We start from the raw sequence: 72,089 nt of genomic DNA on the forward strand, positions 1-72,089 counted from the left end.
TACAGTCGCGAACAAAATTATTACACATGGTCAAGAATGTTGTCAGATTTCAGTATTTTTCCCCATTTTTGGGTAAAAATTGGTGAAGTGCCAGGGTTGTTAGATGAAAGTAATATCATTGTTGAAACTCTTTGAGTTATTCTACAAATACTGCAAATTGTTTATTAACAAACACTTCGATCCGTAACAAATTCAACATGAAGGTATAAATTATAAAATAAAACAGCAGATTAAAAATGTATTATGATGTATTAAAATCACAGATTGTTTTCGATAAGAACTAGACCCATGCAGCCATTTTCTATTAAAATTAGTGCATATGGGTGTATGCAATAGGAATTTTTTGTAATAGCAGCACTGAAGTGCAAAGAAATGGTAGGGTAGACCTCCAAAATGGCAATACTTACGAATAAATTGTGAGGTTATGTAATTGTCTACGTGACTGTATCAACAACAAATGTATGGCATAGGTTATGATGATTTTTTAACATTTCTACAAAGAGAATCGGATCAAAATTATGATGGTAGGGAGTACTATTTCATACGAGTTTATTGACATTAGTTACATACTGAAGTATGCAAGCGTTCCCCAGATAATAGGTATTTTCAAAACGTCAAGCTAGCGGGATCAAAGAACTGCCTTTATAACTTTGGAACCGTTGAAGTACTACTTTCGGTATTTTGCAGGGGGTGAGTACTATTTCGATACTATTTTTTGGCGTTTAAATCAAAGCGAAAGACCTTGTCGTTAACTCTCGCCAAATTTCGCTCACCGTCAAGCTAGCAAGTGCAATAAAACATGGCTATAAATCCAGAACCGTGATGGTACAAATTTTTTTACAACAGGTACTATTTTTTTCAATAAGAGTACTATTTTTTGGTATGGTCAAATTATTTTTTCGTGCCCATTTTTTTTTGAGGCCGCTAGCTTGACGCACACAAGCTTTTTAACCTTAACTAACATTATTTCAAAGTAGATTACATTGTTAAGAGCAAACAGAGATTCATGTCACGTAACAGTGTATTTTACAAATGAATACAATGTTAAATTTTATTCCTTGATTTGATTGATCAATAACTAAATAAACATTTGTGTCGCTTCAACATCTTTTAAAACACTTAACGTAAGTAAAAGCTAAAAGTCCACGTTTAAATGTGCGCGGTTTAAACCTTTTAATATCTAAGTACCTACTCTTCTTAACCGCGCTCTTGAAAAGAACGAAATAAAAAGCTCACCTGTGCACTTTTGATTTCGTACGAAATACGGATCCCAGTGCAACGGCAATCTATTCTAAATGTCTACCCGTTAGAGGGGCCACAATCGTGCGTTTGAATTCACATTTGAAGCCGTAGTTACTCAAGCGTCCGCTAATAAAAAATAACTAGTTCATTGAATGCTGCAGAAAAAGTCGAAATGACTGCGCATCCGGAAAGACATACTCTTATCGTCTGTTGATGCGATTTATTTATCTTAGAAAAAAAGCATAAGAAGATAAATCCGTAAAGTTGTGAAAAAAAAATATGACAAGCATTATTTTACAGACTAAACGCTTATAAGTATGTTTTAAAATTAAAGAAGAAAAATTAAGCCCATGTTAAAATAAGTCACATTTCACGACACACCCCTCAGTTTAGGCCTGAGTTGACATGTCCTTTCTATTCCAATAGACATCGATTTATTTTACAAAATACAAATTTTGGGGTCCGTTTGGTACCGATTTAGGTGTATGACACAATTTACAAATCTTTTTATCTAGTATGCAATTGATACCGGCTGTCAGTGGATGGTACGTAGGTGAAGTGTGGTGTAGTATAGCGGTAGGAACACGCGTGCTTGTTGACACGTTGTCGGCGTGGCATGGCTCCGTTAGCAAACCGCTGTCAGTCATTCGCCGGGCGATTCACGTTTTTTTGACATTCCGTGAATCATGATATGACAAGATATCGATTGTAGCGAGGCGCCGCCGCTATCGTGGACCTTGTGTACTTAAAGCTACTCTCTCTCTTGTTTCTTCCTGAGCTATATGTGAAGTTGCAAGTATAAAGAGTGCGACATGGGTGCTGGTTTTGTGCAATGCGGGTGCGGACAGAGTTTGGAGTCGGCTTATACCGCGGGAATCGCTAGTCGGGAGTGTAGAGTGTGGAGTCGGGAGCTTGTTGCAGCACAGCGAGAGTGGCGGCGCGCGGCACGGCGCGGCAGGCAGGCAGGGCTCGCGGTCGATGAGCCCGACGCAGAGGGCAGCACGGCCGCGGGGGCCGGGGCGCCGGGGGCTCTCTCGGCCCCCGCACGGCCCCGTCCGGCGCCCCGGCTGCTTGCGCACTCCGTACAACCGCGCCGCGCGCTCACTAATGCGTCATACCGCCTTCGAAGCTGACGTGCGTTTTGCGACTGTGGTGTGTATTCGCGCGCGCCATGTGAACTTCTGTGTTGACTTATGAACGATTCGAGAAACTGCGACGCAATCAAAAACGCCTTTGTAAATTCACTCCATATAAAATCATGACGGACAGTGACATTGGTGCTCATACGCATAGACTTGAAAGTGATGCACGAGGTTGGCGCACGTGTTCGCGGCTTTTTCTCAAAACTGAGTAAGTTTTATTTAGTTTATTTTAAAGTGTGATTCGTCAGTGAGGTCGGATATGTCTGTGAGGCGTAGGGTGTGCGTTATTTTGGCAGCGTGGGACGCCGGCCGCCTGGAATGCGGCCTCCGCCCCGCCGCACGTTACCGGCGCCGAGCGCGCCGCGCGTAGCGTAATAAATAAAGGCGGGGCGCGGCAACCGCGCCGCGGTTGCGTGCGCGCGCATCCTCCCGCGCCCTCCTCGCCCTCGGGTCATTGACTCGCGTCCGACCGTCGCCGCTGCCGACGCTGCCGAAGACAACAATTCTCGGTAGCGTGTAGCGCCGCTCTTAAGCCCGCTTGTGGCGGCCCGCGGCCGCCGCGGCACCTGCAATGTCAATGCCGATAGCTATGCGTAGTGACGGGGAATGCGGAAGCTGAGCACCTCGCTCGCCTCGCGTCCCTTTTGTATCGCGACACCACGTTACTTGTCGTGCTTTCGCGGCTATTGACCCTTGCTTTTTGCACCTGGACTCCTTAAAGCAACACTACCCTTTCAAACAACTTCACTGCGCACTGTACAACACGATCTTTTATTTTCACAAGGCCGGTTTTAAAAATAGCCGACCAACCGCTTTATTTCCTGTCGGACAGAGCGGTGCAGATTTCTTCATTTCGCCTCGCGTTAGCGGGCATTTTTAGATTTTTTATTTCCTCTGCTTATAAAGAAGCATTTTTAATCAATGTTATTATCTAATCTCCAATTCGCCAAACGCGAACTCGTTACGAGAGTAGTCCCCTGTGTTGATTATGCGATAATGATAACATTGGTCTGCGTACGACAAACTTTATCTCGAATTCTCGCATGGAATACAACGTATTTATAGGTACCACGCATTTCGCTCATACCGATTGATACAAATGTGTATAGAAAGGCGCTAAACACTCTGAATAAAGTGAGTAAAGTATTTACAACGTTCAAGAAGTTGGTTTGTTTCTATAAACATTAGAGTGCCTACCTACATGCGCTTGCATTATTTGACGTTTTGTTAAATTGGCTAGGCAAACTCCGTTACACAGCGTTCCTCATTTCATAGAATGCTAAAAATAAAGCGTGAACTTCCCGGTTGAATGGCGTCGTCGACGCGGCGAGCGCGGGGAGTGGCAGGCAGCCATTGCCCTCGCCGGGTTTGTTTACAACTCGGCACTAAGCACGGCCACGCTGCAGATAGCACCCTGTGGACACTAAGTTAGGGTGCAGAATCGCTGCGCCGGGGGGCGAGTGTGCGACCCTTGCGCCCGCGCCATCTGCGCGCGCAGCATTAAAATAAACTGCCACCGACAGATAGCTAGCGAGCACAAAAACAGCGTTGCTCGGGCCGGTCGCCGCCAGGTGCGATGCGACCCTCGGCGCGCTCGGCGAAGGTGCGCCTAGTGCTAGGTCAGTTATTGCCGTGAGATGGCGCGGGGCGAAGACCCCTGCCGTGGCAATGACCAGCCCGCTAGCCCGCCACTGCGCCGCCGGGCGCCCGCGCCGGCCTCTCGACCGAGCGGTTTCTACCTCCACGTGTTGATTCTCCAAATGTTCAATAACGCCTACATGCCCGTAAATATTCTCGCTTTGTAAATACCAACGTGCTATTGATCGTTCGCAACTATTGAAATTGTTGTGAGTTCAATACATTTAGGCCAATTATTATTTTGTTACTTTGAAAATATTATTGTTATACTTATAATATCGAAAAGGCCGTTTAAAGGTACCTACTACGCCCTGGAATAATTTACTACAATGTAACGTTAAAAGAATCTCGCAGCGTCACTCATTGTCACTTTTTTCTTTACAAATAACAATTAATTAATTATAATTGGAGATATTATGTTTGTTTACATCGGTAATTTGTGGGCGTTATTTATAAACAGAGAATATACAACGTTTAAACTTCGTCTGTCTTCTTCCCTCGCTCTATATTTCAATCGTTCTTTCTTTCTCAGACAGAGTATGTTTAAAGAAAAAGAAAAAACAAGTTGTACAAAACATTTTTAAGGCTTTTGTAGATTCTGGAAGTAGTGTGCGGGAAGCCTTATAAAGTAGCTTTCAGTGAATTTACTTCTAATAGTAAACTTACTAAAGAAGACTTATAAGAAGCAAGGGAACGGTGTTTAAATAATTACTCAATTTTGAAACTACGTAGAATGAAAGGGTGCAACGAATTTGTCGTATAAAAGACATCAACGGGAGTTCTATTTATTCGTAAAACTCTAACAATTTATTTTATAGAATTATTCAGTAGGTACTTAAGTATACTTAGTTATAGTAAATTATAAATGTTTAATAAAAAATAGTTATGCCATTCTGCTTGACCTATTATAATTATAATGCAGTCTTCTCGGAATTAATATAAAATTAATCTTTCAAGAAGCTATTGATATGTTCATTACATTGTACCCATTATCTCATGGTATTTTTTGCAATGATAAGATTATAAAAATGTAGTTTTTAGCGTTCCGTACCCAAATGGTCAACGGAGCTCTATCGCTGTCCTGCTATCTCCCAGTCTGTATGTCACAGGTCGTCCTCTCGCTCATTGTAAACAGATTACGTTATGGACATATTTCATGTCAAGTGGTAAAAAGAATAACGTACCTACCTATTAAAATATCAATGAAATAAGTTCTTTTTAAAGTTAAGTCCCAAAATATATTATTTTGCATGTACCCCGGTATGTCGGATGTCGTTGTTTGGGAGCTCATGGCCCAGATTTTCAGACACAACAGGACAACACAAAGGGGCACAAAAAGGTTTGGATTTTAAATGGAGTTTCGGCCATGTATTTATTAATTTTGTTGTTTGACTAAGCAGGGATCCCTGCTACAATCTTTATTATGTTCTGTTTGTATTTAATAATAAATTATTTGACTAAATTTATATGCAAATATTTATAGGATTTAGCCAGGGATGACTCGTGCCAATGACTGCCAACCACAAAGTTACGAAACTTTGACAAGTATTTGTCAATTTTCGCTATCAGATAAATTCTTATCTTGAAATGTCAACTACCTTCCTACAAGGATATACCTACTGCGGGGTACTTAACGCATGTTAGTTAAGTAATGTTGATATCCTATAATTAAACAAGCGATACAATGACTAGCTATCTACTTATGTCATTAGCTTACATTTGCACATACTTATTACTTTAAATGTTATAATTATGTTAGTCACAAATTATAAGTAAATATGTCAGTTTTAGGGCTTCAAAATTAATAAGACGAATCTCAAGTAGGTAATAAAGACTTGTTTAAAAGAAGCACGTGTAAGAAACCCTCGTTGTGCGATTCTGACTCGCACTTGATTGGTTTTTTAACGTATCGTGTTGATAAAACAGTGCAACGAAACATGTTTTTGTTATTTATTAATCAGAGAAATAGGTGTTTATTCCTTTTACATAAAAGTTATGTAATCAGAAACATAATTCGTAGATAACCCTTATTATTAGTATACGGCTTTAAAATATAAATAAATTGATGACATAACAACGAACTGCTACATAAAGCTGTAAAAATTACCAACGTGTAATCGGTATCTTTTTTTCACAAACTCGTGTCCTAGGGCCTTATCCAAGGTGCAGACGTTTGCGAAAAAATACTGTGTAATCGAATAAAATGATTGACACACGGTGACATACTCGCGAGGTGACATGACAAATTGACAATCTCATACATTTTTATTCGATTATACTATTGTTTTTCGTACTTCGCTAAGGCCCCTGGTAGGTATGTACCCTCAGTAAAGTGATCACACGAGATGTAAATTAGCTTGCAGCAAAATAACTGGGTTTATTTACTTAAATCTTATATGTAGGAGATTCGGTCTAGTTCAAGGGGGTGTTGATTGAGCGTGTGGCTAGGGCGGGCCCGTTGGCGCTTGTGCGGCTTCAACAAGTTGTACGACGAAGGCTGCGCGCGCAACCTCACTTGTGAAAGGGGTTGCTGTTCCTCTGTTTCAGTTTAGCCTTGAGCGCGCTGCGCGCTATCTTTCATGAAACCCAGATTTAGTGGCCATATGGCGGCCGTCGATAGAAATCAGCGCACTTAGGTTTCTTTGAGGCGCAAATCGATAGTTACATTTAGCGGACAAAATATTGTGTGTGAGAGTCGAGCATACGGGCAGATCTCGTGCGAAGTGGAGTGCGACGGAGCCGGCTCCGGGCGGCGCACGCAACGCCTGGTATGCGAAAATATCTCCTCTCATTCACATAACATCTTATTGAAGAGACGAATGCTCACTCCGACAACTATGTCATAGCCTAGCCAGTAATCACTATAAAATATTACAATTGAGATTTTTTTAAATTAACTATTGTCGTCGCGTCTCCCCTGGGCTATGTAGGATAACCGGAAATGACCGAGAGGACATAAAAACACACCCACGCGATACTGCGTGCATCAGACCGCGCACACCACGTGCTATCGTTTATGGTGCCACACTGCGCAGTTACAGCTCTCATCTGCTTCCTGTACCGAAATATAAACTATTAGAGGAAAATCCCACTTATATAACTAACCCTGAGTAAACATGTTGATACAGGAAATAACAGGACAGTTTTACCTAAAAGTGCAACAACCTTTTGACCGCCATGGATAGTATAAAACGTGATTAACCAAGATTACAAATAACGCTTTAAAGCGTCGTAGCGGTGAAAAGGTTAAGTTATTAGATTCAACACGGAATAAAATCATTTGGACCGTGTTAAAAGCGCGGAATAGCGTGTGTAGTGCAGAGTAGTGCGCGCCACATTTGGAAAGCTATTAAGTATCTGTAGCCACGCTTGATCAGACACACTACCCCTCTCCCCCCTCCTTGCAGACGGACGAGATTCATGTGCAGTGGGCACTAGTCCACTTGATTATCAGGAGGCAGCACTAGATTTAACAATGCTATAACCTGGACGTAAAATGAAACATCCAGGGATAAAATAGATATTTCTGGTGAGTCACCATCTTTTCCGTTTATGGACTACCGCAAATCGTCGTTGTGATTCATATTAATTCCCTGTTTAATTTTTTTACACTTTTCTGTGGAAAGTAGTCAAATGGTGCGCTTTACGTTATAGTTTTTTGTGACGCCAAATAAGTGTGAGAATTGCTTCTTAGTCAATTGCTTTAGTCATTCTTTAGGTACTTGAGGTACTTACATAATTTTAGGGTTAAATTAGAGCACTAAAATTTCGCATTCGGTACTTGTTGCCTTTTATTATTTTTAGACCATGGGTACGTTTCGTGCAGACGTAGCCTAATTGTGGGGCAATAAACAGCGCGGTTGTTGAGCGGCGTAAACTGGTGTCAGTTGAAACTGTTACTTACAGTTTATCGGAGCGACGACCGCCGTACAGACATGCACCAGAGGATATGACGTCATTAGTTTGTCTATTACAAGCCAACACCATGTGATCTATGACCGATTTGTGAGTGTGCTGGCTCTATATTGGACACATTACCAAAAACAATTTCATTCTCTTTGAACAACTCCGTACAGAAGCATAACGTAAGAGGAAGGTACCTACTTTATATTGTTACGTGCTATCCAAAGCCTCCAGACTGGCGCTCCCTGACAACTTCAAGTGTCGAGTTACGTGACTTGCAATCGTATTATCGGATTTGAATGAATAACTTTGCATGCGCAACCGTCCGTCCGGTGGATCATTGTGGCTTAAAATTTGCTGCCATTTGGGATGTGGGCGACCTCCGCGCATATGAACGATCCGGCAGTTATTATTGTGACGGGAAATGAACGTTTGCGGGTGAGAGTCTCAAGATAGCCATTGACAAAAAGCATGCGACGCCGTCTGACGTCTGTGGAGTTCATAAGAGCATCCGCCGTCTGCACACTCCGCCAAGTTATCGATCGGCTATGCATAAACTGAGTTTCATTTGATTAAAATTGGACTTGGTTAGACTCTGTAGAGAACCTGCCTCTAATGTAGTTACTTAATGCAGCTGTAATACACTTCTTAATGTGGTTACACTACATTGTCTGCATAAGTGGTAGGCCACTCTACAATATTGCATTAGTCGACGTCAGACATAGTAAACGTGCACAGTAGTAACCTTGGAAGGACAGGACAATCTAGTGATTCAATGTTTTTTAAGATGTTGCAATGTGGACTAATTTTTCAAACAAATCTTTTCTGCATCTTTTGTTTGATTGTGTTACAACTTTAATATCGAAATTAAAGTTGATTTTATACTGCTTCAGTGCTAAATGTTCTTCTTGGGTACCCATATGTGTAAAATGAATTGGCACAAACCAACGCTGTTGTTGAAAAAAATCGTCTCACATTTAGTACCTTTTACATTATTTTTGTCATTTATCTATTTCAGTAGTCTTCTAAAATACGAACTGTCTATTTGTGGGTTGACAAATGAGCTGCGTTTTGGACGTAAAGTTAAAAAACGTAGGCGCGCGCCGCGTGGCCACCACGCTACGTTCCGTTACACCAAGTAGAGCGTCGCCGCACGCTAGTAGTATTAACATTGCTAAACGTGACCGCGAATGCGCTTCGTTCGAGGCTACCGACCAACACAACACTGCGTACATCGACTATATTAGCCATGAATTCATAAAGCCAGCCTTCACATATTTTTAGAACTGAAAACATTTGTTGAAAGTTAGCCACACTCGACGTTAATGTTTCATACGACAGTCTGTCGTGATCCTCATTCTCACGCAAGTCTCCAACAATACACAATGATGAATCATTCATACAATTAATGATTTTTGTTGGCGTTGGTAATGAAATGAACTAATTTTGACAATTACTCCGGCCGTATAGAGTTCGTTAACATCCAGTTTTGAATTAGTTAATTAAAGCTCATATCTAACATATTATCTAGGTAAAAGTGTACGAACTGACTAAACTTTGTACTTCTACGGATGATACCGGTTTTAAATACATAGCTGTTAAATAGCACACAATGTGCCGTTATCGTGGATATAAGTGAAGCACAACATTTTATTTCGAGGGGTGTCGGGTTGAATGAACCACACAAAGCACCTTTAGTCGACATTAACTTCAGTCTCTACTCTCATGTTTGTGATGTGGAAGGGTCTTGGTTTTGGATAACTCGCAGGTAGCCGGAACGTTTGTCTACTTTGCTCTCACCCTTTAAATTCACAAACGTAAAAAATGGGCTCAAAATTTGTGCAATGCGCTTTACCTTTTTGTTCAGCCGGGAGTGTTAGAGCATGGTTAATAATGCGTCTTTTTTGTGGAGTATGCTAGGAGAAGTTCCTTTGTCGCGCGGGCGATGTTTCGTTGGCAGTTCGGAATAATCGCAGTCAGGTAGCGAGGGGCGCGGCGCGGCAAGGGAGCGCGGCTCAGGGCATGGCGGCGGCACCGCGGCACAGCGCGTGGGGTGGCTCGGGCAGGATCGCTTTCAGAACACATGGCGTTTGTGTCGACGACCGACCCGACTCTCAAGGCCATAAGCGCATTACGAACCTTTCCGACGCTTTTGTGCTGGGGTAACGCTATCTCTATTCATGCTGGTACAAATGTGCCACACTCTGTTTGATTGTTCTAAGTCATTGAACATTTAACAACGATACTAAGAAACTTAGTAATTACGTTTTTAACTTTATAGTTAACAAACTAATCATTTACTTTTTAATTGTTCGCAGTATGGCGGTTGACGTTACCTGAGTGAAAATCGTAAAAGGAAGACTGAATAAATGAAGGATCTAGGTAAGGGTGAATATTCCAGCATAAATTTTTCGTGTCCACGTTATATAATACGATAATAAATAAAAATGGGTAAAGGATATTTGATTCATTGATAATAATTGTAACTTAAAATCAAATCAAATATTCTTTATAATTTGGTGGCGGCATTTTAGACCACCAAAATTGAAATTTGACTTAAGTATAAATGTTTTGATTGTACCCTTATATGCTAGTCTTAAGGCGGCAGTAATCAGCTTCACACACGTACAGGTGTTACACGTTAGGGCATGCGTTTCTGCTAATATTTCTGCATATATCTTTTAAACGTTAGTGATGTATCCAGTCAGCGTCATTCTAAGGTACTTTGGGAGTTTACGGCCCGCTAGGCTATTCAAATTGAAAAACATCTTTATTCAATAGGATTATTCATAGTTACCATTTGTATCGCCATTATTTACATAACGAACGACTTATCCGCCTAACTACTGCAAATGGCGAAGATGGAAGGTACGTAAGAGTCTTACATGGATTTGGCTTTAACCTCCTAAGACCGAATGTTCTTTATAAATCCAAACCCCATTGTTTAACTATTGTGTCTGGAAATCTCGGTCTTAAGAGGTTAAAGCATTCTGTTCCTAGTAAGAGCTTGGGTAGTAAGAGCTTGCTTCATCCTCATCAAAGAATTTTGATAGAGAACAAGGGCCAAATTATCAACATACAAAAATTGCTAGAAAGTTCCTTCGTCTAGATGTTGAATAATACAGGGGCAAAGACGCTGCCCTGGGGTAGATCGTTTCTTTAGGAGCTCCAACGATTTGTATCTGCACTGTGACTAACTTGATACCTTTGGTTATGAAGTAACTCACAAAGGATTTTCGCAAAATTGCGGTCTCTAGTCATGTCTGCCATCGTCCAAAGCGGTCGTTGAAGATAGTATGTCTTGTAAGCTGCCGAAAGATCTACAGATACTGCGCCTGTCAACTCATAAGTATGCTGTGTGAGTTTTTGGGTCTGGATGCAACACGGTTTACCGGGCTTGGAACATGCTTGCTCTGGAATTAGTTTAAGCTGTACGAGACTGCAGAGACCAATTAGAAGACAAGCTTGCACGCCTCTCGAATAGCTTGCAAGTTTGGCAAAGAAGAGAAATGAGTCGATAGTACTTAATTTCTTCCAGAGAGGTACAACGATTCTTTACTGTAGTGAGACAGTCACTATACTGACAACTGCAATAACTACGACTTAGCGACGGGGCATACGTTTTACTGGCACCTGTTCTACACCGGAGACCTTAACCGCATTTCAGTTCTTCAATGGCCTTTTTTGTGCTTAGGGGATAATTTACTACGTTTGTTTAGCCCACAATGAAGACGGCCCATTGCATTGCAAAGGCTGCGCGACACCGAGAAGAACACTGTTTTCAGTTTGGGCGGCCAATATTCAATTTAAGTGGCCTATTTTCAATAATGAGTGGTTGTAGGTTTTTAGGGTTCCGTATCCAAAGGGTAAAAAACGGGACCCTATTACTAAGACTCCGCTGTCCGTCCGCCCGTCTGTCGGTCTGGCACTAGGCTGTATCTCATGTACCGTATAACCTAGTCTAAATAGTCAGTTGAAATTTTCACAAATAATGTATTTCTGTTGTCGTTATAACAACAAGTATAAAAAAAGAATAAAATAAATATTTAAGTGGGCCCTCATACAACAAACGTGATTTGTTTTGCTCGCCTTGGCTCGATATTAATAACGGCAACAGATAGACGTTTGAAATATTCACAGATTTAGTTATATATTCACTTTAAAAACAAATAATTAAATTAATATTGATGATACAAAACATAATGATACCAAACACTTCGTGTGCGAGTGCGACTCGTACTTGGCCGGTTTTTAATTTCGGTGGTCAGTTTTCATTTTTGGTGGTTATCTACACTTTATCTTAAATTAAATTGTAATAGTACTGTTAGCGACATCTACTTACTTAGTCTATTTCGCAATGGACTAACTAGATCTCGCAAACAGTACTTATTAAGCTTACATTTGGCATTAAGTGTGATTTAGTGACAGTGTATCGTATAGATTCTATCTTTTTCCATATAGGCAAGCGACTGTCTTGACCAACCCGCGAAGGGAAAACCAGCCCAATACAGGTTACCTATCAAGCATAGTTTTAAAAAAATATCCATGTTTTAAATTATTTCTCCGACTTAATAGATTTATTGCCTTTTTATAAAATTCCTAATGTCCACATATTGTACAATTATGTATATTTCAACCAAAATTACGTGTTGTAAGTAAAGCAAGGTAGATTAATTTGCTTTGGGGAGTAGTTAAGCCCCTGAGGGTTAAAAACTGGGGGTTAAAAAGGCCACATCGGAGCTATGCATCTAAAAAGCAATATTGCAATTTGACATTTGCTTCGATGTAGCATTTTTATCACCCAGGTCAAAGATAAATTATACACTAAATAAATATAGATCTAAAACTGTCAAAAAACATTTTCTTTTTTCTATTTAACCTATTCGTGATTTTTAATCAAGAAAAACATAATAATAAGTCCGACATTTTATCCCGTTTTTTCTATGACGTCGCAGTGCGCTTTTTCATACAAATTCCATAGTAATTTCGTGTTTTGCCGTTTAATAAAAATTAACTGATTTGACTATTTGGAAACTAGCATATTGTCAACCAGAAATCAACACCAAGAGCTCCTCCTCAAACCTAGACTCCGGCTAATGAGGAAAGTTTGCCAATAAGCGTGAAGTAAAGTTTATTTGTATATCAGTATATATGTATAACTAAGCCAATTTATATTATAATTGCTAGAATATATAACCATCACGTTCGTAAAAAAAAACCGGTCTTGTCGTACTAATTACTTAAGTACCTACCTCCGAATTTCTTTTTCAAATTTTAACAGCCTTCCAAACTGAAAAGTCTTATTTCGTACCCATTGCTTCTTTTTCATTTAGTCTTTTCGTTTTCATATTAAGAAATATAATTATGCTTAATTCAATTAGCGGAACCAGAGAGGAGGGAAACCTATAAAAATGTAACCCTCTTCCACTGTACCAACAGGAAATATAGGTAATAACTATTTGAAATGGTCATCTACTTCTACCTACCTATAAGTCCACCCACGAGTATCTTTGTACCTATGCAGTTATATAAGTAGTACGAATACCTATATTAGGTAGTAGGTAGGTATATGTATGTTGTTGAAAGCATTGACGTGTATTGAATTCAGACGCTTAGAATTTGCAGCGTAGTACCTATTTACCTATTTATTTGGGTACAAATAACTTACCAGTTATATTAACGATTTAATGTCCTATTTATTTTGAAGAGTTACAATTTCCTAAACAAACGAGATGTTAGATGTTTTCTCGCAGTGAGTTAAATTACGTCTGTCCAGTTCTATACTCCGCTGGATATCGCCGGTGTCACACTCATAACTGGTTATCGCTAGTGACGTGTGAGTTGCCCGCTGTTTGTCAGATTATTTCACACTTACAGCCAATGTTCACTCTAAAATCACAATACGGTTTTGCCTGGTTTCGTAATATCATAATATCGGGTTTAGGTGCCACAAGACAGCGGATACAAACGATCTACGTTATTCACGTCGAGAGAGCGTTGTCTCGTCATCGATGATACCCACCCACAGCTGCGCTGCTCAACATGACTAAAACTAAAAGAGAGAGTAAATACCGCGAGTGCAGTGAACAAGCCAGCCGCGGCGCCGCGCCGCGTTTGGCCGATAAGGGTCGACACCCGTACCAATGTCAAAGTCACACTAACTAGCTCAAATGAAATAGTATTTCATTCACGTACTTGTTCAACATACGTCCTTATTGATAACAACTGTTGATTGGATTTTGTTTAATCAGTAGTGGCGCTGTAGGTGTGTTTTTATTGTATCTGTCGGTGATATGACGCTCGCTGTAGGTACCTATACCGGCGAAGGTCGTTCAGGAGCACAGTGTTCTCACTTTAGCAGTTAATCGCGAGAGGCACCGGCGTGAGGTCACGAGCCGCAGCGCCAACGGCTATCGCATTAGGATTCTGATAACAAAGGACGAAAAGCGAGTTTAATGATAAAACCGTTGCGGAAGTTTCATCGCGCCTAATGGCGTTCTCATGTTTATGACACTGTCAGCTCGCATAACGTCGACAACATGCAATCGAGAGTTATTCTTCAATAACAATAAAATTTGCATCGTCATTATCAATGCAAAAGTGAATCGGGTGATATTAGCTTCAAAGAAATATATATTCCAGGTACAACGGATACGAGTATTTAGTTAAAGATAGATTAGTAAGTACGAGTACTCAATTTATTTCAGGCGCGAAGCGAATAGAGAATATCTGCACATAATCGGTAGTTATTGGGTTCGGGTTCCTATTTACCGGAGAATAATTTAGCAGTGAAGTAAAGCAAAGCAGTGCCATCTGTCGAGGACGCGGCGTGGCGGCGCGGCGCGGCGGCACGGCGCCTGATGCGCTGCAGTGTATGGAGCAGACGCTGAATGGCGTCGGTTGTAAGTTGGCGAAAAAACAAGTGCCGTTGAACCCGCCACGGCGAATGCACCGGGCCGTTAGCTGTGGCCGAGGTCAGGGAGGCATCAGCGGCGCATTGTGTCGTGTCGTGCGTTCCAGTAAAAATATGCATAGTGTCTCAGCTGACTGCCTCGTGGAAAACGACTACTCAATTTGGTCGGTTAGGTTTCATTTAGTTTTTTACGCCAGCGTAATTTCGCAATCGCTCATTCAGCTAACGCAAAAAAGCAGCCACATTATATTGGCCTTTATGTAGGTACGTCTTTTTGCGACTTGAATTGTTTTGCTGATGATGTTATTTTATAAGTTATTTAGGGTTCTGTAGTGAAATAGAAACCTTTCTTTTATAGTTTCGCAGACAATATTCTTGTCTCCTGTGGATTGTGAAATCATCAACCCAAGTCAATTTTAAATGTATTTTATTCATTCGGTTATGTACTGCAAAGTTCCCGACTACAGTATCCCTTACGGTGAAAACTCTGTTCTTTTACCCTATTATGTTAAATGCATTTAATGTACGTCCCACTATGTCTCCCGTAATCGCTAGTTCATTGAAACGGGTCAATTTACAAAAGTTCGTTTTTAAACTGACTCAATCGAGAATGGAATCCTGGACCTCTGTCTGTACAGCCATTACACCACAGAGGTCGTCGTTATGCTCGTTTTACACTTGCCCACAACCACGAAAGGGGCGTCAATGCGTAATGTAGTCGTTTCAGCTAAAATGCTACAGTAATATTGGATAAAATAAGATATTCAGATAGGTACTCATTTTCTCTCGCGAGAACGCATAAAACTTGGGAGTGCATAATCATATTCGGAAAACAGTCGTCTTAAAAAAATATAAAATAGTTCTTATATTTAAATAAGAATAGAACAGATTTGTTCAACTTCACTGGTGAAAAACTATCCTTTGGTTGGCTAGGACATTGCAGGCACCTCCTTATCCGTACGGTCACGAGCAAGTATTAATATGATACACTTTGGTACCATGTCACATTAACTTTTTTCACAAATTGAACTGTAAGTCTCACTAAATGTCAAATATGTTAGTGCGACAGAGTCCTAAAGTGTGTACATTATATTGCTCATGACTGTACCTAAGATGGGTCCGTGCTTCGAAAGATACGTGGAGTGGTTGGTTAATAGCCTAAACGCCTCCACCAACCCGCAGTGGAACAGCGTGGTAGAGCGTGGGGCGTATATAGGTTATTTATGTGTTATTTAAATCGATAATACACTGTAAATACAATAGGTGTATGACTAAACGGAGGAGAGGAAAATTTACTTCCTAAGCACCCTAATCAAATTGGGATGAATAAGTTCGCAGCGCCAACGGATCACAAATGAAGGCAGCATACGCATGCGCTATACGATCGATTTTTGTATAACACAAGCTTTTCCAATATTTGGCAATGCTTTCGTTAGAAATAAAATTCAACCTTATCTCGTACCTTCAAGGACGACGATCGAGTAAAGAGATTGAAGTCTTAACGCTTTCTTGGGATGAATGAACGGAAAGATTTGTCGTAATAAAAAGTTTTTTGTTGTTTGGTGGTGAAAGATTTTACTTAAGACTTTTCAGTACATTTTGGGAATTATTTGTGTTATGTAGGTAACCTGAGAGGGTCTGGTTTCGCAATTTGCACAGTTCTATCGCTTTAGATTGCTGTGATAATGAAGGAAATTGAGTAGATATGTTGCCAGTGGCGGCACGGCAACGGAGGGTAACTAGAGATAAACTTTTTGTAGACGGAGTCGGCTCACATTTTGGCTTCATTAGTGCGACGACGCGACAGTTACCGGACGCGTATCCCTTGAAATAATTAAGTTACCTTGTGTCGCTTTATTTCACTTTCAATATCGTTTAAATATTTAAAATTAGCCTTAGAAAAGTAGAAGAATATTTGTTCAAATGTTAACTGTTTGCCACATGCGAAAAAATCAAGAAAATCGCCTATTCAGGAGTTCAACCAAAATATTATGAAGGTAGACATATTTCTTAAAAGCATCCTTTATCTTCGAGACGAACACTTATTCGACGAACCTATATACAATTTAGTTTGTTATATTTAAAGTAGGTGCGACCTTGCTACGGTTATTAAGAAATATTTAATTTATAATGAAACTAGGTAGATCGTATTTTGCCGTTAAATAGATGCCTAAGTACTGAGCGTATTTTCTTCACTACTCTTAAACATAATATTTGTATTTGTTATTTTCACGCCATATACTGAGTGTGCGTTTTCTCTTCTCCAGGTAATGGAAGATTCCAGAAGAAAAATATAGAAATGGCCGCCATGTTGAGTCGGGCCACCATTTGGTAAGTTGTAATCAAAATATACCTACCTTGTAATTTTACTTTTTAAATAGTAGCTAGAAAATACTTAGTACCTGCTGAGGCGAATTGTTCAATATTGTACCTATATATTGTTAAATTAATGTGACTTTGTGTCTTGCTGTGCGATCCGTATGTTGAATTTGTGTTAAGTACTAAAGATTTTAGGTTTAGTTCAGATAAAGGAACCTATTCTCTCTTGTTGCAGATGTTTCTATGACGCCTGTAACCGCGGCCGTAGTCCACCCACGACGACATATACTGATACAGGTAATTTTCCACTTTATATATCTACGTAGAATATAATACTTGTTAAGATATATTTAAGTTACTATAAGAGTTTCTTTTGCGTATTTCTGTGCCTACAGCGAATCTTATGCTATTGCGACGTTTAATCTGTCCTTTAATTGTACGCTATTTGTGTCACCTCACATTGCAAATGATTTTGGGTATGCATTTATTTTTGTGTACCCCAATTTTACCCGATTCAAAAAGTTTTTGAATTGTTTGTATAAGAATCATTTTATTTATATAAAATGAATCAAGTCATTATAGAAAACATATGGAATGTTTATTTATCCACGATCGTTTGCAATGAGGGTAAGTAAATTGTTTGTGCTTTAATTAGACTTGTAAAGAGTTTTCTTGAACGGAGGTTTTGATGAATTTGACAGCCTGCGCTAAGGAGGACTCCGCTGAGGCGGTGACGACTTCTCGTGATGGAGCCCTGGGCGCCCCATTTACAGGTAGGGTAACTTCGACTGTCGGGGGGACACCTCCCTCCGTTCACTGCAAGCGAATATCGTACTACCATACATAGGCTGACATACACAATCGTTTTTACCAATTTTGTAAAATATCACAAAAGAAAATCATGAATACAAAAATAATTCTCTAAAACATAACCATACCTATCCGTTACACTGATTGTACATGACATGCCTATGCTTTAAATGTGTTTTTCATCATCATCATTTGCTTTCTCAAGTTTATTTGCACTTTTTTATATTGTTATTTTCATCTTATTAATGTACCTATACTATGCGAAACTATGCAATGCGACTGTATTTAGGTACTGTTATTTCACTAATTTAAGTACTTATTTACGGTTATATAATTACCGATGAAAATGTTGTGTGATTTGTAATACAGGTAATTTCAGAGGTAGAATTTAGTCATTCGTCGGTAGACTTAAAACATCGATCTACTGCAATTTAAACTCAAACCGGATTGATTATAACTATAAAAAAGTCGGTTGTGTAAACAGGTTGCGGTCAATTATATTTTGGAAGCTTTTAAGTGAAGATTTATGAACGCCGTCAATAACGGAGGAAGTGGAGGAACGCAACGTGTCAAACGTAATTTAAAATGGCCTAAAAACCTTCTGCGAAGGGACACACTAATAGTGTTTTCCGTCCTGTTTGTCTAAGGCTTCTTTCACACTAGCGTTTCACACTAGCGACCCGTAATACACTAAACAAATAAAATATAGTTTTTAAATGTAATTTTTAATCTGGCAACCCAACAACAACTCAAATTCATTCTTACTTGCAAACTTTTACTTGGAAGTAACTCAACTATTATTCAGAAAAATCCCCACCAAATGCGTTTGCGTTTATTAAAGGGGATAGTCAGTTTTATATTTATACACTTACTCATAGGTTATAAGTGAACTTAATAGCTAATATTCAATCGTGCTAAACTTCACACAAACATGGATTTTGAAATATAAACTTCATTAAAGCGCTTATATTGAGTTTTAAAATGACCTCTTAAAGTTGCAGACTATTATACTCCGAAGTTAACACTTGCACGATGTACGAGATAACAAGAGTTCATAAAAGCTTCCAAGAGATCCAATTACGACAATGTACTTTAGTTGATTCTAACATTCCAATCAAACGCTTAGCTTAAGTGACAAAAGGAAAACCCTCGCAAAAAAGGTGGGCCATAGAAAAAATATAAAATGAAATAGAAGCTATTCTAAGATTATGAAAAATAATATATGTCTACACTCAGCGGGATCCCCTGTCTGGGAGACATAAGAGTGATGCAGAGAATTAGATCTGGATTTGTTCTACTGAATTATGCTGAAAACAGAATTTGTTCCGTTAAAAAAACGGAAATATAAAGTTTTCTAAACGACCTCCAGCCAGCGGGATACTTACCAAAGTTAAGTCTGCTGAAGTATAGATTGGTATTAACTTTTAGAACTGTAATTATTCTGTTCAACAAAACAAAAAAAATACTTCTGACATCCTTACTTCAGCTACGACTTTTTCTCTCAATGACATTATTTTGTAACTTTTACACTAATCTAATAAAAATTAACCTATTTACGACTATAATTTCACTTAAATTACCTATTCGTACATCTAGTGCTTAAATTAAAAAGTATAGAATTTGAAAGATATTATGTGGGTAGAATATAAAAAAAAAACTATGTATCAGGTACAAATTGAAGCTGTGAGAGAAAAAGTCCGCTGACTGGAGGTTTCATTGCAGCTTGATTGTAGCTGAAGTAAGGATGTCAGAAGTATTTTTTTTTGTTTTGTTGAATAGAATAAATACAGATCTAAAAGTTAATACCAATTTATACTTCATCAGACTTAACTTTGGTAAATATCCCGCTGGCTGGAGGTCGGTTAGAAAACTTGGTATTTCCGTTTTTTTAACGGAACAAATTCTGTTTTCAGCATAATTCAGTAGAACAAATCCAGATCTAATTCTCTGCATCACTCTTATGTCTCCCAGACAGGGGATCCCGCTGAGTGTAGACACATAAAAATAATCCTCATTTTTAATTTTGACTTATTTACGAATTTTAATTATGAATTACGTAATAATAAGGCGTTCGACCACGTTTGTTTATGACGTCACCGTTTTGTATTGTCATGCTAACGCTATTTAAATGAACCGTATTGACGTTTCAAAAAAGTAGTTATCTCATTTGACTGGGTTGTTATCTACCCTATTATACTAGTGGTAGCTTGGTAGATTTGAATGCTTTCACGTCTAGTTTACACGTCATAGAAACCTATGACTTCACAAGTTTCTTTATTGACGTGACTTATTGTAGCTTTGCCGCAGATGGCATTAACTACTTGGCTGGACAAATGGGGAGCGCTGAAAGCTCTCACCCGGTACAACGGACTTCACAAGTCCTAACTATAAACATACGTACAACTGACGTGCCCGTAGAGTGGGCTACTACAAGTCTTGTTTTAGGATATCGAAATACAGAAGCTTTTTTATTTTGCGCTCCTGACGATAGTTAAAAACAATCAAAAAATAATGTTCAGCGAAATCCTTTATTACAAAGTGAGCCTGATGCATCACTTCAATCTTACACTGCTCATTTAAAAAGTAAATGTAAGTAGCACGTTCCATTTTTAAAACATTTTTTATTCTAAGTATAGCATTGAAGTGTCGTTGGCGATAAAACCGTTAACGTTTTCAATTCAGTCCGATATTCACAAACAAACAGAATTTTCAATTCCGGGTAGGTGCTAATGAGACGGGTTTTATACCCTCGCGTCGATTTTCGAGCTTTTGTTTCGTTATGAATTGATAGTACGGGCTCACTGGGTGCTCTCAGTTCTTGTGGCTCTTTATATAGTTCACTTTGATACTCACGGATAATAACGTAACCCTCGTCTGTTATTCCGACTTGACCTTTAAAGACGTTAGGTGGCTTTAGACACGATACCTATTGTAACAAATTTACCAGCAGTTTTTGCTGTCAAATAAACATCAAACTTCTAAAGAACTTTTCTGAAAGGAAATGGGAAGCCTTCCACAGAAAGCTCCGAGGAGTAATATTTTTCTGCTTTCGCAACTACAAACCTAAAAATGTGACTACGTAACTTCCAAAGCTGTTTTGCAATTCGTTTTCGATTCAAATATGTCAGATAAGTATTTTTGTAAGGTATAAGAAATTATTTATTGAAGCTGTAGACGTGTCTACGTCGGATATTGTATCTATTACATATATCGTCGTCTGTTATAATCAGTGTAGTGATGTGCTCAAACAATGGCTGTCAAATAAGTATCATTACAAGTTGCGGGCGATGGCCCTAATAAACCGGCCAGTTCCTCAGCAGCCGTTCCTCCCGTCGAACTATAGTAATTCTGACTCAAATGTGCGCAATACGTATGTGGGTATTGGCCTAGCCAGTAATATTAATTAGCTCGGTGACACTACGTTTCGGCAGAGCATAGGACAGTGAACCGAAACATATTCCGATTCCGACAGATCAATAATGGGGGACTTGCGGATTATTTGCCAGAGGCATATTAGAGGTAGGGAGACTCACGGCTGTTACAAGCTAAGCAAGTGTGCTAAAAGGGAAATTGTGCTTGAAAAATGATTATAAACCTATACGTATTTTTAACAGCCTCTTGATTGGCCTTACTGCTGGAAAATCGTTTAAAACTTTTCTCACATACTTGCAAGGATAAAATATCGTTTCCAAAAGGAGCTACCCCTTGATTCCGTTAGTTGTTCTTGTATCGGTAATTCATTAACGGGTCATTTGTGTCAGTGGTGCGCGAACACGTTGCCCACGGCCGTGTGTCGGCCCCCGTAGGCCCATAATTAAATCTTCGGCCAGAACACCCACAGGTCGTTGACCCCGCGCGAGTCGCGCCGGGATAAATTCAATTACTCAATTATTGTAACACGCCGTCCACTGCACTCAAAATTCACGCTACACCGTGCCATCATGGCTTTTAGTGATATATTTTTAATGGGAAAATTCGAGCCAGTCATACAGCGGCACCGGTGTGGTGATACCTTTAATGTTAATTACCTATCTTGTGTGTGATCAATTATGATGTGGTGCTGTCGATGCAATAACCGCGACTCGCGTTTCATATAAATACTTAAAGTAAAAGAGAAACCAGCTAGGCTTCCAGACACGTACAATTAAAGGCTTCGTTACATGACGTTTTCTTATCTTATCAATTTAGATTATAGAAATATAGTAAAAATAATGATTCAAATTATTAGTTGGGGGCTTGTGAAGTTGTGATACTTATTGTTAATACATAGAAGTCAATTTAAATTGTAATAATTGTAATAATTAGAAATGTTTTAATTATTCGTAATTTTAATTTTAAGTGACAAATTATTTAATAAATTGTATTTACATTCATTAATAAAAAAATAAGTTATATTACTACTATTCATTTAAATTACCTTATGTTAATAACACATTTCAAACGTTTCGGTCGCACTGCTATGACCGCCCGTAGTCATGAGATGAAAGTAGGTAATGAATTAATAAGGTAGGTAATTTCATTTTTACTTTATTACATTGCAACCACGTAAAGACCCGTTTAATGATGTATAGTAGTAAAACGCCGTAGTGTGTTAAAACTAATGATTCATTTGTCTAAGTACAACACACAGATTGTTATTAGAGATACGCGGAATATTCGATTGGTATTCGGCGCCAAAACTGAATATCCGGTATTCGGTTTTGGGTGTTGCCTCGAATATTATTAATTATAATAAAAGTAACTTGAAACCTTTAAAAACGAGAGTGAATAGACATATACTAGATAAGCGTGTACTACCTTAGGCCACATCTTCATGTACCATCAGGTGAGATTGTGGTCAAAAGCTAACCTATTTTTTTATGAAAAAAAAAAAAGGAAAGTCCGGGATGTATGAATAAATGGAAGTGGTTATTTTAGTTACTTCCTCAAATAGTTTCAGCAAAACTACGCACTCTTTTAAAAGTTACTATAGACGTAGTTCGAAACCGAATAATTCGGCCGAATATGATTTATTTTTATTTTTTTTGGGTAATAATAAACCGAGCCACAGAATTATTATTTTTTCTAATTACATAACGAAGCAACGGGATACCGTTATAGATACTTTACAACACCACCTAAACATTCCAAAGAAAGCATCAAGTAAAGAACGTCAATTAACAAGTCCCAGTGATTAATACATCTCCACTTAATTTACTAACTCAGGCGTGAATTTTGCAACTTATTAATTTATGTTCCTCGAAAAAACTACTGTTACAATTTATGTTACAAATATAGACGCTAAAAAATAAATGTTATGATGAGTATTTCGTTACATGAAAGTGAAAACCAGGTAAGCGTCTTTTTCAACAAACACTAGTTTCGATGTAGGTCAAAGTTTGTGGTTTCAATTTTTTCAAGAAAAAGAATTCGATGTCTTGATGAAAACAATAACATCAGAATGTGATTTTACAAAATGGCGCTTATGTGGTATTCACTATAAAGCAGCGATTTAAAGTGGGTTACTTTGTACATAATTACGAGTATACTTATAGCGGATAGTAAAGTGTTTCTTAGATGCGCATTGATGATGGCTGAATTAGTAATTCAGAGTAGATATCTGTTTAAATAGCACCCAATAATTTTGTCAAAAATGTTTTATGCAGAAAATCGTATAGCCTATCTTAAAAAATATTCGGTTCGGTAATAGCTTAACCGAATAATATTCGATATTCGGTTAAATCACTATTCGGCACATCTCTACAGAGTATCTGTCTTATTTTACGTTTTGTTGTGACAACGAATGCAGATAAAACTTGTTTCCAACAAATTTGTTAAAGCGTAGAATAATCTGCAATACTTATTGCTGATGATTGCAAATACCATTTCTAGTTCCAATTTCCAAACGTACAAATAAGTGAGGGCTGAGTTAATTTTGTGGCAAAATGTATTGATACAATTTTCCGCGAATTCGCTTCGGGAATTCGGGAACTTTGTTTGTTCACCTGTTGCGTAGGTTGTGGAAAATGTGTAGGAGAACAAACAATGCAGGGCGGGAGGACCTCGGCGCCCCGCCGATGCAATTCCCGCGCAGACTCGGCCCAGGGTATTTAACAGCCACCCCCTGTGGAACCTTTACAGTGCGAGTTTGCCCCCGGTAGAAACAGGCCGCTCGTCCTAACCTCCCTACGTGCGTTACTCTATTAGTCTAGATACCCCTTCTAGAATTGTTAAAAATTTTAAAAAAGTTCAATTGAATGTCTATAAATGTTTACTTTCCGGGGAAAAAAGTTATTTTTTTAAGCCTGCTGAAATGTTCCCCCCTTTTATAAGTAATTAACTAATAAAAAGATCTCGTAAATAACGTTACCAGTAGAAAAATGGGTTTCCGGTTTCGTAAGTATGTATAATTAATTGTATTTATTGATGTGTAAAACTATTTTTTTTTTACATTTTCGCCATCGTTCTTTTTTTTCATATTTCATGAAACCCATTTAGATTAAAAAATACTTATCCAATTTCATTATTTCTTGCTTGCGAGGTTTAATTTTAATTACGTATATTTTTATTTTATGATTATATTACTCTGCGAGTTTGTGGCTGTTTAATTGTTTTGTGGCTTATTTGCATTTGAAACAGACTTACAATCGCGTCATAATTGGTGCGAGTGGCAGAGGGTTGTATATTTGGAGGTATTAATATTCCTCTGGTACCTTGTCATAGGGATAAAATTAATTAGTCGCGATCACACAGCCGTAGGCGAGCAGCGAGCTCCACACACATACCAACTGCACATCGTCGTTGTGAAATTTATCGAAATATATTTATTCAATAAATATAAAAAAAGTCAAATAATAGATTTTGATTGCGCTTGAAATTAGTACACTTGGATATAATATATTTTATTTGTACCTAATCAAAAATATCTGTGTGATACATTTGTTTGCTTACTGTAATGGACTTCCACATCGGAGATTTTTCTAACAGTGTACAAGTTCATCATTAAGGAAATGAGAGTTTTTACAAAACATGAAACGCGCAGTTTTATTCGACCTTTAACTAATTTTTCTTTTTTATCCAACGACATTTCCTTTGACAACTGGAGTCCTCGTTTTCATTTCTATGAAGATACATAATTAAATTTAGTCGGAAAGTCGTCGCATATAATAGGTACGCTAAGTTAAAGAAGTATTTCTAAAAAGTACACATTATCCCCTTTGACTACCCGAAATGACGCAATGAACAGATTTTATTAAATTCCCTCCTCTTTATTCCTTCCTTCTATGTAACTGAGAATATACTTAAAATAAATTTATTTAAGTCGGTAGTAGCGTAGGTGAAGCGTGCAAAGAAAGAACCAAACCCTATTTCATTTTATTTTGTTCAACTGCGTTTCGGGTTTCGGTTTGGGTAAGATAGGGTTTCGTTGCTCGTCATAATTATAGAAGGGGGCAACTCTGGCCTACCTATCTGTTTTAAAAACAATTGCCAAAGTCTGACCTAGTGATTTTCGATGGAATTTGGGAAACATAAGTTGTTCTGTCTTTAACACGAAAACCCCAGTCAGCTGTTAACATTTTCCTTTTAACATAACATAACATCACGCCTGTATTCTCAAAAGGGTAGGCGTATAGTATGTACATATTATTATGTGTATATTTATTTATTTATTTATTTTTCTTTATTTGGGATAACAACAGCATAATTTATTTTAGGTACAATCAGTAGATTACAGTTATTTGCCAACAAAGTTATCCACTTAAAAAACAAACATGAATGAGAGCAGCAGCGTTACAGTTACAACATGTTTTGATGCTTATACAAGAGAACGTCTTATTTAATGTTAATAGAATTATACATATAATACCAATATATACGGAATGTATATATATATTAATAACAGAATTTATATAGTTGTGAATAGATATTATGATACAATCATATATATTATGGTATAACGATAAACGTACATGTATATAATAGGTTGATTATAGTGTATACTTACACTCTCCCCTCCCAGCTATGTTTAAATCCCACGTAACTGTAACTCATTGTAACCATGGGATTCATTTACGTGTATTCACAGCTTTTACGAGTCAAATCAAGTCAATAAAAAAAAACACTATAGCTGAACATTTCGCGAACGGATCCCTGAATCGAAAAATGATTTTTACATGCTCACTTCACATCATATAAATAACGAAAAAATGCTGTATTGCAATTTTTGTAAATAACGTCATACAGAAAAAAAAATAATCATGATTTTTTTTCGGAAATACCGCATAAACGTGGAAACTGTAATATCAAATTTCGTAAGTATTATAAAATATTTTAATAATTCGAAACCTTGTTTGTATATAGAAATACCGGATAAACGTGAAAAGCGAACCTAATAATAAGTATCAAGTTTCACGTTAATAAATAATTTGCTAATAAATCGATATCTTACTACCCATATTGGCCTTTATTTACTCTGCGTTCAAAATGTCGAATGATGGTTTTTTTAAACGGATTTCTAATCCGACATTAACATGCTTTTCCAGTTTTTCTCCGAATCACACTTCCACAATCGGAATTTTCGCACCTCACCCGATTTTAGGATAAACTAGTTTTGACAGGGCCAATCCAGTTCTTAGTCTATACGCAATAGGAATAACCAGTATTGTCAAGCAAACCTGTCAAGTTTTGCTTCGTCTCAAGATTAATACAATAAACTAAGTTAGCTTAGGTATATTATCGTAAGCATCAGTTTGTGTGCACATACTTATTTACTCGAAGCAATTAGCTCTGCCTATGTCCAAAAGCTCTTTAATCTAGGCTTCGATGCGAAATCGAGATCTACGTAGGTATCGCAACTAAAGCTAAATACATACAGTGGCTTTACCTAGAGAGTTCTGGAAAATAGGAGCCAATTATTTTAAAAAAATATAAATAAAAATTCAAACTCGAATATCACAGAACGGGCTCGGTACTGTGTTTGTATGCTTTCCGCTTAATGGGTATAAGGCAAAGCTCGTTTAGCCTGTGCTAAGAAAATCGTTTCCACTGTTTATTCCTTTAACTTTGGCTCACCTAGGTATTTTATTCTAAGAGATTTGTCTTTAATTTAGTTGTTCTCTGCGAATTTCTATTTTAAGGCAAAAACTACAAGTCAGTTTAGTATTTTTTTTACCAAACTCACTCGTTATTAAACCGCTCTCAAACCTCAATTTAATAATATTAATAGAACTCGGAAACATGAAAAATATGTACTTCAACTAATTTATTTAGTATACTACTTATATTTACTAAAAATATCATTTAAAATTACACGGACAAAGATGATACGTTATAAAAAATACAAGTTGTAAGACGGTGAATGGAATAAATGCCATAGTCGCACAATAAATCTCGATTATCAAGTATTTTTTCTTTAACACGGTGCTATTTTAAAAATAAATTTAATTTCATACTTGATATTTGTGATAACAAGCATTTCATAAATTTGGTAAATTTAACTTGCATTATTTTATAATTTCATACTGACCTAATTTTGATGCGCTCGATGTCCTCTGCTAGTTTATATTTTCATAAATTATTAGGTTCAATTCAGAACTACTTAGTTCTGCATTCAAATTTTGATATGTTTACGTGGGAAACACGACAACAATAAAATATTTAGTTCTGAATTCAAATTTTGATATGTTTACGCGGGAAACACAACAACAATAAAATATTTAGTTCTGAATTCAAATTCTGGTGATTCAGATACACGATAAATTAGTAGCTAATAATCGGTTCGCTGGTAGCTCGTGTTGCTCTAGCTAATAATTGATAAACATGAGAATTAACATTTGTATTCAGCAATGCGATAATTGCTGAAGGAAATTAATAAAAATACAGATTTCTAAATCAATTAATATGTAGGTACTTATTACTAAAATACCACGATTTCTTGTGATTGCGAATAGAAAAAAATGCATTTAAAGACTGACACTTTGGATGGGGTACTTACCTATGCCCGTTTTCACCAACAATCCCTTAAATTTACCTATGTTCTTACGGTCACCTATGTTCCTATGGTCACTTAAATTAAGGGTCCCGATTGTTCACTACCTAACCAGCCCTTAAGTAACCTCTTTTTATTAGATTTCTCTCTATACCGATTCTTTCCTTATTCTTCTAAACTTTGGCGTCAAAAATAAGTGATATGTCATTTTTCATGCGATGGTACCACACCTTAGTAACCGTTCTAACGAGACAAACTATTACATGAATTAATATATGTACGTAGGTAAATTACGTCATTACGGTTTTCATTTCTGATTTAACAAAAAAATAATTGTGGTTTTGAAACCAATGGGATATTTCGGTTATAAATCATTCTCTCGAAGTTTGCCTTGAAAAGCTTTTTCATGTAAGCCAATGCGAGGTATTTTGGTTAACTGTTTTATTTAGATGATTATGTTTGTTCATAGTATATTAACAAGCCTACCACAACCTTATTTTAATAAGTTGTGATGTTTAAAACAAAATATTTATATCGATAGTTGAAAAAGCCTCTAAAAAGCAATTCTGCAATTCTAAATTTAATTTGTTTGACATAACACGAATTCTTTTATGTGCGCAATTTTACGAGTATCCTTAGAAAATTGACGATATCAGGAATTCTTTTTTATTAATCATGACAACGATTTGCATTGTGGGTCTTAGTAGAAATAATAAAATAAGGTGATTTACCAGAGGAGTTACTTTTCCCTACTCGTTATGATATACGCGAATCCTTAGTTCACGTGATCACGTTCTTCGTACGCATAGCTCATTTAAACGCATAGAAACTTTTTTCGCCAGAACTAAGCTACTCGTAAGCTAAGAAAATCTTACGATATTACGATATTTTTACTAATACCTCACGCGATATGTTACTGACTTGGTGTTCGCTGAGGACACGGAATAGGGTGGTTGAGGATATCTATCCAATAAATAGGTATGTGTCCTGTCCACCTTTTTGTTCGCGCTCTTTACTCCAAGCACGCCTCCAAGACGGCCTCCGTGGTCCAGTGGTTGAGCGTTAAGCCGTTGGTCCCGGTTTCTACTTACTGATGTAAGTAAGTAGTCGTTACCTGAGTCATGTCAGGGGCATTAGGCGGCTTAATAATAACCCTGACACCAGGGTTGATGAGGTTGGTACTCCACCTCACAACCCACACGATATAAGAAGAAGACGCCAAGCAGTATCCAATAAAAATAAAATAATACTCAAATTCATTGCATATTTGCAACGACAAATAAGGCGACTGGAGTTCGATATTGTTATACTGTGTCTAATTTAGATAAGTAAGGGTCCGACCTCCCCGAACCAGGGTCCCGTAAATTCAAGAGAAAAAGCTAAGAGCCACTTTCTGACTGTATCCTACCTATACACCTTTTTCGTCAAAGTAACTTACTCGTACCTACATTTCTCTGTTAACATCAGTTACAAAGGTCAGGCTTTAACCCTTTGTCTTTATTATTTCTCTTTTTGTCTATTATTCATTTTCGACCCAACTCGTAATTAAAATATTAGAATCCTCGTGGAAATGAGGGTACGAAATAATGAACAATTATGTCTTTTTGTGTTTAATTTTAGTACTTACATAATTATTAGAATATGTTAAAATTGAGAATTATGTAGAGCTGCCGCTTCTGACAAACACATCTTTATGAAAGGCTTCGTGAATTAAATTTAAGAAGTGTTAGCCAGAAGCGGCACTAATAGGTAGGTTTTTATTAGGGTAGGGCGTACTTTAAGGGCCCTGTCTCACTAGGGCATCATGTTGACACCACGGTTTCGCCACCAACAAAATGTATGCAGTTGTATAAAGGGTACATCACCTGGTGGTGCAAGCAGTTTGAATCCCGAATAATTTCCCGCTGGTGGTGTAGCCGTGGTGTCCTAGTGAGATACGGTCCTAAGGTTGTATCTTTGCATGTATTTAACTATATATCTTGGAGGCAGCATCGACGATGCTCTTTACCGCGTGAAAGACATGGGTAGTGAGATGTCCTGGACATCACAAATTCTCACTACCTTGTCTTTCATGTGGATCGAGCATATTTCAACTGGCGACGACAAGACACCGACAGGCCGCGCCCGCAGACCAACTACGATATTATTATATTTCTGTACGATTTATTGTATTTTTCTATGTCTTTATTATATTTTTGTAGAATTTATAATTATTGTACTTTTAATACGTAGAATGCATATCGGATCTTCAGACGTTTCGAGGTGTAAATCGTATAAGTTATTTTTGGATAGGGCGATTGAATCGAGGGAAGATTATAGACATAATAAATGAAAATACAATATACCTATTATCTATACTCATTCTTATAATTATCTATTTCGGAGTCACAATGTCAGCAACTGTGCGCAAATCTGGAAAACCATGTAAAACTACCTACGTAATGTAACTAGGTATTCAATAAAAAAACAGCAATCCCCGTACTGAGTCTAGTGACCAATTCAACATAATAAACATACGCAGAACGGAAATGTTCAATAATCATGACCTTCCTAGCGTTATCCCGTTTTTCACATGGTTTGCATACCTAACCTGAAGATTTGATAAGTCCGTTTTTGACAGAAGCGACTGCTTTCTGACCTTCCAATCCAAAGAGAAATCCAGCCCAATTAAAGGTCACATGCCTCCGAAAACACATTTTTCCTTTACCGCTGAGCGCATGATAATCGCTTAAGATCCAAACATGAATTCTGAAACAAGTTCGAAAATCAGCCCTTGTTAGATTTGAATCTGTGACATCACAATGAGAGTCGAGCATTCTTCTAACAAGGCCACCACGGCTCCACACGACAGAAATGTTAAATAACGCAAATTTTCTTAACTCTGCAGAGTTCAGAGATCGTAAAGATCTAAATCAACCTATTCAAAACGACTACTGCGCGATTCATACCAGGATGCAATCCGCAAATAGTGCGAGATATCTAAAGGTTTACACGAGTCTGAAGGCGTAATGCATAGTATGAAAATACTTGTCAGTCCTAAAAGTTGACCCGGGGTCAACTGTTCATTGTATTAAAACGTCATCAACAATTACCCGTTTGTATAAAGTATCTTGTGTATTGTAAAAGCATGTAGACATTTTATGTATAAGTACTTGCTTGATATAATATTCGTATTTTTTACATCATATTATAAAGTGAAAACTGCAGGTTGAATAATTCACTTGAGTATCTATCGCTTACATGGCGACTTATTGATTTTAAGGAAAATATAGCCCTATTTCATATTCTACGTATTTCCAAGAATAGCTTTCCTGGTTTTCCCCGTAATACTTAGAACTTGGAAAATGTATAAAGTCCGTATTCTGTTTTAATCTTTAAAATATAACATTGGCACCCCGATATATTTTCAGTTTGTTTTGGTTCAAAATTAATATATTAAAGTAGGTCGGCACTTATGTAACATACGCTTACGTTATATTATTATAAGCAGTTTCTTTTGAATGCAGCGGGGTATTTGAAGGCTCAGCCTGCCAGGGTGTATGGAACCTCCCGCTTAAGGTAGGATTATGTTGCAAAACGAATTTGCACTTTCTAGAACACTAAAGTTACACCTAAAATTATTTGAATTCTAAATCAACAGTTAATAAAAAATATTATCTTGATTGTATTTTATGCTTAGTTTTTAAGTTTCTATTTTCTGTTTAATCATGTACCTACCTACTTATTTATGTAAATACTTATTTTATAAGTTGACATGGCATCTTTATGTAACACGGCGAAATTATCCAAAAACTACGTTCAGTGTACCTACTTGAAATGCGTTGCAGGATTCTAATATTTGCAATAAATACGAAGTTGGCAAGAAAAATTAAATATATTTTTGAAACTTTACAATTGTTACTCAAATTTTATTTTTTTTATTGATGATTATATTTAAAAATCAAATTACGGATTTGTTATGTTGCTTCCCAACTGACAAATTAAATATGCTAGTAGCACGGGTTTATTCTCCGTTGAAACGGTTACTTTGTCGGATAAATGCACTTCGTTTCGTAGAAAATAAAGTGAGGTGAGTGTCATCTCAGTTGCCGGGTAAGAGGTCTCGGCGCCGCCCATTACTGCAGCGCCACGTCGTCAAAGCTATTTGCAACTACAGTAAAACATACAAAAAATGTGTCAGTTTAAAAAGTAATTTCAGCAAAGTAATATTAGCTTCCGTTGCAATATTGAATAATGGAAGCTTAGTGATACGATCGTCGTCTCCTCTATAGGTATTTCCGATGTAAGCCGATTACCTAAGTACTAACACAATGCGAACGTATATTCCATACATTGTGGCCGGGGCAGTAAAGGATTAGTTGTGTCAAGGCACCGGCACAGTCTATTGAAAGGGTGGACTCTGGAATGACAAGGGATATCACATATTGAACCCTCCTATTTTGCTTTTATCTTAGCTTTCAGCTTCTCACATTGTTACACAAAGCGTATCGAGTATCACAACAAATTTTCACAAGAAATCTAGAGTCCTGAAAGAAAAACATTGTCACAATGCCACACTTAACTTTGTATACCTACTGTAAGTAGTTTATTGAAACACGCGACAATAGTATTCATTTTCCTTTGAGGATTTAATACTCATATTTCCTCACGCTTGGCATTTGTAACTTTTAAATTGGATTGGAACGTGATCGAAACGTGACCGCATGTTTAAAAAATAAGCTAAAGGTTTCTGTTCTGCCGACTTCGCACTTGTAGTCGTGTTACCAGCCGAATGTGTTGTGTAGTGGCTCCGTAGTAGTCATGGCAGTCCATTCATCTGCAGGCGTCTGACACTGGCATTGACCTTGTTCGGTCGTCGATCATCACACTGATGCCGCGCGCGCGTCTATTGCTTCATTCTGCATCCATTCATTCCGACTGATTACCGTGCATTGAACTCAATTATTTTATTTTGTGTTTTTTATTTTCCATTTAATACATAGGTATATACAAACTGTTGTATAGATACTAAGTATACTAACGAAGCTAGAACTAACTTCTTTTTATGGCCTAGGCACGTAATTAAAAATAAGTAAAAATATTTAGGAAAACCATTTTTTTATGTTTGACATTATATAGGTACACTTATGTTTTTTAAAACTTATGACTTTATGAAAAGATTTCTTCTCTCGTGTGAGATCAATAACCGACTTCATCAGCCTCGGTATCAGGGCTAAAGACCCTAGAAGTGGCTCATGTGACTACTTGCTTTACGTGCAATCCGAAGCATGCATCAATTTACTTTCAGAAAAATCTTAAGTAAGTCCAAACGGAAAATGGGACTGATTTTTGATCATCTTACAGGCACTAGCTTCTATTTCTAAGTGAACATTTTTTATGACCCTGTCGTTTACACTATTTGATATTTATGAAGGTAACTATAAATATAAACGGCCTACAGGGCAACTAAGAAAATCTAAGTGAGCGTTGAAAGGAAAGCTGAATATTTAATACGGTAGATAGTCGCTTCAACCGGGTCGCAGTGAGAATTGAAACTTACTCGTAGGAAATTAGATAACTTTGTTAGGTACATGGAATTCTCCTCAAAATTTGTGAATGCAGTAATAATTAAACAAGAAATGAATATGTACAGTATAATTATTATTTCATAATAACCTGTGAACCCAGACACACTCGAGTACTTAGAGCATTTCAGTAAAATATTTTCAGTTCAGACAGTGATAAATATAAAATAAGCTCGACTATGTCCTAATTAGGGTAGAGGGTCGTCCATCGTAAAATGAACTAAGTACCCACACCTGACCGAGCTTTCTGTTAGACCGACGTGATAAGTCGTGAGCCATATCGCCGTCTATAACTAAATATCATTATCGTGATAAATCTAATTTGCGGTTAATTGCAATGCAATAATCCAGATTTAGCTGTGCGGGATTATACATTCGTATTGAATTTGCAACCGCGTTTGTAAACTGATGTACCTAATTAATTGTCTCGACGACTACTCCAATCCCAACCACAAACACGCGTTTTGAAGGATGTCTTTTAATTGTGCCGCATGGTAACATATAAGATATGTTATTAATTTTCTTAATTGAGATTGTAGCCAGATGAACTGGCTAGTAACTTAATTTATAACCATTATTATCAGCCTAATTCGATTCGGTGCAACTGCAACGGTGAGACTTCTGAGAAGCTAAGTAATCTTGTGGCATACTTCGCTATTAGAGGAACGCGGGATGTTGCTTAGAGCAGTGGAGCGTTGTTCTGGGTTAGTTTGACTTGTGGGAATATCGAACAGTGGTGGGAAGTTCCTTCGCTGCTTACTGACAGTTATTACCTACTACACATGCACCTTAACAGCACGTGGTAGCGTTCGGTGAGTGGTGCAAAAACTGAACTGCAACAAAGCAACATTGCTATTTGACATTTGTTTGCATTGCGCACTTACATTTATATGCGTAAATGTCAAATTGCAATATTGCTTTTTTAGATGAATTGCTGTGATGTGGCCTTTTTAACCCCCCTGTTTTAGCTCTCCTCAGAATGTCGAGACCCCGACACACACCAAACATAAAGTACATATTGGCCCCGATTCCTGCAGACATCTCCTAATTTTACTTTAAGTTATACCTGTCATTTTCTTATCCGCCGAAAAGGAAAGGGACGGATAATTGACAGTTTTTAATTTTAGGAAGAATAAGTAAATCAATGAATAACCCGGGCGAATCAAAAAGGTATCTCGCTGGTGTGCAAACCGTTTGACGTGTGCTGTCAACATAATTCTGTCGGGTTATTGGCCAATGTAAAATTTTTAGACGGTTGTTTTAGATTTGTGTGTTCCATAAATTTTATGCTTGTCGATTACCCGTCCCTTTCCTTTTCGGCGGATAATAAAATGACAGATATAACGTAAAATAAAATTAGATGGTGTTTACAGGAATTAGCATCATTGTACAATCTATTTGTTATCCCTACTTAATATCTCGGAACATCAAGGCTAATTCTTCGCATTCCTGCAAACAGCAGCTTTCGGTTGAGCAGCTTAAATATTCCACAATTACTTACATCTTTTAAGAAGTTTATGAAATATTAAGTTTCAGTTCTATTCGTGGCACCTGTGCGGCAAGGAATTCGTTTAATGGTTACATATTTCCCCAGTTGTAATATTAAAATATTTCGCGAGTAGGACATACTCAGTGCATATAATTTTCTTTTCGGTCTTCTTCTTGTCGTGTGGGTTTTGGGATGGAATACCAACCTCGTCAACCCTGGTGTCAGGGTTATTATTGAGTCTGACTAAGTACATGCTTACATCAGTAAATAGTAACCGGGACCAACGGCTTAACGTGCCTTCCGAAGCACGGATCATCTTACATCAATCAGGTAATCAGCCTGTAATGTCCTAACCAAACTAGGGATCACAATGTGATTTTTATGATATGTCCCCACCGGGATTCGAACCCGGGGCCACTGGATTCGTGAGCCCAACGCTCAACTACTGGACCACGCAGGCCGATATCTTTTCCGATGTAAAACTGATTTGTAAATAGTAAACAGCTCCACTTCTTTTTAAAACATCAGATTTTAGATATTTCGGTTAAAAGTAGTTAATTACTTAGTTGCATTTGATCGAAGATAGGTAGGTGCCTACGTCTGTTATTTTGGACATACTTACTACTTATCGCAGTTTTCGTTAACTTTTGCACTTTGCACTAATAGAGATAGTGGTAATAGTTTACCTAATAATACTTATATTGTGCGCCATTGCTGGCCCTATCCCTCAATCAGCGCTTATCGCTATCGACCCACTAGGGTCGATTAATTCTTTAAAATATTCTTCCTCTCAGACGACGCCCTCAGCCGAGGTTCGCGCCCAACTGGGCACCCTCAGACCTGTTGTCTTAATTGTTTAAGAACCTTCAGCATTCCCCATTTGTCCGGCCAAGTAGTTAATGCCATCTGCAAGAAAACTACAATAAGTCACGTCAAAAAAAAGAAAGCTGGCCTTAGTTACAGTGCGAGGCGAGAACTATTTTAAAAAATACTTAGAGGCTGTTACCTGCTCATTCTTGTTATTTTTCAATAAACTTCTCGCTACTAATTGAAAATAAGACTAATAACAAATAAGCTGCAGTTGGAAATAAGCTTCTCTACGAGATAATTATGTTTTGCAACGGTGGCGCCTCTCGCATTCGTCGCCCGTAGCATAGTCTCATCTGGATACGATTGGATTTTACAACTGAATGTTTTTTGAAGAGGATCACTGAATGGAAATGATAACTATTAACCAGTTTTCCAATTTTTAACGTGCTTAGTGTTAGCAGTGAACTCTATTCGAGTATAAGTAAAATTCTATCAATCAATCAATAACTCTTTATTGCTTGAAACATATACACAGGACATATACATACGAATAATAGTAAGCACAATAGGCGGCCTTATTCCTAAACAGCAATTTCAAAATTCTAAATCTAAAACGAAAATGCATGCAATGCATGCATGATAGGTAAGTACATTATGTATTGAAAACATTACGTTGAATAAATGAAACGAAAATCTTACTGTCATTTTGTTTTATGTCTGTTTGTAACAGTGATAATTATAATGCTGACTATTATTTTGTTTCGACACTGTACCTTGAGTGGATCAGCAATCAATTTTAGTTGTGAAACACTTTTGATTAATTAAAATACACGGCGAAAGAATCAATTCCTTCTCAGGCGAGTGGGGTAAAGCGAATGATGTCACCGGGTAACGGTCGCTGGCAGTGCGGCGAGCGTACGCGCACTTAGGCCTACCGAAGCTTAAAAAAAGGTTTCTGCCGGCGTACCTATCTACTCTCTCGTAGGGACTTCGCGTACAAAAAAATACGATCCCTAACGTCTGTCTGGCCTGATTTTTAATCCACAGTTGGCAGACGAAAATATAACCATTAGGAACAAACTTACCTTTAACTAAACGAAAGCCGAAAATCTTCTCTTCTTACTTCTAACTTAATTATGCACACGATTGCAAATCAAATTAAGCAATTAGGTACTTGCTTGCTAACAATAATATTACTATAATTGAAGCGTACTTGTAATGTAGTAAATAAGTAAATACTTTTACTATCGACGAAACGTTTTGAGGAAAGGTAGGTAATGCCATGCCCTGGCGCTTCGCTTTGCTCATCTTGGCGGGGGCACTCCCGTGTCCCCCTACATAGGTCTTACTTGACAGAAAAAATAATGATGGGAACGCAAGCAACCAACAAATAGTTCAGACTCACATTAATTACCATATCATATGTTGGCATAACCGACCGCAATTTTCTTAATTTGCGGATTGGAGTCGTAAAGAAATGGTTCCTGCCATTACACACAAGTGTTTACCTTGTAATTTATTGTAATGAGTGCATGCGGGAGGGGGGTGGCGGGGGTAGGGCTACTACCTTTTAAAGATTAAAAATATAAATATGTAAGTATCTGAGAATGATATTATCCCAAAATACAGTGAACTAAAAATTATAGGAAAATATAGTATTGTTTTGGCCGTATTTAAAACTTATTAGCAACTTTTGCATTCGGACGTATTCAATTCACGTAGTCCACATTCAGACGATTCAGAAGGAAAATCAAACCAGCGATAGTGTAACCTGTTTGCGTATCTCCTTTTTTAAAGTACAGAACAATCAAACTTAAATACATTTAAAATAGCTTCATTAGTTTTTTTCAAGTCGCTTTTGATAAAAACCGGACCTGTCAAATCTTCGGGATAACGCAAGGGAGATGATGACTATTATGGAATAGTACATGCGGCACCCCTAGAAGGTCTGATAGGGGGTGCGGGGCGCAGACGTGTAGGAGTTACTCCGACATTACGCTACCCGACAATTTGAGGCTTATGCGCCGCGGTCGCTGCATACATTACTAGAAGGTATTAAATGCGTTTATGAATGAAGTGTACATGTTCATTACTAGCCTTTGTGTTGACTTCATTCACCGGTATTACGACACACACGTAACGAGCAGCGCAGTTATTACGTTGTATGGAAAATTACACGCGAACCAACTTGTTTCCTTTAAAGTCACTTTATTTTATTTACCAAGAAATATGAAACGCCTTTTTTAAAAGCTTTCACTGTTCAGCTTGCTTTCTATTTTATAGGTATCGTATATTTTTTTACAAGAACAAGAAGTTTAATCCTCTAATTAGTTGCTATTAACTATCTAACTTTCTAGGATATTTTACTCAAGTAAAAAGCACTTTGTATTTTTATTTGTTCACGTAGATCGCATTACTCGAAGGCTTACCTGCTTATAGGAATTATAAAATAATATTCATATTTTTATTCTGATAACAAGATAATAAAGAAATATTCTTGTTATTTTCAAAGCGTTCTCCGACAAGCAAATATAAGCATACCTACCGGTGTGCATCTATTGAACTCTTGAACTATGGTCGTGTCATCGTAATCTTAAGTGGTTATTTAATGTAGGTATTTGAATAAGGATAAATCGAGTTATTACTTACCCACAATTCCGGTGTGTTGGTACTTGTATTGTACTACCTATTTAAAATTTGTAAGTTCAAGTTGAGCACTATACCCAGCACCCTATGCACAATGTATCATATTACTATACAGGTGTCCAGTACTTAGGACCACAATGCGATGATGGAAATCTCCAAGGTTTCATAAAGAGGACACCTATGTATTCAGTTGCAGACAAAATCTTTTCACCGAGAAAATAAACATCAATTTATAGTGATTCTTCCATATGATGTATAAGTTGCACAAAATCAAATTCAGATCATAAAATGTGGAATTATTTAAAGAGATAAGAATGTATATGTATTTTTCTTTCCTAAATACCACTGCTGCTAAAAAACAAAAAAAAGGGTTATTTTAATTTTAATTCCCTAAGACTACCCACTGATAAATTATGTTACTTGTCATATTGTGTATTACGAGTAATTACTGGACACTCTGTATATTGCGTTCGTCCTTGTTATGTATTCGTAAGTGTTTTGTTTTCTGTGACATTTGTCGATGCTCTTTGCGTGTGCTATTTTGTATTTGTGTATTTGCAGCCAAACTCAATGTGGCCCTGCCATCAAAGTCGGTTCGTTATAGATCACAACGCAGCTATCACAGCCAGCTTTGATGAGCACGGCCTCATTTGTACAATACTACCTCGTTCCACCGCACACGCCTCAAGGATCCACACGATGTTTCTCGGGCCTAGCCTGTCAAAGCGGCAGTGAAATGTCTGATTGTCTTCATATCACAGCCACTTTGATGTGGTCGGTTTACGGAGACCCCTGCAACAACCACCACTGGAGACCGGAGGCCAAGTCTGTGGCCCATTCGTAAAAATGGTTGTGTCGTGTAGTCATTCATATCACAGCCATTTTTGACGAGTTGGGCTGTACGACTTCACGACGAGCGACAGAAGACGTTTAATTGAGGATTCCATACTTGTCCCTCACAAAGTGGCTGTCATGTGCGTCTTTCAGCCATATCACAGCCAGCTTTGATGAGCGGTAAGCGTGCGACAGTCGACAGCGGGCGCAGGGCGGCGACTGCTGTGCGGCGTCGTCGGCGGCGCGGGCAGCGGGGAGCCAACAAAGTGGTAGTGATGTGGATCCTGCCAGACATATCACAGCCAGCTTTGTTGACTCCTTTGTTGCCAACGATCAGCGCTCAGCGAGGAAGACGCCCATTGTTATCCCGACTTATTGTCTGAATGAGTTGCTCTTTGTATTATACCCTTGTTGCATTCTATCCGTTTGTTTAAGACTTGGATATGGGTAGAGGCAGATTGATCGATTTTAGTGAAGACTTGTACTTTATACATTGAGTGTACATAATGTGTTGCATTGTTGAATTTCATGACTTCTTTTATTCGTGTGCGTTTCTTGTGAACTTGCTAAAATAATCCAATATATACATTTTGCTCACTAGAACTTTGTACATTTCAGATGCTGTGCATTCTGCCTTCGCGGTCGCTGCTTCATATTGTGAATAAGAAATAAATGTTATATAATAAATTATTTGTTACCTTGTGTCTTATTTGAAAACCTTAAAATAGAATTGTTTATTCTAGAGTGCAAGACACGGTTATGTAAACAATCAAATATAAACTTCATCATCATTATCTACTTAGTTATCTATTTGTAAATTTAGAAATTGAGCATGGACACACCCCGGACACTTCATACAAAACACCTTTTACAGAGACACTACACATTGACGTTATCGTATACGCGTATCTGTGTGTGTGGGACCTGATGCCTATACAATTCAAGATTAAAGTAAAACCGACGGGGGTGAGGTAAACCTAGCTCAGCTGCTGGTGGGGAGCGGAGAGTTGCAGTTCTATACATTATTCCTTATTCTGCGGTATGGACAAATTCCCCTAAAGGTCGGGTAATATCTTACAAAGGATCCACAACTGACACTTTCGTACGCCTGTGCCTGTCTACCGACAGACACATTAAATCGATTGAAGAGAAACCAAATTGGAATACGGATCGCATTCGACTGAATAACTGAATTATTTATTAGCAAAGTCCTGATCGAGCTCAATGACGCGACTTGGGAAGGCGACCGTCAGGCGACTGATGGAGAAAACGTGTGCTGCCACATTCATCCATACTAATATTCCTTTATAAATGATACAGTCTCCACCAACCCGCATTGGAGCAGCGTGGTGGAGTATGCTCCATACCCCCTCCGGTTGATTGAGGGAAGGCCTGTGCCCGGCAGTGGGACGTATATAGGCTGTTTTTGTATACAGTAACTCTGTCTGTTGCCTTTTCACGATTAAAATCCTAGTGCCAGGTTTACTATTAGGTCGTCGAAGACCCCTGACATAGCTTGTGTAACGTGCCTACTTGTCTCAGTAAGTACTTACCTAGTAGGAGCCGGGATCAACTGCATCCTATTTGGACAATCAGATGATTTTAGCCTGCAATGTCTTAAGTAAATTAGGTAACTACAAGTTTTCCTTTCGAGTCTTCGTCCGCGTGGACTTTATAACATAACATCACGTCATCCCCAAAGGGGTAGGCAGAGATGTATAGTGTTCACACCCACACGCCAATGCTCACTTCAGTATGTTGCGTTAATAAAGTCCGTCTTTGTGTAATGGCTACGTCCGTGGCTGGATAGTTGTCTACGTCCACAGAGCAATTCGGACCTCCGGTGGACATGAGTCCTCCCCTGAATATTTACCTACGTCCGTCTCTGGGTTTGGATTTGCATCTATTTATATGCCAATTTTCATTCCAAAGGTCCAACGGTGTACGCGTGACAGATGGAATCATTTTCGTGTGAACCGTGAACAATATATCTTTTAATTCAATTACATTTTGATACGATCACGTTTGTCAGTTATTGCTATATCCTTTCTGCATTTCCTGCGAGAGACGTACTTTCTTTATGCACTTACAATATGGTCATAAAAGAGGGTGATTGTCCACTTGACGCAATATGTGCGAATGAGATAAGTACTTAGGTACTGGATTATTAGATATAGGCAGAAATGTAACCACTGGTATATAATATAATATTATGTTACAACAGATTGTAACAACTTCATCTCAAATGGCGTAGATACTGTGGTCCGTATTATAGATGTAAGGCCGGTTTAAAACAATTTAAACCAATCCGTTTAAAATGAAAAAAAAGCCGTCTAAAACCGAAATCAACCATTTTTTCGGTTTAAAACGGCTGCTGTTGACGACTAAATATATTTTTCTTAATTATAACTACATTTTCTTGATTTTACCGAGATAGGGATATAACGGAGTACTTATAAACTGTGTAAAGAATTTTTGAATGTGTAATAATACTGTTATTGATAATAATATACTTAGCGTGTTTAGTTCTAGTTGGTCCGTCGTGGGTACTTTCTATTGATATTCTATATTTATTTATTAAATTCTTACATGCTCATACAATGAAAAATGGAAAATTAAAACGAATCATGAGGTCAGGTGACCATAAATTGCCCATATTTATATAAGATCTATATAATATATAGAGGATAGGTGGCGTTGGCGTCACGTAAACATTGACTCTGTGTTATTTTTTACATCTACAGTCCGGATCCCCCACCGCTGCCGCAATATGTTGTGCACACCTTATTAATAAAGCAGTAAAAATAAAAAAGACCTAATACTAATCGTTTCGTTCAGACACTGCACTTGATGTCAACTCAGAATCATCCCACAAAGTTTTCGTTACGATGTCACTAACATCCTTTTTAAAGGTATTTTTATGTTGCAATTGACAATACTACTGTATCTACATAATTATATATCGGAGGGTTGGAAAGCAACATATTTATCTGATTCCAACAAGTGTGGCTACAAATTGTCTCCTGTTTCGTGCGTTGCCCACCGACGGCCGTGATGTATGTAGTTGAAGATTTAAATGAGATTTGCGAATGTTTGCCGTAACAAGAAATACAGAAAAATCGAGTAGGCTATACGTATATGTACCGATTTAATATCGAAATAAAAATAAATAGGGAACAAGGAGACTTTATAAGCATATCATGAAAGTGCTCCTTTTTCTAAAGTGTGGGCTGTGACGCGGCGAACCAACCTCATCAACCCTGGTGTCAGGGTTACTATTGAGTCGCCAAAGGCCCCTGACATGGGCTCATGTAACAACTACTTACGTCATTAAGTAGTAACCGGGACCAACGGCTTAACGTGCCTTCCAAAGCACGGATCATCTTACTTTCAGACAATCAGGTGATCAGCTTGTAATGTCCCTTATGGATTTATACGTCTAATTTTGACAACCATGTGTACGTGTTATTTATCACACGTTCACGTAATCCCGGCACAAACCCATTCAGGCTTATTGGGAAAGGAAATACAGAATTTAATGCTTATGAACACTAATCGTAGGCGTAGGTACTTTCGTAATCGTAGGCGTATATAAGACGATTGATGATTGTGGAGGAAGAAGAAAAAGTGAAGCAGGATCGAAGAAAATGGAATTCCATAGTCTCTGGTTACCCCGGTATGCAATATGTGTTAGTTTATAATCATTATTAGCCGTACGACGCCCACTGCTGGGCATAGGCCTCCCCCAAGGATCTCCACGACGATCGGTCCTCCGCTGCCCGCATCCAGTGGCTTCCCGCGACCTTCACCAGATCGTCGGTCCACCTTGTAGCGGGCCTATCCACCGGCAATCGAAACCAGGACCTCCGGAGCCTAACGCTCAACCACTGGACCACGGAGGTCGTTATCAAACGATCTAGCAATCGTAGGCAGTATTTACAGCATTGATCGTGGTACCCTTCTGCATAGCATGGAGAGGCACTCGCTATCAACGTCGGAATCAAAATACTTTTTACCCGGATAAACCGATAAATGACCCACTTTCCGTGCAGCTAATTATATAAGCTATAGCTATAGAACAGTAGTTCTATAGGTACCTTTCTCGACGAGTTCAAGAAATGCGTACCTACGTAAGTATAAGTTTATTTTAAGACATACTAAACTGTGACATAAACACCCCACGATTTTCGAGGTTAAATTTACGTAAATGTTACTGTAAAAATCCCAAATACAGTCACAAGTACTAATATCGTCACTGGAAAGGCAAAATTACGTAAGCGCCAAAATAGGTATTTTGGGTTTTTTATATATTCGGAATCAGCGTTTCATGCTGCGTCGATCTGGGTAGCATTGCGATACGAGCACTTTTTTGGCGCTTACGTAAATTTAAAAATAGTTGACTTTTTTCAATTCCAGTTTCTTAAACGACAAGATTTTGGTGTTTTTTTCGTGACTGGTGTATAAGTAATATTGTGTTCCTATATAATAACTACATATTAACTTTAAGTAAATTTGGCATTCTATAGTTTGAAAAGTATCATTTTATTAGTAATTTTGGACTACTGAAAATAAAAATTAAATTATGTATAAGTCATTTTTATTTACAGCTTTTAAAATAAGTAAGGCGTATAAGAAAAAATGTCTTAGCATGTTTATGCAGTGAATGGCGAATAAGTAATTTTGACTGTAAGTCAAAATATTTAGAATAAATAAGGCGTGTACGTAAATTTGACTTCGTATTTTTATGCTGTTATTAAGCAAGTTTGTGGGCTAGCAGTAAGTTTCCCAGGAAGTTATTTTTTAACAAGAGATCTAAAAGTAAAACGATTTTAGAATTGATTTTATAATTTATTAGCGACCCGCCCGGCTTCGCTCGGGTGCAATGCTGAGGAAAAATTAAATTATTTACGACATCACATTAAAATCCTCAAAAATAACAGTATTTCTACACTATTTATTGGGTGTTATTATACATACCTATAAACTTTCCTCTTGAATCACTCTATCAAAATCCGTTGCGTAATTTTAAAGATTTAAGCGTACATAGGGATATAGGGACAGAAAAAGCGACTTTGTTATACTTTTTAAGTTCTGTCGTTTGCATATTTAGCGCCAATTTTGAATTGAGAACTCAAAATTCAAATTTGTTGGAATTTCGAATATCAAAACAATTGAAAGCATTAGGATTAATGCAATTTTTTAGTCACAGCGTTCGTTTGAATCTGTCAGGTCACGTCCGAAAATGAATCTTACAAAGAAAGAAATTCTATAACTTTTAAAGAGGCCTACCTCGACTTCAGTGTTTCAAAGAGTTAAAATCTCTATTCCACGATGAAGTGCCATGTCTGCGAACCATCGAACGCTGGTATTTAGAATTCGAGCGTGGACATCCGCCTTCACTGAAGATAATATCGTTGCTGTGAGACAACTAATCCTCAAAAATCGTCATGTGACATACCGAGAATAGAGGCGTTATTAGGCATTTCAGGGACAACCATTTAAACGATATTGCATGAGGCACTTGGTGTGAGAAAACTAGTTTGCCGTTGCATCCCGCATTTTCTGACGATCATAAGGTAGCCCGCGTCAGATGGTGTAAGAAAACTCTTCAGAGGTTCAACCGAGGAGACTCAAATCACGTGTACGACATCATCAGTGGTGACGAATCTTGGATTTATGCTATTCCTTATGCTATTATCCTGATTCCAAACAACAATCCACAGTTCCAAAACGAGTCAAAGCCGACTAAAGTGGTTCGCTCTCGAAGCACTTCAAAGAAGATGGTGGCTACCTTCGTGGAGAAAATCGGTCATGTTGCGACAATTGCACTTGAAGATCGTAGGACGGTTAATGCGGATTGGTATACTACAATTTGTTTACCACAAGTCATCGCCGAACTTCGAAAATCTAACCCAAAGCGACGCATGATGATGCGCAAGGGTGTAGGATGCTGCACCATGACAACGCAAGCTCACACGCCGCTCGTCAAACGATTATTTGAAGCAGGAAAACGTAGAAATTCTTGACCATCCTCCATACAGTCCTGACCTAAGCTCCAATGATTTCTTTACATTTCCTAAAATTAAAAAAGAAACTCTTTGCGGTCAAAGGTTCCAGTGCGGTGAAGAAGCGGCCAACACTTTCAAGTCAGCCATTTTGAACACCTCTACTTTGGAGTGGAATAAATGTTAAATAATACCTGGTTCGAGCGAATGGAAAAGTGTATTAAACTTCGTGGTAAATACTTTGAAAAACAATAAGGGGAATTATTGAGGAATTAGAAATTATTGAGGAATTAAAAAGACTTGACCCTTCCCGAGACTTGACTCGACTTAGAGCCACGTATGCTTGTCCTAATTCAAACAATTTTGAGCCCAAATATACTACTGCATGGTCGACTGTGCTGCCCTGCATATGTTATGTTACGTTAGTGGGCTCTGTTTTCCGCATTTAGACTCTAAGGTGGCCCATAATGCGTGTAATTGTTGACTACGTAAGCCAACCTATCTCCTTCAGAAGCCTCCTGGGGATTTCACAGGCTTCGCGGAGCGACCCCATTCCTTTGAGGATTTTACCCGTTGTGCTGACACTCCCGTGCATTCCAGGATTACATGGGGGGCAGTCCCTTCTGCGTCCAGACAGCCTCTGCAAAGTGGGCTGTCCGTTATCCCTAAGTTAAATAGGTGCTTGTTGAGTGGGCAGTGACCCGTTATACTGCCCACTACTATTCGGAGGTCATTGCGGTTTAAGCGAAGCAGTCGGCGAGTGAATTGGATATCATAGGCATGATATCCTTCGACTGTCTGCATGTGGGCAGCTGTGCCCATCTGTCGTTGTGTAGTTGCTGGGTATGGTCCCGTACCCACGAGCGTAACTGACTGAAAGGTATCGGCAGGATTAGTTCGGGTCCATATACCCTGGTGTCTGATCCTCTTCTTGCCAGTTCGTCGGCGGCATCATTACCCAGCGATCCACTGTGCTGCCCTGCATATTATGGACGGTGGATGCCAATGACAAAATTAAGGGCAACATCCTTCTTTCAGTCATTTTGTAATATCGTCCATTTGAAATTTTGACATAATGACAGTATTCTACTTGTGTAGCTATTTCATTTGATACCCATATTGAGGGGGTTTGGAAAAATATGTAATCCCCCATTATGTACCGGCTGCCATCTTAGATTTATAATGGTTATTGATTTTATTATATTGTATTGACATCGGAATTAAAGGTGCGTACCAAATTTCAGATCAATCTGACAACAGGAAGGTACTTAAACTGCAATTTCTAATTTTGATACAAATATATACCGTACGGGTTTAGCTAAATAAAACCGTTTAACCCTTTCACGGACAGAGACCATGGGTCATTGGTGGTTCATAATAGGTAGTATGACACCTTTGAATCGGAACGTCCGTATACGTTCTGTCTTTGAAAGTGTTAAAAAGAAACTTTTACAAACAGATAACGGGTTGTACGCTATTATTTATATTTTATGAAACTTTATTTCTGGCACTTCAGTATTTTAATAGCTATTTTTATAAATCAATTGAAGTAATAAGTAATTTAAGGAGGTATTAAGAATAATTATTTGTCTCTTACGTCTTTTTACCCATGTAAGATATTACAAAAACTTACTTTAAAGAATCTTTGATGTACTGACATAATCAATCGATCAATTTTTAGGCAATTTTCACATAATGAAAGCAGATGTGTAAAAGTCGTTACAGTAACTTTTACTCCGCTAACATTACAGTATTATTACATTTAAAGAAATATTGTCGTTCTCGTATGCATTGTCGTAAGAGCTGTAAGTAATTTTGCTTCCAAATAATATTTTAACCAGATGGCGGTTAAGTAAATTTGCTTTACTGTAAACTGAAGTCATTTTTACGTAAGCGCCACTATATCCTAAAATAGCAATCCAACTGTTATGATATGTATTGCTGGACATAGACAATTAAAAAACAATGTAACCTTACTTTGACGTCATCTAAATTGGATAATTGGGTAAAAAGTTATGATAAAAAAACGAAAAAATGAAACTTCAAACGGCTTTTTCTCGAAATGGCCTTTTGGCGCTTACGTAATTTTGCCTTTCCAGTGACGATATGTTACTTTGATACCATGTCACATTAACTTTTTTGACAAATTGAACCGTAAGTCTCATTAAATGTCAAATACGATAGTGCGACAGGGTTTTAAAGTGGGAACATGATAATTATTACTCATGACTCATGACTGTACGGTAAACCTTAAGATTTACCAAATAATAGGTAATGATAAAAGTTCAGTACATACTGGGTAAATATTCAAGGTAAATGTTAAAAATACGAGATGAACATTTCTTCACAAAAAAACACACTTTGTGGGACTATTTCTTGGCCATATGCAGTCGGTCAGCATATTGCAGGCTGAAATAACCTGATTATCCGATGAATAAGATGATTCCGTGCTTCGCAAGGCACACTAATCAGTTGCTCCCAGTTACTACGTACTTAAGTAAGTACGTCAGGTTTACTATTGCTCCTATTTCCCCACCAGGATTCGAACCCAGGACTTCCAGATCATGAGCCCGATGCTTAACTACTGGACCACAGCATCGTACGCGTGCACGTCTAAACATATTTCTTTTCATAATTATTTTTAAAAATGGTAAATCCTAAGATTGGTCAGATTTAAACCTAATCAGGTGCCTACCGATAAAATCTGAAATGAACGATTATTGAAAACAGTTAAGATTTACCGTACTTAGGGATTTTACGGTAACATAAACAACAGAACGCCCAATGGTGACGTAAGCCGTAACTAAGATGGGTGACACCCGCGGGTGGAATGGTATCACCCCAAAAAAGAATTTTAATAAAATTAAAAACAAAATGTAGGTAAGTATGATTTTGACAAACATGCTTTATTCTGAATCAAAAGTACGGCGAGTAGTGGGCACGTTTAGAAGGAATGATTTATCGTTGAAGAAAACCATTTAAGGTAAACGCTCCTATTAACGCCACCCAAAAATCGACATCGTTTACCGCCACCTTTTTTAAATTGCGGATATTTTGAATTGTGTCCGAGATAGAAAATTGATTCAAATGTCAAAAGATACATGTATTAATTGACTATGAAACGAACATACCCCTGAGCGTGGGCAACAACAGTCTAATTTGTGATTGGTCTGTAAGTGTGCAGTGTCCGCGCAAGCAACGCGCTCCATACAAGCCACTACTGAAATGCATAAGCATACAACATTTTTTTCTTAAGGTTTTGTGTCCGATGAAACATATTTTTCTTCATTTTAGTGATTATAACTACTTGTTAATACGTTTAAGAACTGAGAAAGCATGCTATATTTGATATTTGTGTTAGTTTTAAATGATTAATTTGAGTTTTAAAATGTGGCGGTGATAGAAGCATACATTTGCAGTTTGGTTACTATTACCGCCACCTATGGCGGCGATTGATATTTGTATGATATTTGTATTTTTTAATTATTTAAGGTAACATGCCCAATCGTTCATAATGTTATCATCTTATTTTATAGTATGGTTCATGAACTATATTAAAATCTATTAACGCCACACATTTGGTGGAATTCAAGTATCCTGTGCTGCATATAAGTTAATGTATTTTTTTAAGAAATGTATGAACAAGTAGTTGAAGTAATTATGAATTTCTACATTGTTTTAAGTTTACGCGGTTATTATCATAATTAAAGCACATAATAACGGGTTCTTACCGCGTTGAAATGGGGAATGGATCTACCTACTCCACTCCAATCTCATCAGTCATCCCGTGATCATGGCACTTGCAACAGTGTCGAAATATCGGGAGTCTCATATCCCCATTTAAACGCGGTAAGAACCCGTTATTATGTGCTTTAATTATGAATTTCTAATTTAAATACTTTATATATTTATTAAAATATGCTTTGAAACTGGTTATTACATACGTAGCTCTCATTTTGAATATTTATTTGTTTTCTTAAGGCTAATTTTTATGTGGCGGAAATTGAAACACAGAAATTACATACATGTTTCTATTACCGCCACCATAGATTCCCTCTTATGATTTATAGACAGGGTGATGCATTATTCTTCGGACTGACAGAGACGGACGGACAGACCGAAACGGACGGTCAGATAGAGACAGACGGACGGACAGACCGAAACGGACGGACAGATAGAGACAGACGGACGGACAGGGACAGATGGACAGACAGAGACAGAAGAACAGACAGAGACAGAAGGACAGGCAGAGACAGACGGACGGACAGAGACAGACGGATAGACAGAGACAGAAGGACAGACAGAGACAGACGGACGGACAGAGACAGACGGACGGACAGAGACAGACGGATGGACAGACGGACGGACAGAGACAGACGGATGGACAGAGACAGACGTCAATTATGTATATAAATCTATGAAACCAAAAGATTTTTCTGTAGTTTATGTCATAATTCATTTAATAAAAAAATAACAATAATAATAAAGTTTATTGAAAACTCCTCATACAGAATCATTTCGTCGACTCCCGAAATCCTGAGGGAGATTGGGAGTTTCCATAGACAGCTATATTCCACGAAAACATCAGGCGAAAGCATAGCTCGAGACCCTCGAGCCAAGCTTACCCGACACTACACTGAAGATATCCCGGACGTCAGCCTGTACGAGATTAGGATGGCCCTCAAACAGCTCAAAAACAACAAAGCGGCAGGAGATGACAGAATCACAGCAGAACTTCTGAGAGCGGGCGGAACGCCAATACTCAAAGCCCTCCAGAGGCTCTTCAATTCCGTCATATTTCAGGGCAAAACGCAGAGGGCATAGAGCGGAAGGTCCTGTTCTTCAAGAAAGGTGATAAAGCCCTACTGAAGAACTACAGACCTATCTCGCTTCTGAGCCATGTCTACAAGTTGTTTTCGAGGGTCATTACGAATCGTCTCGCTTGCAGATTTGACGACTTCCAGCCTCCCGAATAAGCCGGTTTCCGAAAAGGCTTTAGCACCATAGACCACATCCATACGCTGCGGCAGGTTATACAGAAGACCGAAGAGTATAATCTGCCACTTTGCTTGGCGTTTGTGGACTATGAGAAAGCCTTTGATTCGATCGAGACCTGAGCGGTGTTGCAGTCTCTTCAGAGGTGCCAAGTGGACCATAGGTACATCGAAAAGCTAAGGGACCTCTACCAAAATGCCACTATGTCAGTTCGAGTACAGAACCAGAGCTCTAATCCGATCCAACTGCAGCGAGGAGTGAGACAGGGAGATGTCATCTCTCCGAAACTGTTCACTGCTGCATTGGAGGATATTTTTAAGCTTCTGGACTGGAAAGGATTTGGCAACAACATCAACGATGAGTACTCGACGCACCTTCGATTTGCCGATGATATAGTCCTAATGGCTGAGACCCTGGAAGAACTGAACACCATGCTCGAGCATCTCAGTAACGCATCCCAACGAGTGGGTCTTAGCATGAACATAGCAAAGACAAAAATTATGTCCAACGACCATGTCGCACCCACTCCAGTTCAGGTTGGGAACGTTACACTCGAAGTTGTAGACCAGTACATTTACCTAGGACAAATAATCCAGTTAGGTAAGTCCAACTTCGAGAAAGAGATCTCTCGTCAGATCCAACTCGGATGGGCAGCGTTCGGGAAGCTGCGGAATATCTTCTCGTCCAAAATACCAGTGTCTCAAGACGAAAGTCTTTGACCAGCGCGTGTTGCCAGTGATGACCTACGGCAGTGAGACGTGGCCGCTTACTATGGGTCTCGTGAGGAGGCTCGGTGTCGCTCAGCGGGCAATGGAGAGAGCTATGCTCGGTATTTCCCTGCTTGATCGAATCAGAAATGAGGAGATCCGCAGGAGAACTAAAGTCACCGACATAGCTCGGAGAATTGCAAAACTGAAGTGGCAGTGGGCAGGACACATAGCGAGGAGAACCGATGGCCGCTGGGGCGGAAAGGTTCTGGAGTGGTGACCACGTGTCGGACGACGCTCAGTGGGTAGGCCCGCTACAAGGTGGACCGACGATCTGGTGAAGGTGGCGGGAAGCCGCTGGATGCGGGCAGGGCAGGACCGATCGTTGTGGAGATCCTTGGGGGAGGCCTATGCCCAGCAGTGGGCGTCATACGGCTGTTGATGATGATGATTATTGAAAACAGTTCGTTTACAGTTTTTGTTGGAACGCTGTCTTTTAAACTAGGTGAACCTGTATTTTGAGAGACAGTGCCTTCCCAATTTATGTATCTATTAACTACATTAACAGTTGTAAAAACAACTTTTTTTTAAATAAAGTATTTTATTGTACCTGAATAGTTGGTTAGATATCTCGTTGGCGGTATTCGATGCAGCAAAGGCGGTAATAGAAAGAAACCGCAATTTATGTGGCGGTAATAGAGGAAAGTGAGTTTTCGGACATAAAATTATTTTTTATCCAAAATATTCACTCAAAATTAAAAATTCTTGATGTATTTATCAGAAGACAGTCATAACAATACAAATAAAATAAATAAGCTGCACTAGCAAATACAGAAGTACTTAATTTCTGAGAGGTAATCAGAGCATAGCTTAACCTGGCGGTAATAGGAGCGTTTACCTTATGTGGGTTTGTGTAGGATTTGGCCTCCCCACCGCACCCCCATTACATCCCAGGACCATCAAATGTGCCGCAATAAAGAACGGTTACTTTCATACATTTATATACGTTACTACACGTTTGTTTAGTCAAGATCCACAGCCTATAACCGCTGAGTAATTATGTATCAAATATCGCTAGAGTTTGACTAATCGATAAATAAGGTTAACACCCCTGCTATACCGCGCTGCGGTACAGTTATCGCAATATCGATGAGAATCGTATTACTAACCTAACCAAACCACAGTTGATAGTCGACATAAACCGTTGTCGAATCGCACCTATCTCTTATCGACAAAGCGTGTGATGATTACTACATGCCCGGGGTGTAAGTTCGGTCCCAATCCATGTTTTATAAGGGGTCCATTAGATACACGATTACTTTGTCAGTTTGAAAGAGTATTGGGTAGCTTTCTAAGTCAATGATAAATTATGAAATTCTGATTACTAAATAAAGACAGATCTAAAAGTTGCAAAGAGCCTTTCCTTTTTTCTATATATAACTTATTTATGAATTTCAGTAAAGAAAAATGTAATAATAAGTGCGACATTTGTCACGTTTTTCTATGCCGTCGCAGGTTGCTTTTTCATACAAATTCCATGGTAATTTCGTGTTTTGACATTTAGTAAAAAGTAACTGATTTGACTAGTTGGAAACTACCCTATTATGTCCATATTTATCTTAGTCATAACTAAGTATGTGCGAAGGTGGTGTGTCAGGATCATAGTAAGTAGAATTCCATGATCTCTACCTTTCCCAACGGGAAATTTATCTACTTGCTAGGTAGGTATGTCAGTTGTTAAACCATAACATATACAGCCTATATTAGGGGGTATGGAGCACCACGCTGCTACACTGCGTGTTAGAGCTGCTTTTACGGCTAATAGCCGGGACCAACTGCTTAACATGCTCCCCGAAGCACTGAATCAGCTTACTTTTTCGGACAATCAGGTCTTTACCAAACAAAGGACAGTCTCACAAAGTGGTTTCGACAATGTCCCCATCGGGAATCGAAGCCGGACCTCCAGATCGTGCTAACCTAACCACTAGACCATGGAGGCTGTTAAACCAATCAAAACAATTGCCAATTGCATACGTAGTTTGAGAGCAACATCCAGTAACTTAAGCCTTTTTTTAAGGACGAGTGTACGGCCAGAAACAATGAAGTGCAAATAAAAAGTACTTCTTCGTCTACTACTTCTCTGAAAACGGAACAGAGATCGAAATGTTCCATGAATTGTCTGTGGGCTGTCCCTTTCAAATGGTTTGTACCATAGTGCATTTTTACAGTAAAAGCCATAAAATTAGCTACTTTTATTCCGGCCAAGTACTTGATACCGTCTGAGGCAAACCAACAATAAGTCACATAAAAAAAGGTAAGTTAGTACCTATTACTTTTGAAATGCGTATGGTTAGAAAAGTATTTTTGTGAGTTTTTGAATGCAAATATGAGGGTCGGGTTTGTTCAGCTTATTATCCGACTATGCTTGAGGCGAGTAATTATGGCCGGCTGTAATGCTCTCACTTTATACAAGGTTCTCAGTTATGTTGTGGCTTGTGGACATTTTAGTTCTAGTTTAAAATAAGTATAAAATGAGAGCATTATTTTATAGTACTTCATCATCATCAGCCCATTAACGGCCCCACTGCTGGGGCACGGGCCTTCCCTATGGATGGATAGGGAGATCGGGCCTTAAACCATCACGCGGGCCCAGCACGGATTGATGGTTATTAACGACTGCTAATGCAGCCGGGACCAACGGCTTAACGTGCTTTCCGAAGCACGGAGGAGCTCGAGGTGAAAACTTTATTTTTTTTGTGGTCACCCATCCTATGACCGGCCTTTGCGAAAGTTGCTTAACTTAAACAAACGCAGACCGAGCGCGTTTACCGCTGCGCCACCGAGCTCCTCAATAGTACAGTATCGCTCCTCAATAGTATTTATAGTACTTAGTATCGCGATATCAGACTGCTTAATTCAGTAAATTAATTAGACGTCAACTACAACGTCACAGACTGCGGGGTGGTTGAGAAGTGAAAGATCCACTTGCATCATAAGATTTTATTTATCTTGTGACTGAATCGTAACAATGACATGTAAACTTTGTTCTCGATATGCAACGTATACAATTCGAGAAATAGATGACTGATTATTTACAATTTAATATTACCTGTATACATAATTAACAGCACTTTATGAATTATTTTTATAAGTAAGACAGAAAGCTGTTGCGATGGCGAAATACGAAAGAGGCCGTGGGTTACATACGCTAATTTTATAACACATTTAAATCGTTGTACTAAACCAGTCATACCTAATAGCAAGTCAAATGATCCTTGTGATTTGACACAAAATATAAAAAAAAAAAACACTTTAATAAAATAGACAAAGAAAAATATTATAATTAAACATTAGATCGTAGCGAACTATATACAGACAACGAGCATAACGAGGCGTAAATCGTATGAAAATATACATTTGTATAATTTGAAATGTATAAGAATAACATCGATTAAAGTAATATATATCTCTGTATTTTAAATATATGAAATCGGCTTAAAAATTAGTTTTATTTTGGAGCTTAATTCCAACTTACTCCAAATTGTAAACGATTTTTTACACCGATATTTATGATTACATAGTGCTAAATCTAACATAGAATCAAATACCTCTGAATGTGGATATAATGTAAGCTCTATCATTGATCTAAGCCACTGTAATTATGTGGTACAAGAGTAATAACCAATCGTTATGCTACACGAAGACAAATATCGTTAACCGGGCAACACACTCAGTCAAACTATAATACAATAAATAATTCTGCAAAAACAAAAGTCATAAGTGAAAGCACAAAAGAGAAATAGATGTATTGCTCTAAAATATGCTTTTGAACAAGGGACATTGTCAGCCACCACGGCACACAGCTTGTAATGCTATAAAGCTTAAATTGTATTTATTAGAGATGTGCCGAATAATAATTTAATCGAATATTATTCGGTATAACTATTACCGTTCCGAGTATCCGGCCAAACTATTCGGTATCATTATAACTCATACATCACTCAAGTGTATGTTTAAAAATAATATTTACGCCATTTTATTATATACGCCAGATTTATGTCACATGAAAACACTGCCACAGGAACGATATGATTAATAATTAGCTGATTGAATTGATGAATGTATGAGTTATGTATGGCATGGGTAAGTAATTATTTAAAGAGGCCTGAAATAACAATCATGAGGGTGAACTTACGAGAAGAACAATGGTAAGTTTCATAAAAAAATACCTTTATTTTGTTTATATTCTCACAAAATTTCAAGATATTATACCGAATATATGCGGCGACAATACCGATCATTCGGCCGAATATGAATATTCGGCGCATCTCTATTGTTTATAAATATTTATTGACAAAGAAACGTGATAAGAAATAATTATTTTGACAGCAAGTTTGTATAACAATTTTGCAGATTAGTTCCTTGCTTTTTTCTATTACTTCGTTTTAGTAATGTGCCGGGGTAAATTATATTATATTTTGCCTAGGCATAACGTGTACACAACCTACTATGAAGATTTTGCAGGAATATGTCACAATGAAGTAGATATATCTACGATAAATTAGTATAGTGTAGCCTATTATTACGAATATCTGTACAAGAAAATACTGCTTGACTAATGTACGTCATATATTTAGATAATTTAATGGCATGGATGGAATACATTCTTAACTTACTGGACACATGTGATCACAGGACTGGTATGAATGCAAATGTATCGACTACTACGTAAACGATCAGAACGTTGGTGTCGTAGGATAGTTATAAAAGTAAAGAAAATTAGACATTAACATTCAAATGCAGGGGTGCGATAGTTTCGGAGAAAACCATTCGATTTTGTTGTAAAAGTTGATTTGATTTGAAGACGTAAATAGAAATACAATCTTCTAAGTAAGGTCCATACTTTTGTACCTGTCCTACAACAATACAGTCAATATAAAACTTTACCATCTCTATATCTACGTATACGACGAATTAAACGCAAGACAACTATCGTCGGTGTGTGCCTATAAGCGAAATGTACTAATATTTTTAATCAAATTTAAAATAAAGTAAAAATCAAGTAATAACACCTGAATGTACCGTGTCATTACGTCATCAGCTAAAATACCGAAAGAGATCACGCGTAAATAGTCATTTGTACAAATAGTTTGGCAAATATAATTTGTGCTTCATACAACGTGATTAAAGCGTTTTATGGTGCTTTTATATAATTGCTATTTATAATATAAGCTAACAAAATACAATGCTTTTATTGTGACAATATAATTATTGGAAATCTGCACATTGATTCCACTGCTATGGACAATAAACATGTGGCGTATTTTAGTACATTTATACTGCTCAAAAGAAAGTAAATACCAGGTTTCATTTTATACAATTGAATAATTTGTCTATAAACGGCTAATTGGGGAGCTATAAAAACAGACACTACATTTTGTTAAACCGAATAATTAGGCTCTTTTCTTTCGAGTAGTATATTATGATTATGAACCAAATAAATTATGAACAATACCATAAACGCTGGTTTAAAAAAATATTCTCTGTTTGTACAGCGCGACCGGTCACGGCGGTCCACCGACGCTCCACTCGCTGGCCACAACACTGTGACATGTCAAATTGCTTTCTACCTTATAGTCATGGGGATACAACGAGCTCCCTCTATTTACTCCTACAAACAGTTTCAACAACAACTTTAAGTTCCGTACATTCTAAATTCGTTCACTTATAAATTTCGTACATCACACTTTCATAGACTATAATATATAACTTTCAATTTTGATATTCATTATATTCATATATAAACAGTCAATTATTGACTATTGCAATTTTAACACTATTAAAGGCCTCACCTTTTAAAGCAAACTAGAAGTTAAGCTTTACAATTATTTTGATATATCATAATAGCTACAACAATTGTTGTACGTTTGTCGTTACGACGATGTCAAACGGCGGGAATATATATTATAATTAAATAAATAATCTACGAATCTAGGAAAATTAGCATTCCATTTATGAAATAAGTCACAATTTTACTCCTACACTCACATCAAGTTATTGTCAACGCTTTCTGCTGTAATTTCGGTTGTATCAGAAATAGGTAGTAACGCTAAGCCGGACTGAAACTGGCCTGCTATAGTAGGAAAAACTACGCAGTGAGAGGTTATAATTAAACTCAGAAGAGTTACTGTCTTTAGGGCGCCTCGAAACGATGGCAATATATCGCTGACTATTCTACTGGAATATATGGAGCTAAGTTATACATAAAATATTCTAAGAAATGCTATAACACCTAAGTCTTTCGCGATGCCCTAGTTTAGTCAGTCGTTGAACAATCAATACACACTAAAACTTAGACAGACACATATTTTCCCGCCGTTTTCTTAATTCCTACATTAATAAGGGTCCAGATATCTCAGAGATAGACCACAACTGATGGACACAACAATATTCAATCTGAACAATTTAGGCTCGCGTTCATTAACTAAAATTGTATTTTCAATTACACACGTCAAAATATAATATACGATTAATTATAAAAGTAAATTAACTAGCAATTTACAGAAACGTTTATACTGTACAATGATTACAGGTACTTTCAAATCTTTTTGATTTTCTTAATTTGTTATCGACTACAAAATATGACTTTAGAAACATCTAGAAGGTGCACAAGTCAACAAATGCGATGTAATGCACTGTAAAGTCATTGCATGGTTGAAATTATCAACTAAAAAATAAAGAAGCCCGCATTTCACGCCAGCATACAGTGATGAGTATTGATTCAGGACTTACATACCTGGCTTTTGGTCGCTTCGGAATGATTTAAGACACTATAACTGTTGCTTGGGCTGTCTCTATTAAGCAGGGAAACCAATTTATCAGGTCAACTTGTTTTTAGTTCTGCAAGGTGATTGGTCGATTTCAAAAGATTACTGTAGACATAGCTCAAAAAATCTTGGAGCTCAATATTCGGTTATAATTATAAGGGTGATTTTTAATGGGTGGCGCAAATATTTAGTAAGGATAAAGCGACAGTAACTGCATGTTAGGTTACCTTTTTATCAATCAAAACTACGAGGCCCACTTCAGAAAAGATATATAAAATATGCTCCACCGAAATAACATATTAGATATACTCATATTTTCTCCAAAAACCTTGCAAAGCTGTGCCAACAGTTCTGTAGAAATACGGAATAAGCCTTACCCACGTGAGTTGGTATTTGGTAAGTAAGAGACACCCGTTAACATAGGTTAACACCTATCTGAGGCAACAGACGAGGTCCCGCGGGGGCAGGTCGAACGGCTCGTCGTCTTGGTCGAGAGGGGGGGAGGCGCGGGGGGAGGGAGTCGAGGACTCGTCCAGCGTGATGTTCGGGCTGGGCGAGTCGCTCAGGTCCCTCGACGCGCTGCGCCGCGGCACCTGCAACCACAAGTATCTACTTTATACAGGGCGTTAGTGACATCGTAACGAAAACTTTGAGGGGTGATTGTGGCCATGATTCTGAGATGATATCAAGTGGAATTTTCCGTCGCAAAAGTATGGAATTGAAAATAATTAAAGAAAACACAAAAATTTTCAGGAATATTCAGACTGAAAATTCCACTTGACATCAACTTAGAATCATGGTCTCAACCATCCCCCTCAGTATTCGTTACGGTGTCACTAACACCCATACCTACTTGTATGGCTTCCGTATGTACTTGTGTGGGGTGTAAGTGACATCGTAACGAATACTGAGGGGGATGATTCAGCTGATTATTCTGAGTTAATATCAAGTGGATTTTTTCATCGCAAAATTATAGAAATGAAAATAATTTAAAAAAATATAAAAAAAATCATGAATTTTGCGACGAAAAATTCCACTTGATATTAACTCAGAATCATAGTCTAAATCATCCCCCTGAGTATTCGTTACGATGTCACTAACACCCTGTATAGAGCATGACCACTCACTTCTATCCCAGATTGGAAGCGAATTAAAACAGAACGCTCAGCTGCTCATCTTCCCCGCCATGTCGTAAAACCGATAGAGGGATTGTGCCCTTTCTAAAATGATGAACCATTAGGCGATGGGTTGATCATCTGTCACCGAGCGACAATAACTTATCCTATACAGGGTGTTGTGACATCGTAACGAAAACTTTGAGGGATGATTCCGACCATGATTCTGAGTTGATATCAAGTGGAATTTTCCGTCGCAAAAGTAAAAAAAACATGAGTTTTGCGACGGAAAATTCCATTTCAAATTCATCCCCATTAGTATTCGTTACGATGTCACTAACACTCTGTATAAAATCTAACTGCTTACGCTATAACGCGCCTGTCGACAGTCTCACGGGTATAGCCCGCTGCACGACTGCGCACGACAAACGTATCAAAAGCATCGTCCCCCGCCAAGGCGCGGTGCAGCGCTCGTAGTCAACTACGTCATCATAAAACATAAACAGTCTTTATACTAGTACGTCTCACTGCACATACCTCCCCTCAATCAGCCGAGAGTATGAAGCATTTTCCACCACCCTGCTCTACTGCGGGTTGCTGGAGATGTCCATCAGAGGTTTCAAAGCGCTCGAACGATTCCGACTTGGCTTAATACTACTATCGCTAAGTCGTGTGGGTTGTGAGGTGAATTACCAACCTCATCAACCCTGGTGTCAGGGTTATTATTGAGCCACCAAAGGCCCCTGACATGGCTCATGTAACGACTACTTACTTACATCAGTAAGTAGTAACCGGGACCAATGGCTTATCGTGCCTTCCGAAGCACGGATTATTTTACTTTTTGGACAATCAGGTGATCAGCCTGTACTGTCCTAAACAAACTAGGGATCACAAAGTGATTTTTGTGATGTGTCCCCTCCGGGATTCGAACCTGGGACCTCCGGATCGTGAGCCTAACGCTCAAGCACTGGAACACGGAGGCCGTTATGTTTTTAATAAAAAAATAACAAATAGGTTTCTTCTTCAATTAGCATTTCTTTTGTAGTTACTCTCTTTAAACAAGCAAATCCACAACAAGGAGGGTAACTCACACAGATTATCGAGGGCCCACTTGGCGCAGAAGCCGACCTGCCTCCAGACATAGTCGGTGCTCTCTGCCATCCTCTCTAGGATAATCAACCACTGGACCACGGAGGTCGTTTGGCTTAATGACTTAACACGTAAGAGTGATATACATAGAGTGAAAAGGAAACTAACCTCCTGTCATGTATCCTCCCGACGCACGTTCAATATCGCCGCTCTGCACATTGGGCACTCCTTCAACTGCGATGTGCATAGTGAACAGAAACCCCTGCAAAGCAAACACAATACATCAACTTCAAACAAAGTCTCACTAAATCAAATATCGCATAAATCAAATAAAAAAGTGGTCCAGTGGTTGAGCGTTGGTACAGGATCCGGAGGCCCCGGGTTCGAATCCCGGTGGGGACATATCACAAAAATCACTTTGTGATCCCTAGTTTGGTTTGGACATTACAGGATGATCACCTGATTGTTTGACAGTAAGATGATCCGTGCTTCGGAAGGCACGTTAAGCTGTTGGTCCCGGTTACTGTCATTTAAGACTAAGAATGGATGAGGTTGGCGCCCGATACGCATTGATGCGGGGCGAAGAGTTATCATTCTATACGTAGTATTATTCTTTATTCTATGGTTCACCTAAATCCTTACTCATACTAGGGGACAGGTTAGGATTTTAATAAGGACCCTCGCGGCGCATTGCAGACTCAATAAGCACCTACACAGAATGGAGCTGACCGAGTCCCCTTTATGCAGATTCTGCTTAAGGGAGGATGAAACACCACTACACCTGCTGTGCAGCTGTGAGGCTCTCATACATAGTAGAAGCCGTACACTTGGGGGCCATATAATGGACCCCCGGGAAGTCATGGAGCTTTCTCCCAAAAAGATGCTGGATCTCTTCGAACGGATTGGTCTAGAGTGGGACTTTTAAATGTAGGGTTTTAGGTCACAATAGATCTGACAAGGTCGCAGTGATCTCGCGGGCTGTATTAGTTCGGCCCTCACAATTCTCAAATAATAATAATGGTTCACCTAACGCGAGCCGTGTTCTGTCAGCTATGTCCGAGAGCAGCCGATGTATGCTGTCATTCTGTCATACATAAACTGCCTATATACGTCCCACTGCTGGTCACAGGCCTCCCCTCAATCAACCGGAGGGGGTATGGAGCATACTCCACCACGCTGCTCCACTGCGGGTTGATGGAGGTGTTTTTACGGCTAATAGCCTCCCGGCTATTAGCCAACGGCTTATCGTGCCCTCCGAAGCACGGAATCATCTTACTTTTTCGGACAATCAGGTGATTTAAGCCTGAAAAGTCCTTACCAAACAAAGGACAGTCTCACAAAGTGATTTCGACAATGTCCCCATCGGGAATCGAACCCGGACCTCCAGATCGTGAGCCTAACGCTCTAACCACTAGACCACGGAGGCTGTTATAATACTAGGCTAATACATTTTGAAGTGTCATCGAGACGATAAAAAGATGAAAATTGATACCTGTGTCCGCAGGGCTCGAGCACGCAGCACGCGGTGTCGTCGAAGCAGAGCGTGCACGAGTCCTCACGCACACTTGAGCACCGCAGCTGCTCTAAGTATATCCTCCTCGGGATCACCTGCCACAATCATAGCCATTAACCCTGGGTTTCCACTGACGCGGAGCGGAACGGGGACGTGCAGGAATCAACTAAAGCAGAAAATGATAGAACATCTTCTCTCACCCAAATTCCAATTAATCAATCCGCCACATCTCCGCTCCGCTTAAATGGAAATGAATTTCGGCGATGGCGAACAGTATTGAAACTTAAACAATACTGTACTTTATGAGAATGGTTATTGATTATTAGAAAATCGCTTTCCTTAGCGTGCGTTTCACCATATAACTTCTTGCCATATTACTGGTAACATATTATAACAAATTCTTTATTGCACAAACAGGAAAAAACAAAATACAAAACAAAAGATAAATAGAATGAATACAATAGGCGGCCTTATTGCTAAGTAGCAATCTCTTCCAGGCAACCTTAAGAAGAAAATAAGAATAAGATGATATCAAATAGTATTTCATTTGTCTAGGTTGTCATCTAGCCTGATGGTACCTTCTTCTCGTCATCGGAGAGATGTCCGTGGTCGTTAAACTTGGAGAAAGGTCTGTCCTCGGGTGGGTAGCGGAACGGCTCCGCGCCGAAGTTGAACCGGCACTGCTGAAACGCCATAAAACTCGCCGCCGCGAAGAATCCGTACCTACGCAGGTATAAAACAATATAATGGCGCCAATTCTGATAGACACAAACTTTATTTTATTTAGCTCTATAATTGTGCTGTCCTTCTCATACGATTGGTGCAAGAAAGGGAAAGGACTAGCTTTAGAACTGTCAAAATAAATTTACCTTCGTACGACATAACACGAATAGAATACGATGAACAAAATGATGAAAGTTTGGTGACAAACGATCAGCCCATCGCTCGTTCATGGTCCATTATACTACAAAGGACAATCCCACTGACGGTTTTTACGACATGCCCTAGAAGACAAACTGCTTAACGTAGTAACAGAACATGAGTAATCTTAATTATATAAAAGTTGACATACTTCGTGGTTTCGAAGATTTCCTTACAGGGCGCGAGCCGGACGCCGTTGAGAGAGAAGACGACCTCTTTAGCGGCGAGGTCTATGAGGCAGCCCAGTACGTCTCCGGGCTGCCACGCCGGTACACGCTTGACCACGGCCGGGCGCGCCTTGTACCACACCAGCTTGCGGCACCCGTCGTACGACAAGGAGTACAGGTCGTCGCCTATGCCGTAGCCTTCCTGTTTCAAGGGAGTTATAGAATGGTTGAATAGGTCAAAGACAAATTACAGAATGCTTCTTCAACCTCAGCAGCCCTGTCTCTGGCTTTTCTCCTCCGGAGGAGGCCTGTATTGCTCTATGGTTTAACGTCATCGTATTGTATTTTCATCTGGAGCTTTAGTAGCCCCGTTGGAAGAACGGTTGACTCTCTCTGTGAGGTTGCAGGTTGGAATCCCAGCAAGGGCCTAAACCAATGTGTTTGGAATTGGTTTTCGAATTCATGTTTGGATCATAAATAATTATCACGTTCTCAATGGTGAAGGAAAACATCGTGAGAAAACAGTTTCGGATACATTCGTGTTTCGGAGGTATTATGTTATGTGACCTAACCTGTATTTTCCCCCTTCGCGGACATGAAGGTCAGATAGGCAATCGCTACTGTAAAAATCCGGACATGTCAAAGCTTAAGGTTAGGTAAGTGGACCCTATCAAAACGACATAACGATAGGGAGATGATGTTGTTGTATTTTCATATAAATAAACTCCGTAGAAGACTCGTATTGACGTTTAGAAAAATAGTCAGAATTGGTCAGTAGTAAATTACTCCTGACTCTATCAATAGGTTCCAGAAAAAAAAAACGGTCCATCAAGCATTCGTTTCACCATAATTTAAATATTCTTATTTTTATTTTGGGATCATAACTTTTTATTAATACTGTTACAGGGGACCAAGGCTTCTGTACTGCCACGGTCCCCTGACAGTACTGAGGTAACTTTTCTGCGAGTATTCCTGTATTTCATCCCTTTTGCCGCCCACCTGGGTGCGCCCCACCCCACTGCGTTTTCAGTTCAATGTGTAAATCTGTATGCACCGAGAATCACCGAACTATTACGAACGCACTCGACGTCATAAAACTGTTGGCGGCATCTGTCGGGGGTGATCTGTATCTGAACTTATATTTTGTATCCTGCTGTCCAACAACATTTAAAACTGACATTTTATCACGTCGCAGTGTGTTTATAACTAATAAAATTAGAATAAACGATTTTGCATTTTTATATATTCATATATAATAAGCTGATTAAATTGTTATACTGATTTTGTTTATACTTGTAAACGTACTTGGGAGGCTGGTATTTGATGATATATTGGAAAACGTTCTATAGACTAATAGACGAATACAAAATATACACTTACATGATTTAAGAAATGACTATTTTTCGTCGCCCAACCTATTTGCATGACTCCAGGGGTTATTATGACAGATTCGTAGTACCAGCACCCTTCGTCGACCTGTAATTACAATACACATAAGTTCACGGCTATATCTCAATTAGGGTAGTTAAAGGTACATCCAACATGAGATATCGCCGTCTATAATATGACATTGTTTTTTAAGTGAACGCTGAGTGTGAAATTTAAATATGTGTGAAGTTTATAGCAGTTCGACTCACTATGCACTAAAAGACTCCGCTTAATAAATCCATATGAAATGTGATGGGTAGCTACCGCGTTCTTTTTATGGATTAATCAAGAAGCGCGACGTATAGCGGCTAATTTGAAGGCGTCTTAGAAATTATGAACGCGTGTATGAGTGCGTGCATGCGTGTGTTCGCATGCATGCGTATTTTTGCGTGCATGCGTGTTGTTGTTACCTGGAAGGTGCACCGAACGCTCTCGAAGGAGTAGGAGTCGCAGCGAGCCTCTAGGCCGTTGCTGGAGATCTTGAGGTACTCGCTAACGTCCTGTGTGTTGAGAATCACGTTGATGGCCGACATGTCGACCACCTCGTATGATAGCTGCCTGCCCTCCACGATAACTACATACACATGAAAGTACATTAGCTAGTATAGATTATGTTTTTAATCTTCTTCTCTCGTGTGGGTTGAGAGGTGGATTACCAACCTCATCAACCCTGGCGTCAGGGTTACTATTGACCCGCCAAAGGCCCCTGACTTGAGTCATGTAACGACTACTTACTTACATCAGTAAGTAAAATTCTGAAGCAGGATCATCTTACTTTCGGACAATCAGGTGATCAGTCTGTAATGTCCTAACCAAACTTCGGATCACAAAGAAATTTTTGCGATATTTCCCCACCGGGATTCGAACCCGGGACCTCCGGATCGTGGGTCTAACGCTCAAGCACTGGAATTCGGAGGCCGTTATATTTTTAATAAAAAATAATAAACACGTTTCTTTTTCAATTAGCATTTCTTCTGTAGTTACATCTACTCATTCACTAAACAAGCAAACCCACAACAATAAGGGTAACTCACACAGATTATCGAGGGCCCACTTGGCGCAGAAGCCGACCTGTCTCCAGACATAGTCGGTGCTCTCTGCCATCCTCTCTAGGATAAGCAGGGGGTTCTCTGATTGCTGTTCCAGCTTCGTCTTAATTGTCAGTTTGTTCTCTGTCGTGTGAGCGAACTTCTCTAGTGCTATGAGCGCGAAGAGGACCACGCAGGCTTCGCGGCGAGTCACCTGCATTGAAATAAAATTCGTTACATAGAATAAGGAATTGTAGGGGACAAGTACCGAGTCAGGTAAAATAAAAAATGTGTACGGTTGATGTGCAGAGTAAAAAAGTGTGTTTATTAATAGTGCTTATTGTATACTATGGGGAGCAATTTTCTTTTAATCCGTGTTCCCTTTCCTACTTCTATAAGTAATATGTTTATTGTGTAGTAATGACTATAATATATATATGCATTATTAGCCCATTTTATTAAAAAGAAAATACTTACTTAAACTAATCCTTTTCTGTCTTTTCCGCTAATTTTATATCCATGTTTCCCTAACTTTGATGATTGGCTAAATGCGAAGGCGAAGCCATTCAAGAAAAAAAATATGGAGAGCAATGACGTTTATGCCTACAGAATAAAACTACGTAGAGAATGGCAACTGGCTAGTTTTACCTCACCCTCCCTCGGTCTTACTTTAGTTTTCAAACGTATGGCGTCAGACGTCACACACACATATACGCGTGTACAATAACGTCAATGTGTAGTGTTTGTGTGAAACGAGGTGCTTTGTATGAAGTGTCAGGGGTGTGACAATGGTGTCGATTCTGGTAGACAATAAACTTAATTTTATCTTAGCGTCTATTCATAGAGTTTTATCGATAAGTTTATGTTTTTTTAAGAACGTCTAGGGCCCTGTTCGAGGATTGTGAGAAGAAGCAGTTGTTTTAGGCGGACGATGATGATGTTAACTAAGACACGATTCAAAGTGTAATTTTGTTACCAACTGAATGAAGATACTTTTTGATTTTTTGCATCGTCTTTTCGTAAAAGTATCTCATTTGACTAGGTTACCATCTAGTCTATGGTAGGGTTTTTTGGCGGGAAACGGGAACGGGACGGTTGCTTTCTTCATTGATTAATCTAAATAATTAATACGAAGTGGTGTTTTGTGGTTAATTATTGATCGCATTAAGTTAGTCGGAAGACAATCGCGAGTGTTATTATATCGGAGTATTCAATGAACAATGTGTATTTGCCTGTTTTCGCTTCGTGCCAAGAAGCCACTTCATAACTCGAAAGTTTATGCGGACTTTTGAGTTAATTCGTTTGGGGTTCGGAGTAGGAGTTTACTCCGAGGGTGGGGGCTTAGGTTTCATCATCATCACCTTTCATCATTTCATCAATCATCAAGAAAAAAATACGTAAGACATGGCTGTATGGGCATAGTTCCCTTTGCCTTACCCTTCGGGGAAAAACAAAACAAAAAAAAGTGTATGGTAGGGTAAATCCGACGCCAAACACACACATAAAACATTTTCTCGGGCATATTGGTGTCCTGGCGATGTTTTCTTTGTTTCTTTTATGTTGATTGGGTCGTGTATTAGGTTCAATATAAATTATGAAATTCTTATTACTAAATAAAGACAGATCTAAAACTGCCGAAAAACATTTTCTTTTTTCTATTTAACTTATTTACGAATATTAATTAAGAAAAACGTAATAATAAGTCAGATATTTTATCATGTTTTCTATGACGTCACAATTTGCTTTTTCATACAAATTCCATAGTAATTGCGTGTTTTGACGTTTAGTAAAAAGTAATTGATTTGACTAGTTGGAAACTAGCCTATTATCTATTATCCAAACATATTACTGACCAAGAATGTGAGAAGGTACTCTAACGTATTTTCTGTCAGTACGGCGACACTGTTGGGTCCGGCCAGCTTCTCCGCGATGCAGCCAAGCACGATACAGATGTTCCTCTCGACCCTCACGTTGAGATCGCCCATGCTGGCTCGTGCTGACGACAACCCTAGGAGCTGAGTCACCTGGAATCAACATTACATAGCATCACGCTTGTATCCCCTAAGGGGTAGGCAGAGGTGCATAGTACACCCACTTCTCGCCAGCTACGTTCAAGTCCTTTGTAATAGGGGGCGACACCATTGCTGTTAACTGGGCACAAATCCTTCAAACCACGTGATATTAATTATCTGTGATCCAAATATGAATTCAAAATCTCTTCTTCTATCGTGTGGGTTGTCAAGTGGATGACGTCATCGACCCTGGTGTCAGGGTTATTATTGAGCCGCCAAAGGCCCCGAAGTGACTCAAGTAACGACTACGTACTTACATCAGTAAGTAGTAACCGGGACCAACGGCTTAACGTGCCTTCCGAAGCACGCATCATCTTACTTCTGGACAATCAGGTGATCAGCCTGCAATGTCCTAACCAAACTAGGGACCACAAAGAGACCCCACCGGGATTCGAACCCGGGACCTCCAGATCGTGAGCGATTAACGACACGGAGGCCGTTAATTCAAATTCATAAAGTCGAATCCAGTGGTCTAGAACTCAGATTGAGTGCAAGTTGGTCTTATAGTACATCACCCGTGTCATGACTCCTTTCTTGAGTCCATGTAGCCTGGAACATTAAGGCATCTATACTACTGGACAAAGAAACGACTCACGTTTTGTTGCCGGGGGTTTCGGAATAACTCGGTCTACAAAAATTATTACAATATGCTAGATACAGTATCAGTATGTACTATTTCATCATCATCAACCCATTAACGTCCCTACTGCTGGGGCACGGGCCTTCCCTATGGATAGATAGGGAGATTGGGCCTTAAACCATCACGCGGACCCAGTGCGGATTGATGGTTATTAACGACTGCTAATGCAGCCGGGACCAACGGCTTAACGTGCCTTCCGAAGCACGGAGGAGCTCGAGATGAAAACTTTTTTTTTGTGGTCACCCATCCTATGACCGGCCTTTGCGAAAGTTGCTTTACTTCAACAATCGCAGACCGAGCGCCTTAACCGCTGCGCCACCGAGCTCTTCAAGTACTAGTTAAAAGGGGAAAAATTAAAAAATACTAAGACACAATCACTTTGGAATCTGAATTGACAATACTTATACCTTTACGTTGCTTTTTCCATACCTATGCGACGAAAAATACAACTCAAAGTGTTCGTTACGATGTCACTAACACCGTGTATACCTTTATAGGGATTAAACTACGAACACTGCATCAAATATTAATCATAATGTATTCGATGCAGATTACTACACCCACACTTAACACGCTATCTGCTTTATTGCGTTATTATCAGCAGTCAGAGTGCATAATATAGATAACATTCAACTAATTACTTGAAGGCCAAAGTTCACTTCCGCAACCCATATATGCGTTGGCAGAGCAACGGTTAAATCCGGTTGGATTGAAACTATTTAGCGGAGTTTTTAAACTTCCCAGTAAAATTATCTTTGGGATGGACACTGCTAAAAGTCGTCGAGAAAATTTGCAACGAACGATTATTGGTGTAGCATATCATCATCATCATCACCAGCCCATTAACGTCCCCACTGCTGGGGCACGGGCCTTCCCTATGGACGGATAGGGAGATCGGGCCTTAAACCACCACGCGGGCCCAGTGCGGATTGGTGGTTATTAACGACTGCTAATGCAGCCGGGACCAACGGCTTAACGTGCCTTCCGAAGCACGGAGGATTTCGAGATGAAAACTTTCTTTTTGTGGTCACACATCCTATGACCGGCCTTTGCGAAAGTGTAGCATATAAAGTAGAATATCACTCATCACGCAAAAAAGTAAACAAACATACATACATAGGTACATAAACTCACGCCTATTTCCACCAGGCTAAGCAGAGACTATGGAATTCCATGTGTTTTGATCCTGACACACTTCTCTTGCTTCCTCCACATTCATCAATCGCTTCATACACACACGTCGGTTCAGAGTATCTCGTACTGAAGTTTATTATTTGATTATTCAACTCTCCTGATATGCAATTTAGTTTGCTGCATGCCTTTTTTACATACACTCGCCCGTAATCCGTAACGGGGTGGATAGAGCCACGAGAAATCAGTATCTAACTTACAGTCACTGTTGATACGAAGTCCTCTAGTCCCCTTTTTATTTGCTACCATAAACATAAAACATAAACAGCCTATATACGTCCCACAACCGGAGGAGCTATGAAGCATATTCCACCACGCTGCTCCACTGCGGATTGATGGAGGAGTTTTTACGGCTAATAGCCGGGACCAACGGCTTAACGTGCCCTCCGAAGCACGGAATCATCTTATTTTTTCAGACTATAAGGTGATTCAAGCCTGTAAATCCTTACCAACCAAAGGATAGTCTCACAAAGTGATTTCGACAATGGGGTCCCCTTCCTCACCGGGAATCGAACCCGGACCTCCCGGATAGTAACATCAGTATCATCAAGGTATTTAATAGTGCTGTAAGTTATTACAGCAAGAAGAAAAAGTGACCTTCTAATTAATAAATGTTGTCTTCTTTTAATATGTTAGGCAGTTTATTATAAATTTTGATGGACATCATATATGGGCTAATGTAGGACTAGTCTAGATATAGGTAAATTTAGTCTCAACAGACTAGATGTTGTTTTTATGATGAATGTTGTGTTCACTTGTAATTGGCTTACACGTTAGTACTGTTTACTTTGTTTAATTATGTCTTAATTAAATATTATAATGTGCGTAGTTGTAAGTGATCCATAAATATTGTATTGTTACTGTGGCGTCCTCTAATAATAAATACTTTCTTTCTTTCTTTCAAATAATCCAATTAAAAAAAGAATGAAACAAAGTTCCTCGCCGGGTGGAGTTACATTTCCCGAGTTATACTGGGTGTAAGTGACATCGTAATGAATACTGAAGGGGATGATTCAGCTGATTGTTCTTTGTTAATATTAAGAGGAATTTTCCAACGCAAAAGTATAGAACTGAAAATAATTTAAAAAAAACTAAATTATGAATTTTGCGATGGAAAAATCCACTTGATATTAAGTCAGATTCATGGTCTGAATCATCTCTCGAGTATTTGTTACGATGTTACTAATGCTCTGTATAGTGAATGATGCACTTGATGGAATCTGCAGCGCGGCGCATCGTCAGCTGTATTGGCTGAAGGCATAAGATGTGGATACAGCAGTTTGCTAAGGTCAAGGAAAAACCCTCAAGTGCTTAACGAGTTGATCGAACACGACCGTGGATACTTTGTTGCGGCTAATATGAAGACTGGCGGTCGCTATTTGCTAACAAACGTACTATGAATTGGAGTTACTATTTCACTAATTTAGTACTGCGGCAATACACTAGTAATTACTTATCGTCATGATAACGGCCTCCATATCGACATGACGGCCTCCGTGGTCCAGTGGTTTGAGCGTTGGGCTCACGATCCGGAGGTCCCGGGTTCTATTCCCGGTGGGGAAATATTACAAAAATCACTTTCTGATCCCTAGTTTGGTTAGGACATTACAGGTTGATCACCTCATTGTCCGAACGTAAGATGATCCGTGCTTCGGAAGGCACGTCAAGCCGTTGGTCCCGGTTACCACTTACTGATGTAAGTAAGTAGTCGTTACATGAGCCATGTCAGGGGCCTTTGGCAGCTCAATAGTAACCCTGACACCAGGGTTGATGGGGTTGGCCTCGCAACCCACACGATAGAAGAAGTAAAACTCATGATAAGAAAACGGTTTACTATAAAATATCATCTTATCCCTATATTTACTGAAGTAAAACAACCACGTATTTTTTGTATGGATTTGGCTCAACTGAACGTTTATAGATCTGAACATATTTTTGATATTGCAATGTCTGATATTTTTATTAATTACTCGTATAAATATTTGACTCTAGTTCTAAACCGTTTCTTTTTACATAAATCCACACATCCATATTGTATTAGTGTACGCAATAAAAGGTTATAGCAGGATAAAGGTTATAATCACTTTGTGAGACTGTCCTTTGTTTGGTAAGGGCTTTTCAGGTTTAAATCACCTGATTGTCCGAAAAAGTAAGATGATTCCGTGCTTCGGAGGACATGTTGGTCTCGGCTGCTAGCCGTTAAAACATCTCCACCAACCCGCATTGGAGCAGCGTGGTGGAGTATGCCCCATACCCCCTCCGGTTGATTGAGGGGAGGCCTGTGCCCAGCAGTGGAACGTATATAGGCTGTTTATGTATGTATGTAAACAGCAGGATGCAAATACCACTTTTTTTTTCTCTTTACAGCTCACACAAACAGCATTTTAGGCTTGCAATTCTACCAAAGTCTCTTACACGTTGAAGCTTAGAAATAAATTAGACCAATTGTCATCGGTCAGATGGGTCGACGACATTGTAAAACTCGCGAAAACCGGATATGACCAATAGAGCCCCACGACCCGACGGCGGTGATTCAGAGAATAGATGGCTGGATGGGCAGCGCCGTCTTACACTAGGCTGGGGCCCTTGGGCACACAAGAATTGGGGCCCTTTTTGAAAGTAAAGAAAGCGAACTGGAAAGTAAAAAAAGAAAAACACATTTTTTTTTGTGAATTTGTGTGAAATAAAGTGTTTTTATTATTATTGTTATTTTTTACTAAGTACGTATGAACCCATTTATAGGTAATCAAATAGAGCATAGGTTTTTTGGTTTTTGGAAAAGTCGCAGTCATCGATAATATAATGGCGTAGTATATGATATGCCTTGTAAATCTAACCTTCTGATAAGATTCCTGATTTGTGAAAAAAGTGTAATGTGCCCGACAAAATTTTTTTGAGAATAAATGTGTGAGAGAAATTGTGGATCCTTCGGGGCCCCCCGAGAATGGGGGCCCTGGGCACGGGCCCCGTGTGCCCTTATGGTGAAGACGGTATTGTGGACGGGATGGCCCATCTTGCAACAGTAGGATGCCATTCGGCATATTCGATATTGTTCATCAAAAATGAAATCCAATATTCTTGCACATAATCAATTTCACATGTCTGTCTTCATCC

The 72,089-nt window shown here is 38.8% G+C and overlaps 1 protein-coding gene and 1 long non-coding RNA gene across 3 annotated transcripts in view; one reads left to right on the top strand and one right to left on the bottom strand.

The window, feature by feature from the left end:
* Nucleotides 1-2,268: 2,268 nt before the first annotated feature.
* LOC126380539 (uncharacterized) lies at nucleotides 2,269-39,967 on the top strand. 2 transcript variants are annotated; one of them, XR_007568485.1, is made up of 6 exons: nucleotides 2,269-2,592; nucleotides 10,244-10,307; nucleotides 17,106-17,169; nucleotides 17,393-17,454; nucleotides 17,859-17,930; nucleotides 39,896-39,967. It is a non-coding gene; the product is annotated as an uncharacterized LOC126380539 (long non-coding RNA). The 2 variants fall into 2 exon arrangements; XR_007568484.1 differs by lacking the exons at nucleotides 2,269-2,592; nucleotides 10,244-10,307 and adding an exon at nucleotides 16,611-16,835.
* A 14,002-nt stretch (nucleotides 39,968-53,969) lies between these two features.
* LOC126380515 (RING finger and SPRY domain-containing protein 1-like) overlaps nucleotides 53,970-72,089 on the bottom strand; it is a 26,177-nt gene continuing 8,057 nt past the window's right edge. Inside the window, exons 4-12 of the mRNA XM_050029976.1 lie at nucleotides 66,926-67,096; nucleotides 65,079-65,286; nucleotides 64,455-64,618; nucleotides 63,997-64,092; nucleotides 62,601-62,818; nucleotides 62,107-62,251; nucleotides 61,508-61,623; nucleotides 60,184-60,277; nucleotides 53,970-58,404 (exon numbers count right to left, since the gene is read on the bottom strand). Of these exons, the coding sequence (XP_049885933.1) occupies nucleotides 60,190-60,277; nucleotides 61,508-61,623; nucleotides 62,107-62,251; nucleotides 62,601-62,818; nucleotides 63,997-64,092; nucleotides 64,455-64,618; nucleotides 65,079-65,286; nucleotides 66,926-67,096 (1,206 nt within the window). The 3' untranslated portion in view covers nucleotides 53,970-58,404; nucleotides 60,184-60,189. The remainder of the gene's footprint in view (nucleotides 58,405-60,183; nucleotides 60,278-61,507; nucleotides 61,624-62,106; nucleotides 62,252-62,600; nucleotides 62,819-63,996; nucleotides 64,093-64,454; nucleotides 64,619-65,078; nucleotides 65,287-66,925; nucleotides 67,097-72,089) is intronic.

The sequence above is a fragment of the Pectinophora gossypiella genome, chromosome Z (genome assembly GCF_024362695.1).
Source record: "Pectinophora gossypiella chromosome Z, ilPecGoss1.1, whole genome shotgun sequence".
Classification (NCBI taxonomy): domain Eukaryota; kingdom Metazoa; phylum Arthropoda; class Insecta; order Lepidoptera; family Gelechiidae; genus Pectinophora; species Pectinophora gossypiella.